Source organism: Accipiter gentilis, chromosome 12 (assembly GCF_929443795.1).
Source record: "Accipiter gentilis chromosome 12, bAccGen1.1, whole genome shotgun sequence".
In the NCBI taxonomy this organism is placed as follows: Eukaryota; Metazoa; Chordata; class Aves; order Accipitriformes; family Accipitridae; genus Astur; species Astur gentilis.
The window spans coordinates 30,336,584-30,408,672 of NC_064891.1; positions in this window are offsets into that span (position 1 = coordinate 30,336,584).

The following is a 72,089-nucleotide window of genomic DNA, read 5'->3' on the forward strand; positions in this document are numbered from 1 at the left end:
TCTGGAGTTTAACACCTCTGGCCTCCCAATACCATCAGACATCTGGCCATAGGATTAGAGAGATTACAGAGCTATGTAAAACTCAGCAGCAACACATATGGATGCAGTAGAACTAGTCTGTTAGCAACAAAGATAAATACAGGCTATCCTCCCCACATGGCCCATGCTGGTAGAAACCCTTCAACAACCCTGTAAGGTGGGTTTAAATGCTTTGGCAGCCAAGAAGGGTCTCTATCAACCTTACCTACTGAGCCCCCAGATGTCATATGCTGCATCCTAAACAAAGCAGTTGGGAAGGAGCTGAGGGGTAAGGGCTAAAGAAGGCTCTTGAGTTGGTTGCAGCTGCAATGAAAGAAATTAATAAGTCAAAATTAATAAGCTCAAATGCCTGTTTTGTTTGCAGCAGATTTGCAGTGGGACTTAACCCAAGAGAGTCCTCGAAATGGCTGCCAGCGTGCCCAGCGTAATTGTGCTGGACTGATTACTGGCTGACAGGTTAGCTAAGCAAGAGTAGTTCTGAGTGGAAGCACAAAAAGAACATGTTACAGAGGTCATAAAAGCACTAAACCTATTATCTCACTATGTAATAAACATCATCCAAAGCAAAGAGATTATAATGCGTAAGAAGAGCAGAAAATCCTGATCTGCCAAGTTATTTTCAGCTAATCTGCATTAATGCGGTAAACCAGCACATTAGCACGTAGGATTAAAGTGGAACCCCAAAGCCAGGCAGTTGGAAATGTTTTGTTTCGAGAGCAAAGATGATTGTGTCCAGCATCAGAAGAGCAAACATAGCACAGCCTACTGAGGTAGCATCCTGCACTCCTAGATCTGAGGCAACAAATCGTCTAAAATAGCTCAGCTACTCTTCTCAGCTGTGTGTTGAGTAAAGCAGGATAAGCACGGAAAATAATTATATGAACCATCTAGACAGAGAGGCTTGCAAATAAACTCCTTTACAGTCCCGACCTCTCTTGTTCACTTCAAAAGCTTTCACACTGTCAGCACGGCTTGCTCGAGGTCCTGCCCCTCACCATGCCTAGCCCTAACACTTCTCTGTTTTGGCAGCCAAAACACAGGGAAAAGACATGGAAGGGACATGGTGAAGCTGGATTAGGAAACGGCACAGTGAGATCCACCCTGGTTTCCATTCCTAACGAATGGGAGTCAGTGCCAGAGCACTGCAAAGTGCCCTTTTCTCAGCTTGCAAGCTATGCACCAAGGTACCAAAGTATAGCAGAAAGCATCCAACGCACCTCCTGCCCCCAACGTCTACCGAATGACACAGCATCTCCAGCAGTAACCTCCAGCAAGGAACGGGCAAATTAACAGCCAAGAATCCCCTGGATTATTGACTGTGGATCCAACTCTTCCTCCTACTAAGTCCCACATGAAATTTAGGCTCTCTAAAGAAAAAACAAGTACTAAAATATTTGTTATGCAAACAAGATTAACAGAGAATATGACAGGTCTGACAAGAATGCTCTGGCTGCGTGAAGCTAGAAAAATTTCCCGAATTCATTTATGGTTTCACCATTCAAGTGTGTTATTTTGATTTCACTCCTATTAGGCATTTAGAAAACTTGACAACATTGGTATCTGTTCATCCATCCTCCTTAAGTATATGAAGAACTGAAGTTACTCCTGCTATAAAGACAGGAAAACAAGCCTATCACAGACAGTTTTGCACTAGACCCTATGGATTGCAGCCCAAGTAGTTTATGAACCAGCTCTGGGCTTTGTAATCATTGTCTGGATGCATCTGTTACCACTTAGAGTTTGTACGCTGGGATTGTATAGATTCCCTTCTGCTCTTTTGGACTCACCTGCTGCTATCTAAGCTTACAATATTTATTTTTTATGCTGCCTCAAGGGGACGTGCATGATGTCAAGAAGTCTGCTCTTTGATGGTTATTCGATAGGCATGCAGGAACTTAGGTCAATAGCCAATATATTATTTCATTCAGCCTGGTATACAAAGGAAATACCATTTGTACTATGCATTATATTAAGCAGATGTTCCTTTTAATTAACTAAGATATACAGCCTGGCCATAGCTCCTGTTCCACATGTGACAATAAATAACTGGTGAAGCTGTAAGTTGGAGTGGAATTCTGATAAAGATGAGGACCACTTCAAAGCTCCTAAATCTCATCCTATATAAAATCTAAAAGGAAAGACGTGCAAAACTGCAACGTAAAGTCCCCTGAGTCTTCACTCCAAAAATCACTTGGTGGAGTTTTCGTTCCAGTAAGCAAATGAAGTGCTGTTCATTGGGCTGGTTTAAGTTTTGGGTTGTTCCTGGGACTCTGTCAGACTTCTTCCTCAAAGGGAGTGCTGAAGCTTTTCAAAACAGCTGGGAGGATTTTATTATCAGAATACCCCTGTGGCAGGAGGACCTGAAACAAATCAGCTCCTTCCTCCTTGCTTGTTTTGAACCCTTTGCACAGGACACAGTCTGGAATAACAAAAACAGATCTCCAGCAGATAGAGACAGAGACTGCAAAGGTTTTCTCTGACGTTAAAAAAAAAAAAAAAGGGGGAAGAAGAAAACAGTAAAAACTCCTACGTGCCTGTGGATGAGCCTCAATGTGGCACAAGGCCCTGGAAAGGTAAATGGTAGATAATGTAGGTATCCACCACGTCCCAGGGAAAATCCCATTCCCCTGCAATTAGATGGGATCTCAGTGCCACACAGAGGTTTTGGCGCTATTTTTCTTGCTCTGTGCTGAAATAAATGTGTTTGTCTACAGAGAGATGCAAGAAACGGGAAAAGGAGGTCTCTGAATGCGGCCTTTGTGACATTCTGCCTAATGATTCACCTGTCTATTAGTTACCTAATTTCACAGTTCATAAACTTCAAAGGTTTCAGTTATGAACGGGTCCAGTGGCCCTGGGATAAGAAAGTACTCGTCTTCCATAAAGAACAAGAAAATAGGTTTATGTGATGCTGCTCTCAGCTGGTTTTAATTCTCAAATGTAGGTATGTGTGAGAAGAGAGAAAACCCATTCAAGAAACCCCATCAGCCCCAACACTCTGGCATCTGAAACGGCAAGATACCTGCCTGCTTGCTAAGAGGCCCAATGTGTCCATTTTCATACACTTTCATAATAAAGTTGTCTTTTCTCACAGATAACAGCCTATAGCTGCAGGCTGAGCACCAGACCCAATGCAGAGCTGGATATTTATGTCACCACTCCCATCACTATGGAAGTTTTTCCATCACCGGAAAATGACTAAGTCTGTCTCCTTGCTCTTTACATATCTAGTTACGGGATTTGAGCTGCACATTTAAAAGCTATGTTGCAAGAGCAATGTAACTGGAAAAATTAAATCCTTACATTATTAGTAGACTGCGATCCCATGTCACAGATGAGGTGCCCATGGCACAAGGCTTTATATAACCAGAGAACATAGAAAAAGTCACAATAGGAACTCACCAAGTTCACTACTATTTCTCAGGAGGATTCCTGCTCTTCTGTAATCAGTAGCTTTATGCAAGCAATGACTTAAACAGGAAAAGTTAAAAGAAATTTTATTCCAGAAATGCTTTTTAAACCCCAGTAACAGTTCACTGTTAATTTCCCTGGGCACATGAACAAAATTACTTTGAAAATGCAAGAATTGGCTGGCAAATGTCAATGGCACGGTAATGGATACATCCTGGAATTTGCCCTATAGGCAGAAATTAATTTGCCGTCACCCCTCAAGCAAAAGCCTGAGTAAGCAGATGGATTAGTAAGGTAAAGGTCAACATCTGTGTTCTGCTTTGGGATCAACGGGAAAAAATGAATGCCCGGATGTCCCCAGACGTGTTAGGTATATTCTTACCTTCAGTCTCATATCAGCTGCCATGACTAGGGCTAGCAAATACCTGCTCTTGGTTTGCATGACCTGCCACCAGCCAAGCTTTAGCTCATGAATAAGGAGCAGTCACTCTGTAAAAGATGAGGAACGGCGGGGAGTGTTAAAACCTGTGGTGGCAAGATGTAGGCCCAACTGGAAAGGAAGAATTTGGAGGCTGAAGGAATCAGTTGTGCTGAGGATTACAAAAAAGAAGCTGTGCAAAAAGAGAGAGGAGAATTACTTGTTGAATTGGTCGGAAGAGCAGAGGCCTAAGGTATTTAAGAAAACCAAGCAGGAACCACAGAGGGCAAGTGAGTTCCTACATAGCTCCATTTCCAGCACTATCTTCCCCGTTGACCAGGAATTCATGCCTGGAGCTCTTATGTATTTGACAGCAGAGCCCCTCCATGACTGGACAATACAAACCAGAAAACAAATCATTACAGCCATAAACTTTTATCCTCAAAAAGTATTTTTCCAACACTTGAAAGAACAAGACTAGGAATAACACCCAGCAACAGAAATATATTTCAAAAAGCTAGCTGGTGCACTGTTGGTGTTTGTTGCTCAGACCTGGGGCCTTCAAAAGTCTACTCTTCAGGAAGAGACTACCTGAGTTTGGGAATATGCCAAAAATCAGAGTCTTCCATGGATGAACTGCATAACACCTGATAAGCAAATGGTGAGCCACAGATCTTCACTCTTTTTGATCCCAATTTTTTTGAGATATTGCAGTGACATTTTGGAGATGTACCACCACCACTTGGAAGGGAGGGAGAAATTATATTTCTTCTTTCTTTCTTTCATAATGAATGATGAATATGCTTTGCTGACTACTGCTCAGGAAAAGAATAATTGCCATTTAGAGTCTTAGTCAAAATGTAGGCTTCAAAACAAGCAGCCTGATTTTTAAAAACAGTCAACCATTTAGTATGACAGACAAGTTCCATTTTTCTAAATTAAGCATGTTAGGTTGGACTCATAAAGCACTATTTTGATTTTTGAGAAACGCTGGAAATCTGATGGAAGCTATATTTCCAGTCCACCAATAGCTGCTGAGTTCTAATCATCTTCGTAGATGGGCTAAGTCATTTAGCACTGCAATGGAAAACAAATCTTTTCAAAGTTGAGCCCTTAAAGGTTAAAGGAGATGCAACATTTCAGTAATGTCACAAGCAATTTCCTGAAAACACATGCAAAAATATCAGAATAGATGCCATTTCTGAGAAGAAAATAAACTATAGGAAAGAATGCAAATTGACAAGTGTCATTATTCTTTCCTTGACCAGTCCTTGGTATCTCTCAGTTGTCCTACTTTTTTTTTTAAAGGATGTTGCCATAGTGATATTACAGAACCTGCAAAACTGTCCCAGCTGTTCATCACTGAAGATTAAAATATATTATGAAATGGGTTTTAATATATTATAAATTATACATACTGTAATACCAAATTCTATTATAAAACAGGATTTAAATAACACATTGTGGAGCTAGAGTAGCTGTCCTGCAGTTCAGGTGGAAGATTGCTTTGTATTATAAAGTCTGATTTTTCAGTCTCACTAATGGCCCTGAGAAGGAATCATCCACTATGAAATTTTATCTACAGGCTTTTATTCATTGCCATGATTCTTCCGAGCAGCTGGGGCTGGATGGACACACGGGGTTAGATTCAGTGCTGCTGCCTGGGCACCCAGTGCCATTCAAGATGTTGTAGCGGAGCCAAGACTTTCATGTGGGGCCAACAGAGGCAACAAAGGAGCTATGGGAGAACTTTGCTTTTCTGGACAGCAGCTGGAGGCCAGGATTGATGCCCCAGGGCATCTCCAATGGCACCAGATGCTTATTTTAGACTGAAATGAGCCAACGAAATGCATTTTACTTTACTCCAGGGAAAGCGAGGTTAGAAAGAAAACAACCAGATTTGTTTTTAAAAAGGGTCCTGCCATAGCATTTCTTTTCCCCATGTTTAGGAGGGCAATGGGGAGTCACACAGGGAAAGAAGCCTGAAATTCCCCCCTGAAGACTTCCTTCCATCCCATATAGTGGCACATTTTGTAACTACAAAGTCAGTTTTACTTTCTGGGCTGGAGAGAGCCTCTTCAGAGCTAAAGCCTGACAAGGAAGATCTCCAATTCCAGGTCCCAGCCACAAATCACCCCATCCTAAAGTACCGGGACACCTTGCTATGCACCAAAACAAGGAAGGAGCCTGCTGTGTCACCTTAGAGATAGCTGGTGTTGCACCCCAGTGCTACAGTCTGCTGTGAGTATTCATTCCTCCAAGACTTTATTCCTACAAGCAATAGGAAGAGCAAAGAGGTATAGTGGCAAAAAAAGCTCCCCAAGTCCCCTAACTAGCAGAGGGCCGCAGTCGCTGGTATAGAGATGCTTGCAACAGCAACAAAGACCTTAGCTTGCACATTGGTGATAAACAGCTCATTCAGCATAATTTGCACACAATTTGCACAACGCCACTGAAGCATATAGGCTGCAAAGCACCTGCTGCTCCCTTACAGACACAGGCTGTGAGCTCTGGGGGAGGAAAATCCTTTTGCCTTTTAGAGGAACATCTAGCTGCTTGCATGGCTGCAGAGCCAACACCTCGGCACTACCACAGAGCAAGTAATCCAACAAATAACAATCATTCGTAACAACAAAGAGTTTCTTTTGTCGAGCACTAACTTTGAAGTGCCTAGCCAATTTAAAACCCACTTTACATTAATATTCTGAGCTTAAAAAAGGCTGCTTGCAAGAATTTGGGTTGTTAAAGTACAAACACTTGCATGATCCCAGGAAATGCAAACAGGGACCCAAGTGTCTTATCAGTTCAGTGCCAGCTCCAAGGTGTTTTCATTAACAGCCAACTCTTCTGGGTGCTCCTCAGCGGCTGGATGACTAGTGGCCAGCCTAACATAACTGTAAGTGCTTCACACTGGAGGATTTATGCCATTCTTCAACATGCCATGTCAAACACAGTTTTCTGACTGCACTTCAGGATTGTGGCTTTGAAGCCAGCAAGCAATAAGCTCAAGAACACTAAATGGACCATGTCTCTTAGCAAGCAAGTCACAATCATTATGACTATTTTTATCTGTCACCCTGAGACATCAGGGACTGTGAGCATCACTAGAGCCAAGTGGTGACTTCTTTTCCCCACAGAAATTCAATATCTTACGTACAGACGGCTCACATGACTCTGGAGTTACACTAGAGCTCTGCATAAATCTCTGTGGCATTTACTGTTTTCCGAGCAGCAGACAAGTTTTTTTCCTGACTTGCTAGTGGAGCAATGCATTTCATTAACCTGGCTTTTATTCATGTCAACTCGAAAGGTCAGAACCAGTAGCCTGAAATAGTTTCCTCATTTTAACAATGAGGTTTTCCTGCTGATGAGCATCAGGCACTGCTGAAACCTAAAAAAAAAAAAAAAAACACAAACCCACAACATTATGCTTATAGGTCCCTTAAGCATGGTAAACTCTCCATCTATCTTGCAGCTGCCAAGCAGGAGAATTTCGCAGAGTCCTCCACTTGCTGCTACAGATACACCACTTTAGAGCTAAGCTTTACCAGCCTTGTCTTTAGTTTTAGTCACACACCTTGTGCAACATGACACACGAGAGCCCTGACATTCTTTGGGATCATCCTAAGTCTCTTCAAGGATACCTATTTGACTTGTGTGATCTGTAGGTTGTTTATGGCCAGATCAGAAACGCATCCTAAATAAACTCTGAGCCTGAGGTTTTTATGCTCTTACACCATCCAAGGGTTCAAAGAGACAACAACTTCCCATTCAGAAGATCACACGCAGAGCTGACAGAGTCAATCAATTTGCTTTGCTCTACCTCATGAGCAAGACTCACGCTTGCTCCTTTAGACTATGTGGCATTGTAGGTCAGCACTTGTTGCCTGAAGAGATGTAAATAAAGATACACACTTTTATAGAAAGCTCTGTCTACTTCTGGATAGACAAAATCCCCAAAGATTTCTCCCTAAACTAGATTACAGTTTAGTCTATTATGGTCTTGTCATTCTTGACCCTCTTTCTGCGCTACCTTCACCAGCATTACTGGGGTCCCTGGTCTGCAGGCAGCATCTGTTCAAAGTAACAAAAATTGCCACTTCTGGTTGATGCCCAATTTCAAAAGCAAATTCCTAATTCATACAGGAATTAGGAATTATAGCATCCTCAAATATGAATGCCAACTCAGAGGGCCCAAACTTAGGGGCACCTATGGTAAGGATCAGGCCTCTCTTTGGTATGCTGAGTCAGGCGTCCAAAAATCATGAGTTAACGTTAAAAACTCAGGCTTGTTTTACCAGCACCATCCAATGCAGGGATAAATCAACCCATAATTTTCCCTGGTTCTCTCCAGTTAAACTAGAAGTCCCATTTACATTGAATCAGAAGTCTTCTGGAGCACGATGAAAAATAAAGAGAAAGATGAATCAGCATTTTTGATCAACAAATTTCTGTGACACAAAAGAAATAAAACACAAACGTGAACAAACACAGGTCAGATAAACCCTCAGTGGGGAGCACTGACTGTCTGGGATGAGCTGCTTGACGTGTTGGCTTATCATCATTTCATACACACTAAATAAACCCACATGAGTCTGCTGATATTTAAATTAAAGTAAGTACCATTTAAATTGCAAACCAACTCTAGTCAAGCATGTACCTTTGAAAAATCTGAGACATTTAGCCAAAAGAGATAAGCAATGAAACCAGCAGTAATTTATGGAGATGGAAGGTTGACACGTCTTCCAAAAGAATGTCTCGATCATGTTTGAACACTTTGAGGCATATGGGAAAGGAGCCATGTATTTTTCAAGGCAAAGAGAGAAAGCAGGGTGGGGGGAAGGATCATCAACATGTGCTGCTTGGCTTTCGGCTGTCATCTCATCTGGCTACACAAAAGGGTGCAGCCTGGGCAGGATACTTGAGCTGTCCCAGGCTGTCACTCAGGGGTGTCATGAGATGGCAGGATGCAGCCTGACCACCTCCAGCACATTCAAGCCTTCAGGTCAGCGACAGTCAGTCACCTCCTTTGCAAGTTGTGTGATTACAGACAAACACCAGAAGAAATGATCCTGCAAAGCTGTGAATTAACCTATGAAGAAGCCTAATAGCTCTTGCAGTTGGCAAGGTACTAGGCTTGCTCTGGGTGATGAAGCGTGTGGCTTTGCATGTATTGCCAGCTGCAGCTTCACCACTTACTGAGGCTGGAGAAAGCACCTGAATAGTCACTGCATGTTCAGAAGTACATCACAGAGCTTGGAGATGAGCATGAGTGATGTCAAATGATGGTGACCAGGTGTGATATGGTCCCACAATACCGATACATGGGGAGAAGAACATGGCTTACACCAAGCTACGACGCTTTGGGCACACACTGCTGCCCACTGCCCCTTACTCTACCAAGCATATTTAACGCAGAAGTGCCTTTTCACATTGCCAGTTGCTTATTTTCAGCATCTTCATTCAGAACTGCAGGCCTTGAGTGCCAAACCCCATTACACAGTGGCTGTCACTGCACAGTGTGAAAAGAAACCTGGTAATGACTGTAAGAAAATTTTACTCTCACCGTAAGGCCATCTCATCTTGCCAAAAAGAGATGAAATGGCAAGCAGGCAAATGACAGTTAGAGGTTTTCTGATTTTCTTTAAAAAGTGAAAATTCCCATTGTATAGTTGGGTTCACCAAGAAGCAGGGGGGGGGGGGGGGGGGGGGCGGGGAGGAACAGATTTCTCGTTTTCCTTAGCCATGTTTCTAGAAATGGTTGAATAATTTTAATCTCTAACTTCTCCAGAGAATCAGCTTCAGGCAGAGAGCAAACACTGAAAATCACAGGACCATGGGAAAGGTCTAAATACCTGCTCTCAGTTTGAAGTCTCCTGCAATGCTGAACACTATTATAAACAACACCCCATAGCATTGCCAAAGTTACTGCAGTGATGTGTACCCTTCCTCATTGAGGTCCGGTACCGTCATGGTTTAAACCCAGCCAGCAACTAGGCACCATGCAGCCGCTTGCTTGCTTGCAACCCGCCCACTGGGATGGGGGAGACAATCAGGAAAAAAAATAAGACTCATGCATTGAGATAAAAACAGTTTAACAGGACAGAAAGGAAGATAATAATAACAATTATAATAATAAAATGACAATAATAATAAAAGAATTGGAATATACAGAACAAATGATGCACAGTGCAGTTGCTCACCACTTGCCAATGGATGCCCAGTTAGTTCCTGAGCAGCGATCCAGCCCCCACCAGGCCCCACTCCCCCCAGTTTATATACTGGGCATGACATCCCATGGTCTGGAATACCCCTTTGGCCAGTTTGGGCCAGCTGCCCTGGCTGTGTCCCCTCCCAACTTCTTGTGCCCCTCCAGCCTTCTTGCTGGCTGGGCATCAGAAGCTGAAAAATCCTTGACTTAGTCTAAACACTACTTGTCAACAACTGAAAACATCAGTGTGTTATCAACATTCTTCTCATACTGAACTCAAAACACAACACTATACCAGCTACTAGAAAGAAAATTAATTCTATCCCAGCCAAAACCAGGACAGGTACTGGGGCAAGCCCTCTGAAGGCTGCATTTCCTTTCCTCCATCTCTTCAGACTCTGCTGGTACCCATCCATGTCCAGAAAACTGGCACTTCTCAACAGCAGCAGAGAAGAATGCAATGCAGATGAGCCCCAAACCCTCCTTGAAAGCCTCTCTGGCTGCTGCAAGGGCAGACAGCTCAGGAATCCTGAGCTTAAAACTGTACAAAACAGCACTTGTGGCTATTTTTGCATGCTTCAGGTCCTGCTTGCCCCTGTGCAAGCAGCAAACAGGTCTCACTTGACTGATCAAACCGCAGCATCTGAACACACTGAACAGCCTCACCCGCAAGAAGTCTGTGTATTTGTTGGAGCAGATGCAGCCGGTGGTGCAGTGACTGGCTTCATCAAGACCCAGAAACAAGAGCTAGCATGAGTGAACACACAGCTTGCTCTTTGCCTTGTTATTTTGCAACCTCTAAACTTCATTACTATGGACATGAGACTGACATCTCTGCAAGACTGAAACATTCCAGGAAATTGTGAGCTGTTGGGAGAATTTTTGTTGACCTTTTTTAAAACAGCTGTTTTAGAAATGACAGATGCTGAAATTATAAAGACATATTGTATTGGGTTTGCGTGGCAAGGTTTTGGTAGCAGGGGGGCTACAGGGGTGGCTTCTGTGAGAAGCTACTAGAAGCTTCCCCTATATCTGATAAAGCCAATGCCAGCTGGTTCCAAGACAGACCCGCCACTGGCCAAGTCCGAGCCCATCAGCAACGGTGATAGCACTTTTCTGATAACATACTTAAGAAGGGGGGGAAAAAACCTGTGCAACAGCATCCAGGAGAGAGGAGTGAGAACATGGAAGAGAAACAACCCTGCAGACACCAAGGTCAGTGAAGAAGGAGGGGGAGGAGGTGCTCCAGGCGCCAGAGCAGAGATTCTCCTGCACCCTGTGGTGAAGACCCTGGTGAGGCAGGCTGTCCCCCTGCAGCCCATGGATGTCCACGGTGGAGCAGATCTCCACCTGCACCCTGGGGAGGACCCCACACTGGAGCAGGCAGATGCCCAAAGGAGGCTGTGGCCCCATGGGAAGCCCGTGCTGGAGCGGGCTCCTGGCAGGACTTGTGGACCCGTGGAGAGAGGAGCCCATGCTGGAGCAGGGGAAGAGTGAGGAGTCCTCCCTGAGCAAGGAGTCCTCCCCTCGAGGAGGAAGGAGCAGCAGAGACAAGGTGTGGTGAACTGACCCCAACCCCCATTCCCCATCCCCCTGTGCCGCTGCAGGGGGAGGTAGAGAAAATCATGAGTGGAGTTGAGCCCAGGAAGGAGGGAGGGGTGGGGGGAAGGTGCTTTAAGATTGAGGTTTTATTTCTCATGATCCTACTCTGATTTGATGATAAGTTAAATTCATTTTCCCCAAGTCGAGTCTGTTTTGCTCATGATGGTAATTGGCGAGTGATCTCTCCCTGCCCTTATCTTGACCCATGAGCCTTTCATTATATTTTCTCTCCCCTGCCCAGCTGAGGAGGGAGAGCCATAGAGTGGCTTTGGTGGGCACCTGGCATCCAGGCAGGGTCAACCTACCACACACATGAACAATCTGTACACGTACATTCGCATTTGAAGAATGTCAACTGAGGATTAACATTTTTAACTCATCATTTTCCTTCTTAAAGAAAAGAGAGTAGCTCCAACTGTCTTTAAATCTAAGGAACATACTAATCTTTCCAGCATACACAATAATATTTGCTAATTACTTACTAATTTTTCACATTCCTATAGAATTCTACTGAAAGCAAAAGTTTTTGTGGGTGAAACATAGCTAGAATATTAAGTGACTTAAGACAGAATATACTAGATGATCAAGAACATTTTCCTAATAGATATTTCCATTCTGAAGAAGGGATTCTGAAATTTTCCATATTATTAGTCTGATTTAATTGGCCTTGGTTGGAAAATAAATGGAGGAAAGAAAACTCCTAGCGACGTCTAAGATACTTGTTCATTTCTCTTGTAATTTAAACGTTCAAAATTGCATTGAAATTACAGAATCCAAAAAATGCCACAGAGCTTTAAAGTCAAATTGTTCATCGCCTACTTCCATCAGATCCTTTCACACTGGAGGCATTTTATTGTGTGAAGAAGAAAAAAACCAACAACCCAAAACAAAACAGAGGAAGAAGTAATCTCATTTAAATTCATATTATTTTTGCTATGGGTGGCTCTGTGGATAGCAGATGGGCATTGCTGCTATCAGTGCAGGGCAAACATTGCAAAGAACAGTCATTGCCACAACATCTTTATATTCAGGACAGCTAATGCATCCAGAATATGACAGGAAAGGCTGTAGATATATGTGCAGAAAAGCCTACAAGATTTTTCTGGCTCTCAGCTCAGCCCACTGGATATGCTCAGATCTCCCCAGGAAGAACACAGAGGAAAGGAGAAGAGCACTTCTACAGAGTTCAGCTGGTATGAAAGAAAAGCAAACTTTCTGAGGTCTGGCACTTCCGTGATGGAAATGAGCAATTTGAGTTTGTCTTGCAACAAGAATTAAAAAAATTTTTTACCCACATGGTAACCAAACAGCAGCTGTACAGTCTTCCCTAATCTCAGACTAGTTTTTGGAGGATACTGTTTATTCTGTGAGGGGAGACTGGAGAGGGAGAGCACATGTGGATTTCCCTCTCTGTTTCTTATTGAAGGACTGAATTGCACTTGCAGTCCTAGTTTATGGTGTGAAAACTGAAACCTCAACCCAGAACCAGGACTCATGCAGCACACTCCAAAGCACTTTGTCAATACCTTACTCCCCACATCAAAACTCTGTCAGGAACAACACTGTGGGAAATGCCTCCTGGGTTTCTAGCAACAAATCAGACAAGAGATAACCTCAAAGTGCTTACATTGCAGCCTATCTTACAACTAGTCCAAAAGGCATACAGGGTAAGTTCCTCTCAACATCATTTTACAACACAAGGGGACACTTTTTAAAAGTTCAATTTATTTATGGAGATCACAGGTAATATAAGTATTCACATATGAGAGGCTGCTTACTCAAGCTTTGTTCAAAAAATAAGTTTTTTGTTCTCTCACATGTATTCAGTGAATGACAGTCGTAGTGGGAGGATGTGGCCTTTGCAATGCCCTACGATGTCGCTGTTGGGATTATTGCAACAGACGTGGAAGAAACATGAACTATTGGCCAAGTAACTCCCAAAAGCAAGGATTAAAGCAGTAGAACAAGTTCTTTTCCTAGACCCTGCTAAGCATGCAAATTCCCAGCGTCCCATTGTTTATAGCGAAGAGCATAACAAGAAGAAAAGTGACACAAACATTAATCTATCCAGGTGACTGTGATTGACAATGAGCTGGTGAAGGACAGCCCTGAAAATGGATCTATGAAGAGACCGCAAAACTAATTCCTTTTGTGATGTAATCCTGACTCTAAGCTGCAGTAGAAATGCTAATACATTAATCTATGTCTCTAATGTCACCATTCTAATTTAATATATTACTAGGGAGATAAATCTCTGAATACATCCCACATAAGTAGCGTGCATTGTTATGATTTTCTTAATAAACTGTGGAAAATTAACATAGGCATTGCAAATGCAAATGCAATTTATTGTTTTGTGGGATGTAATGCTATACACATATACAGACAAGTTATGATATTACACTAATTTTTGCAGACAGCCTTGAGACAGTTGACAAACTAGAAAAGTAATGTGCTGTCTGATCCTGTCCCTTCTCAATGCAGCTCTTCAGCATGAAGTATAGCAGGGCTGACACAGGATCAGCAAAGCACATTTTTAGCTAAAGAAGCAGGGTAGAAGATGGCAATTTGCCTTTGCGTTGATGCAGCTGCAAGGTGGCAAGTTTGGGAGACAGGGAACAAGCGCACAGATGCAAGCTGCTTGCTGCCTTGTGGGGAAGCACTGCTCAGACCCTTACAGCAGGGACAGAGAGCAAGTTGGCAGGACAGATCATGTTTCTGGTTTATGCATTCACACAGCAGCTCTTTTCTCCACTCAATCCACTGGTGTAGTAGGAAACAGCGTCTTGTCCTAATTTTACATGTGAAAAGTAGAGGAATGTTTTTGCCGATTCCAAAACGTGATGCCAAGAAATATTCTGGGCTCCTGGGCACGTCTGCCCCACGGTTGGGCATTCCAAAATGGCTGGACTGTAGCACAAGAAAACATTCCCTGGAGCAGGGGACACTGAAAGTTTCAGCCTGGGGATGGGGCCAACCCATTAACACCCTGCAGCACCATTTTATTTAATCACACAGTCCTCCCAGTTTGACAGTTCCAGAGAATGAAACAGGAAACATCTTGGCATTACCATACAAATCCACAGCACCTTGAAAACTGCAGGCAGAACTCATCTCACATGCCAAAAAATTACAGTAGATCTGGACAAGGTATAAAGAAGGGCAGCAAAAAAAGGTTAAAAGTGAAATGGCTTCTATGTAGAAAGGGACTTAAAAAGAATAGGGCTCCAGCCTGGAACGTACAATATGGTAGAGGTCTATAAAATTGTGCGCAGCATGGAGAAGGGTGTAGGGAATGACTGTTCAGCATTTTCTGATGCAAAAACTTAAGACCATCTAATGAAGTAAAAAACCATGAAGTTCAAGAGCAGACTAAAAGAGGTACTTCTTCACAAGATGTACAGTTGAGCCATACAGCTGAGCCACAGGACACTACAGATGCCAAAATCTTTCTGAGAATTTGAGAAATTAATGGAAGAAAAACCCTTCTTAGATTAGGAAAGACAGAGATGCTACCTGTGGCTCAGAAAATCCCTCAGCTACAGACCAGCAGAAATGGAGGAGCTTCACACGCTGCCCAAGCACCCCGAGGAGCCTGGCTGCACCAGTCAGACCCAGCCAGCCATTGCGATCTGGCAAGGGATGCTTCTCTGCCACCACACTGAGCAATATTTGACCCTCTATACATGCCTGAGCATCAGCTCGCGTGGCAAACAGACAGCTTGCCTATGGAGCTGTAAAAAGTCACCATCCTGCTACCTGTGAGCCATTTGCACGTGGAACAGCAAAGCCCAGCTCAAGGGCAGTGCTGAGATATCAGCACATATTATGCAGTGTAAATCACAGCACTGAGAATGCCCCCATCCCAAAAAAAAAAAGAAATGACAGACCTCCAGCTCAAAGAAAAGACCCAGCCTATTGTTAATAGCACATTTAGGCTCATTTGCCAATAAGGACACAGCAATCCAGCCATGGAAACAGGCAACATACTTTGGGAAGAAGCAGGCTCTGCCCTAAGCAGCAGACAGCTGCACTCATGCTGCCCATCTGCCTTCCTGAAACTCGTTTGAGCCCAAGCTCACATCTCCAGGAAGGGATGGCAGGGCAAGCTATGGCAAGGGCAGACACCCCCAGCCTCTCTTTGCCCTGGTCCCCCCCCATCAGTCCCAAGAACAAAGCATCTCAATGCAGTGCAGCCCCGGACAGGGGGAAAGGTTCAGAGCGGAGCCTGGATTTTTGCAAATCTGACATTTGCCCAGTTGCATACACTGCACCTTTTCTGCCCTTATGTTCCCAAGCTCAGGAACTGCAGCACTGGAGAGATTTGCCATTAAGACAGGTGTGTGGTATAGGGCCAATGTAATGTTTCCTTTCAGGATAGCAGTGCTTTTGACATGTGCCCCCCCCCCCCCCCCCCCCCCATGTAGCTCTTTCAATTGCAAATGTTGTTCATTTTAGGTTGACTCAACCCAGAAAGGAAAGAAAGGCTTTTGTGTAAGTGGGCAGATGAACTTGTTCTCTTTGGAAGATATTAGGCCATCCTGGAGAATACAGATCTGATATGGCACCTGCTGCCTAATGCAGCAATGCACATATTAAGGGAAAAATCCCACAGCCTTCCCAGAAATGCCACTGGCTAGTACCTGGAAATAAGCCGGGGTAGCAACACTTCTCAAAGAGTACATGTAGAGCACCCAAAAGAAACAAGGAGGAGGGCAGAATGAGTGGTACTGATAAACTGCTGCTCTTCTGGGATACCAGAGCATGGTACAACACCTAAGTTAGGAATTCTTTCGAAGTTGAAACACCGTAAGACAAAATGGACTTAAATTTTTGTGTCTACATGTTTGGTCTTCTCTATACCGGTGAACTTAACTTGAAAAAACTCAGAGCAACATATTGCAACCCAGATGCTGGCCTTCAGCTGTCCACAGTGTTCACAATAAGCAGCCCCTTAAAAGTCATGCTGCTAGCTCTGCTCTACTGCAGCCTCACGACTGCTCTTCTCCAGCATGGATGGACTCAAATCCAAAAGGTTCACTGCTGAGCACCACAGAAGCCCTCACAGTATGGGACAGCGGCAGTGCAGCATAAGGTAACATACTGATAGCTCCTTTTCTCACATGTGGTGAGGAAATGCAGAAAGGATCCCTCTACAACAGCAAACCTGCTGCATTTGGGTAGCTCAAGTCTGGCTTTGCAGAGCCAAACTCTAGCACACATCTGGCTGTGAAGCACCACAAGAACTCAGGACTTCCCCCCTTCCCTACACAAAGATGCAGCTGCCAAAGAATTAATCTGCACTTGGTTTTGCCCTCTTTGACCAAATGCTGTGCTGCCATACTGCACAGAATTCAAGTCAGCAGGGCAGGTTTGATCTTTGCCAATACTATGGCAGGTTTGATTTATTCTCAGCTGTAATACACACTCAGACTGTGGCTTCTGGCAGCTTGCTTTATTTCCAGATCAATGAGAAATTATTGTTGTGGAGAAGCAGACTTGGGGAGTAGATCCCATTCACCCTCAGGCACAGAAAGCCCAGACTATTCACATGCAGACAACTCTCTCTGAGTTGTGTTAGGAGTGTAATGGCTGAGCTTCAGGAAAACTTCTAAAATTGATGACAGGCCTGGACCTGAGCCTGTTGCAGGGGGTCACTCAGATGGATCAGACTCTTCATGAGGATGATTCAGATAGCACCGGGCATCTCAAACAGTGCTACGTGTCCATACAGAGGCAACCAGGTTACAGCCAGTTATGCTTTTGAAAAATTTCACTTAAATATTGAAAAACAGCAATTATCTTTCTTTTCTCCTGTGCTTTATCTAGATCCTTTCTGCAGCCATTATATACACCTGTGGCTTAAGAGTCCCTTTCAAGGGCTAACAGGGTGCACAGCTCAGTGAAGTTCATAAGGTTGACTGCAATACAGTTAAGGACTATCCAAAACTGACTCTTGGGGGCTATCTCAGGTGGATGGACTTTAATAATAAGTGCATAATTCAAAGCACCTGGATTTTCTGCCTCCCTATGGGGTCCAAAGTGCAAGAGAGAAAAAGATTTGGCAGCAGACATGTAGAAAAAAAATCTGTATTTCCACTTTGTGGGAGACTCCTATAATTTCAGCATTCCATTTCTATTTAGAAGAAGGTGTTGAAGTTTGGAATTCAGTATGAGCAAAAAGTCTCAAGTGTTTCATTTGGGGCTGAAACTTTTAATCCAACTTCCAAAAGTTTATCTGTGAGCATATAAAAAAAGGCAAAAGGAAATTTCTAAATAGAAAAGGGGCTCCTAAACTAAACAGCACTTTAAAAAGAAATAAATAAATAAATAAATAAATCAAGATTTTACTTGCTAGAAATCTGTTCTGGAGGAAGATTTTTTTTTGGACAGATATGTGAAAAAATAAGCTTCTCAGATTGCTTCTTTGAGAATCAATTTTAGATAAACATTATGAAACCACAAGTAGCATGATAAACATGCATGGCATGTTTCTTCACCCAGCTGCAGCTAGGAAACCAAGCAATAAATACTATTTATTTATTTTAATAGTATGCTTAGTGAAAGTATTACCAATATTTCCTAAGCTTAAAATCATCCATGAATGTATTTTACCGTGAGGCTCAGCATTTTCATAGTAATTTACAACTTTAAAAGGGTAAACTCTATTGCTCTCTGTCAAACCAACAACTGGGTAAGTGCAGAACGTTACCATATGAAGCACGATGAAATTTATTGCTGCAGTCATTAGTACATATTGATTTTGTTTATAACAACCCAAGGGGAATACTAAACCGATTACGCCTGTGCTAGGCTCTCTCGCTTTCTCTTGACAGTTTGCAGACATGGCAATGCCAGCTTGCAAACTGCCACTGCTGCTCGCTTTCCTCTGGAGGACAGGTTTTTGTGAGAGATCAGCATTGCTCCTTTGGTTAGCACATCAGGTTTTGCTCCGTTTTGTGGCTACTCCGTGCATTGCTTCATTTTTAAGAACTTGCAGCTCTCAGACAGCCTAGGCAACACAAATACTGATTTGTTATTAGTCAACACATGCTTAAATCATATCAACTCCTTGTTAAGCATGATTTTCACAATTTAAATCAGCTTTGGGGTCATTTTACAGTGTTAAGACCCACACCTAGCCTTGAATCATATATACTAACAGAAGAAGCGGTTGAGGACTTCTCTTAAAGTTATTTAATTATTTCTGTAAAATACAAGTACAAAGACTTTTGCATAGGAATATCTGAAGAAAATGCGTTTTCTTGGTTTGACTTGTGCGGTAAAGTAGCATTTTAGACAGATGCTGATTTAATTTTTAACTGATCAAAGACATTACATTTCATACTTATATAGGAAAACTAAGTATGAAATTCGATTTAAAGAATCAGAGTTGCATTTCAATATTTAATTGAAAAATATTTAATTATTTTCATTCTGCAATTAGGACAAAAGAGATGCTGAAATAGAGTTTCCCTTATTCACATCATTTTAAACATTGAGGGTAGCTCAGAAATTTCCCCTAATTAACCTGAAAAGACTGATACAGTTATTCTGTTCTGTTCTTTCTACCATTTTTACTTGAAAGTTATTTCTTTAATTGAACAGGAAAGCAATTTCAGTCTTAATCACATGAGTCCAGGGAATAGAGCATTATGAAAAAAAATTGCTGATTTAACATGCAAGAAAAGGGGAAATTGCCAAGCTTGTGACTGCAGGGCCAGCTTAGGATTCACCATCCTCCAGACAAACTCAGAAGTTGGGAGGATACAGATGTGCTTCTCAAGCTTTGGAGTTGAAAAAAAAAACCAGCCAAAAAACCCAAACAAAACAACAAAAAAAAAAAATCACCCCAAAAACCAAACCAACACACTTCAAGGTGTGTGTTTTGCTTTTTCAGCCCCATTATGCCAGAAGAGCAATGTAACAACCCAACCCACAGATGCACCACCCTGCTAATGGGGGTCAAGAATGGGGTAAGCACAGGAAAGCTATTGACTCCGGCTGGCACAGCAAGAGTCATCAGCAATGCCAAACAGCACACCCCAAAGAGCAGAAAGTATCGCCAGAAAGCAGACCTTTGCAGGTAAGGTAGTCCTATCCTCCTGGATAGAACACTTGTTGTGCTTGGTTCCCTCCCTCCATCAGGCCCGTCCTATGCAAGTTTCCCATCACAGACTTGTGTTTCAATACCCTCCCTTCACACGGAGAAAATGCAGCTTATGAAAGTGGCCAACAGTTGCTTGCAATGGATGGCCTATGGTGGATGGCCTGCGTGCAAAAGCACCTCTGCCTCAAACCCCCTCAAGAAACTTCTCTTACACTCCATCAAGGACTCCTTTTATTTCACTTAGTGCAAAGAACATATTAGTGATCATTTGTTCAGACTGTCACATCTCCCTCCACTGCAGATACTTCAAGAGTTCATTAAAGGCCACTAGGATGCCAGACCACAGAAAAAATTAAAAAAAAAGTCACAGCAACTGCACAATCACTTTTTATAGACTGCCTCTTCTTACTGCTCCTGAGCGCACAGCGTTGGTACTCACCACATTACTCTTGCAACAGGCATAAGGAGCCAAGTCACACAAGCAGCCCAGAACACTTCTGGGCAGTTTCCATCTCATGCCCTTAGGTTGGCTTATCTCACTACCAAGAGCTATTTCTTACATATTTCTATGGATGTCACAGAAACCTCAACTTACAAGGCAGAAACTCAGTTTACACAACCTTCGGAAGCTGAAAAAGCTCCCCACTGGCAGCCAATAGCTGCAATTCATGGTCTATTTTGTTCTTTTCTTCAGGACACCACCCCCCCACACACACATTGTGCAGCAGCACAAGTAAGGATCAGATCCAACAACTTGTAACGGGAACTGTGCAACAACCATGATATGATGCCTCTGCAGGGATCTAACTTGGCACCCACGCGTGACTAAATATGTCCGTTTGGATACATCCTCTGGTAAGAATCGGCTAGCACAGTAGTGTACTTCCCCCCCCCCCCCCCCCTTGTTTTTCAATTCCTGTAGTCTCCCAGGGAGCATCCTGCAGCAATGAAACTGGCCACAGCACACAGGGCTACAGGTACAAGGGGGCAGGAAAGTACAACTTGTGGAGCAAGCAATCATTTTAAGCCCTGCTTTTAAAGCCAGGCTAATCTCGGTCCCTTGCTTCACGCATATAACTTCTTTATTAGGGGTGCTCAGGCGAGGTCAGGCCAGGTCATAACTACTGGGATGTTTTAGGTCAGTCTGGAAAGGCATGCTTAGGGCACACACCTTCCCACAGAGCCCGCTTTCCTGGAGATCAACTGGCATTCTCAATGGATTAACAGACATGGGCACCACTGGGAAGTTATTTGACTCAATGCATTTGTGACAGCATGTACATGGCTACATCATGCCTCTCTGCTTGGAAAATAATAACCTAAAATCAGGTTATCCATCACTCAGAAGTTTTTCATTTTCCATCCATCTTCCCAGATATTTCCATTTTTGGGGGGTGTTTTGTTGTTGTTTGTTTTTTTTTTGTTTTGTTTTCCCTCATTTGTTGTCATTCTTCCCTTACATGCAGCAGCCAGCTGCTGGACACTCAAAATCCCTCAAGAAGTCACTAAGTAATGTCACCACTTACTGCTTTCCACCTGCAGTCCCATCATCACTAATTACAGCTTCCATAAATTAGTTCATTGGTGACATCTAAATGAAGCCATTTAGAAATTGCAGCAATGCCGAGCAGCCCAGCTCCCCAATACAGGTGATGACTACATATAAACACTGTCAGACTGCACAGGAGGGATGATGTGCTCAACTCAGCATTATTACTGTCCAGCCATGATGGCACAGATTTAATTTGACCTCACGCATATAGGATTTGCCTGTGTTGCTCAAAGCAGAGAATGGGTGCGTGGATTGCCAGTGCTCCCTACATTCATTACAAACCAAGGGAAAGGGGAGAAAGCATCCTGGAATTGGAGAGCTTCAGTTCCTTGGAGAAAGCATTTAGCCTATCTGTGCATAAGCACAGAAACTGGGGGTTTACCAATCTTGCTTACAGAGAATGCTCTCCTACAACATCGAGATACCTCAAAGGGTAAAAGCACAACTCAGGATAAAAGCTATCAACTTGTGACTAGAAATCAGAGTAGGCAGAGAAAAACCTGTTTTGTGCCCTCCCTGTAAGATTTGACACAGAACTGGATGTCTTTGGAGGCCTCAATCACTGCAGACTTCTCCAAGCAGCCATCAAGATGCAAGAAAAGGTTCATGCTGCCAGTCAAATTGTATCCAGATACATCTCAAAATACTTCCCCCCACGAGCCACTCAGTGAAATCACTGTATTCCCCAATGCTTCCTTACACAGCGTCTGCAAGAGAAGCACCTGCCCTGCACCATTTTGGGGCAAACGTGCTCAGGTCACCCTACCTGCCCTACTGCTCAGCAGCAGCCTGACCTAAGCAGCAACAGCCACTGTCAACTGCACAGCTTGAGAAGCAGCACCACAAAGGCCAGTTGATATTCAGACAACCATTTGGGAAAGCTTTGCCTCACACCACCTCATGTCTGACTAGACTGTGTGGTAGAGATGCAAACTTGCATTACTAGTGGTGGGTCATCCAGGGACTGGCCAGGAAGACCTTGCACCCTGGTTGCAGAAGGCTCCAGCACCATATTCCCAGCCAGCTAACCCATGCTAAATGAAACCATGCCTTACACTGCAGGACTGGCAAGCACAGAACAAAGAACGGCAGGTTTTGGCCCTGAAAGCCAGAGTTAATGTGGTAAGCATTTGCTGCTTTAAACACACTCTCCACAACCCACAGCATCAAAACAGAATAATTGCTGGGTAGTCATTCTGGAAACACTCACACCATAGGCCTTCATGGCATGAAAACATGGTAGAAAGAGCAAGACAAAAAATAAATGTAAAAAAACCAAACACTAGTTTTGCCATGGATGCTGTTCTAAGAGCTTGAAGTAAGGTGCTTTTTGAAAACAACCCTTCCAAGTGCATTGATTGTTTCTTGCTTGCAGAAAATCCCAAGTTAGGGCTCCCATTGATTTATGTCACATTTAAAAGCCTAGTTCTCTTGAGTTATTCCACTACATTTCAAGCCAAGCAATTAATTCTTGTTTCTTAAAAACTATCTAGTGCATAGAAAGTTTCTGGAGTGACACACGGCACTATAGAAATGAGTCTCTTAGAAAGATGCTAAGCATTCCTATACCAACATGTTTCACAGATTGAACTGTTCTGATATTAGCAGCCTTTGTAGCACATGTACACGTACGTATGACATGTCTGGAACATTTTGTCACTTTGGTGGAGTTCGGATGTCGAGCGCAAGAAACTTGTTGGCAGTCAGTCTGAAAGCACATCCTATTCACCTGTCACATGAGTGCTTTACGTGCAGAGCTAACCCAGCTAAGAAGGGGTTAATTGTTTGTCCACATAGGTACAGGAACACTATTCTTTCCCTTTCAGTTAGAACTTCATAGGAAAAAAGAATTAAAGGCAATATATTCTAGCAGCTGAAATACTTGCTTGCATGTGCTGTTAACCTAAGGGGAATGCTCTCTGCAGTGATTTGGCTGCAATTCTCACCATGTGCAAGAATTCCCTGTTAAACATCCCAGTCCATATATTTATTTAAATGCTGAGAGGAGCTTTTCCCACCACTTCATATCTGCGCTTAAGCACGTACAGGAGCACAAAGTACAAGTACCTCACCTCGTTCAGAAGCGCTCCCTTAGCTTTTTTGCCAGGCACATTCTTCACGAGCGGTCAGGTATGAAGAGCTGGCCGTAAGCTGCATGCAACGTGGGGACAGCACCATCCTTCGCCCCAAGGTTCAAGCTATGGTAGTGAGAGCTCAGAGAGCAGCCACAAGAAAAGTTGCATTGACTGTCATCTTTTACCAATGCTTACCACAAGATGTGAAGTGCAAAGATTCATTTTCAGCATTAATTGGCTCCCTGAGCCAAGCACAAGAGCTGCTTGGGTAAGTGCCTATGGGACATCCAAAAGGAAATCCACAACCACTCAGGAAATGCCATGTCAGCCACCCAAAGACTTCCTGCAGCAGTCAGTCTTTTCCCAAGGATGTTTACCATCCTCCACATGCCTAATTAACAACAGCACATAAAGAAACTTATTCTCCCTCCACTCAGCCTGGTTTCACAAATACAAACATCTCACTGCTGCGGGACGGTCACGTGTGTAACGGCTTCATGTCAGGCTAACTATAAATGCATTCATTAGCATTTGCACAGGACTCACTCTGCAATCAAAGTTATTGGAGCATCGTTATGTGATCATTATGCAAAGAAATCCACCAAAAACACCCCACCAAAAAACCAAAAGCTCGTGAAAACACAAAGGCGACTGAGGTCAGGGGATGGCTCAGGTCAGCCTGGCATGAAGAAAACAACATTTTTCTGATGAGGTTTCAGCCCAGCCATGCCATGCCACACCACGTGCCACAGGTTTGCTGCGGATGCTGAAGCTTTTGTGCATGTGTGTGTGCACGTGCGCACTTTGGAATAAAGCCTAAAGCTACAGTGGCACACGCATGTTGCCAGAGAAGAGGAGGGGTATACCCACCTAGCCCTCCTGGATAAAGGTGCCACTCAGGACACAGGGAGGGGAACAGCTCCACATCCCTGCTGCACTGTGACTGTAGGTACAGGAAAAAAAACAACTCCGCTCGGCAGCCTCCTCACCCTCATCCCAGCTAAGCATTTCCCTATACCCCACACACCACGGGCAGCTCTCATGGCCCTGAGATCCAGCTCCAGACTTCTTTGTGGGGCCACCCTCAAATGCCCCACTGTGAGGCAAAGCAAAGACAAGACAAGCTGCTGTGGCAGTTGCTGCTGCCCCATTTCATATCAAACACAGCAAAACAGTCTTTCCAGCTAATATACAGTAATAAAAAAAGGTCTAATTCCTTTCTAACACAGCCAGCAAGTGGTATACACCCCCAAGAAGCACATACCTGCTTCACTTCAAAAAGCACCAGGAACATCCATCATCCCCGTACAACCAAAGCACCCATCCAATATCCTTTCCTTCCAACTCCTCCCAGCTGCTATCCCAGCCCCACAGCTCCCATCTTCCCCAGGTGCAAACAAGCTCTGCAGTGCACAGCTGGAGCCCACTGAAGCTGACTGCTCCAGCACCTCTCACACCTGCAGCTGTGATTTTATAGCCCCTACTGACATCACCGCACCTGGAAACCCACAGCAAACCCAGGTTGAAAACTTCTAAACCGGTGCCCAAGATAAAAAACACACAGCTTATTTTTTTGACTGTGACTACATGGCAATGATATGATTTGAGACAAATGTTAAAAATCTCAGGCTGGGCAATGCTTCTTCAGACCATTATTTTTATGTTTCCCTGCTAAATAGCTAAAAAACCTCTAGCGTTTTCCCAGTAGGGAGGCTTGTTTTTTTAAAAAACTACCCTGGCTGAATGTCATGTTTATTTAAGAGTTCATCAAGGATTCTCTTAAATTTGCCTTTTAGGTTCATATTTTTCAAGCTTTCCTTTCCAGCTACAGTATCTAGAAACATGTATTTTATTAATTTGCTTATCTTGAGTGCTGGATTCCCCTGCAATTACAGGGAAACCTGCAGTTGCAGGACTCCAGCAGGTTTTCAGAAAAGCAGGAAATACCATGAGAGTGCGAGAGCTAGCAAGACCACAGATCTGTCACAGCAATAACAGGTTTTTCCTCTGTGATTGTAAAAAAATTCATGGAGTTACATGAAGGATGAATTTTACTTATTGTCTTTTAATGCGTTCATTAGAAATAAGCCTGGAAAATCAGCTGTAGGCAGATATAGGGGCTGCACAACCGAGGAGGCCTATTGAGTTCAGCACAACTCTTTCCACTAGAGAGCAATTCACGGGACCATGCTACTTAATCTGCCCTGTTTTCATTTATTACCTTAAGCATTTCTGAGGGTCCTGATGGATACCTGTGGCGAATTTTGATGTTGCAGTTTAAAATACTTTCACCCATGGATGCCTGTGCTGGAGGCAACCCCATGTATCTCCAGGAGCAGAATGAAACCGGCTCCCAGACCTCAGTCCTTGAGTATAAACCCACTGTCTTCAGGGCTGTGACCTGGGGCACCTAGGACACAGGTACACGTCCCCTTTGGCAACTGCATGCAAGTAGAAAAAGGCACGACAACTAACGCAGCCTTCCTCTCAATCACACAAAATACACAGATATTTGCTTTCCCCTTTGGATTCAGATTTTCATCCTGAGAAGGGTGATGAAAGTACAGGTTTCAAGAGGATGACCTCCTGTCTGCACGCAGAGGGAAAGCCTTCTGCAAAGAAAAGCAAAGTCAGGCAGCAAAGCTTCCCTTTGAATTATGCTGACATACTTCTCCTTGCCTTTTTTTTCCCGAGCCCTTCTGCCAAGGTGATGGCGCCTTTGGGAAAACATGGAAATTTCATTTTTCCCAAGTCAAGATTGTTTTGCCAGTGAGAGTAACTGGTAAGTGATCGCCCTGTCTTTATCACAACCCATGAGCTTTTTTTCTCCTCATTTCCACCCCCATCCTGTTGGGGAGGGGAGGGAGCGAGTGGCCAGGGGGCTGCCTGGCAGCTGGCCACCACCAGCTCCCCACACCGCCATCACAATTGCAACACCGCAGAGAGGATTCAGAAGGAGCTCCCGCATGTGGAGAAAAAAACTAGTCTAAGAACAAGTCAGTGACAAAATCTGGAGGTTTACCAGTTGCAAGCCTTTTCCAGGGACATTCACATTTGTGGCCCCACTGGCAGAGAGCTAACTGCAGACTTGCTGGTTCTTATTTGTAAGGAGGCCAGCGTCGCTTTTCTTTTGCATCTGTTTGTTGGGGGACTGGCATGCAGCCTGACTTACTGCCTTACTCTAAATTCCAGGACTGTGGAATAAAAATCATTTGCTGTTAGTCAACCAAAGCTGTCTTTTCTCTCTCTCTATTGATTACTCCTGAATAATCAATTGACATTTGGCACAGTCTTATTTATAATAATTCACGTCAGCAGCAACATAATTTAGAAACTGGCTAGTAGGCATGTGTTGGTAATGAATCGAATCCATGGATAATTCAAATTCATAGACTAAAAAATTACATTTAAATAATGTTAAGGTTGTGACAACCTGACAAAAGACTGCAAATTCAATGTGAAAACTTTTCCTCCCTCCATGGCTGAGGGGAAAGCCTGGAGAACACATGAGAAGGGACCAGCATTTGCTGCCTCCCCCATGATCGTACAACACCTTTGGGTTCATACCTAGGTGACATCACGTTCGTGTTGAGCTGAACTGCATTCCTCCTCCTTGTTCACTCATTTCCAGTGGTGTCATTTTATCCCATAGCAGGGAATGGATGTATATTTTTACACAACAGATTGCTTGGCCTGGTACGAAGCCAACAGCGTGTGGTGTGTAAATCTCCCCTAGTTTTGTGCGTTATGGAGCTGTGGTGTGCTTATCCAGCTGTTGTGTGGAAGCAGGAGAGACCAAAGCCCCCAGCCATTCCCTGCTGGGCATAAAGCTCCCGCCAACACCCAGGTCCTGTCACAACCCCAGAAACGGCCTTTTCCTCCTTGTTGCCCCCTGTGCCAAATTTGACTATGAATAGAGCCTGAATCTAGCACAGAAGGTTACCCTTAAACGTGCAACAGGAGACACCCAGAAATTGTAGGTAGCTTCATGCTGAGCAAACTAACGGCTCTTTAAACCTCTCCTTAAACAGCTGGTTAACCTGCTCATTTTCCTCACCGCTCACCGCTCCTGCTCTGAAGAGATGCCTGAGACCACGTTATTGGCACCCGAGCTCAGAAGTACACAATCCACAAACATATCTTCTGTGAAAGAACTGGGTTTCTCCAACAAAAGTCCTCCCTGTAGCCTTCAAGAGGCTCTTCCCCCTTGGAGGGACAGAGCCAGAGACTTCGGTCTAGATGCAAATCCTCTCCCCTTCCCGCACAAATGGGACTGACACTTGAGTTTCAAACCAATAGCACCATCATCTCCCTACCTGCCCTATTAAGACTGAACTACACAGATAAACACATTAAATGAATTATTAGACATCTTAGGTATTCAGTAGTAGGTTGATAAAGGGCAGCCCTTCATGGTAACCTACCTTATATATATATTGTCACCAAAAAAAACAGAGAAATCTTATGGCTGTGTGCTGGATTGCAAACGCTATGGGGTTTGCAGTGGAATTTCAATTATGGGAAAATGCACTGTCAAGCCCTCATTCAAACCCTTAATTACCAGCGCTTAACCACCACATACTATTGAAGGAAACTATAATTCACTTTGAAAAAGACCTGGTTTATACCTATAATTAAATTAATCATAATTAATTCCAACAGCTACTGCTATAACTATCAAAGGAGAGAAATATTAAAGAAATGCATTGTCGGGGATTGCTTACAGCACTGCTATGCTATGGTGGAAAAATAGGTGCACTGCTCCAGGTTTCCCATCGGTTCTGCATCCAGGTATTTAGCAAAGGACACTAAACTCTTTATCTTCATTTCACTCTTGTTTTTTAATGTGGCCTTCTCCCCAGCCTAAGCCACATCCAGATTTTGGACATTTACTGGGTAACATTTCTAAGATCTGGCCTCTCCTGTCTGCCTGGAGCTGTTCTGTATCCCTTCTGCCAACTCCAAATGCTGCCAAGAGATCATCTTTCCAGCCTGCTGTTTGAAGTAACATTGCTTCCCCTCGGCACCCTTCAGCTGGACCCCTAATCCCACGCAGAAGAAAGAGCCTTTCCCCCTGACTATAAGGCCCTCCACTCTCTGCTGCGGCACAGCCTTTTTCCCTGACTGGAAAATAGTAACTTTCCCTCCACCTACTGCTGCCTTACTGCCTCTGCTGCAATTTTCTGTGTATTCTTGCCATCCCCTCTGCAGTCTCTGAGCAGCACCGCGAAAGGCTAACTGCGAGGAAAACCCAGGCAGGAGGAAAGCTCTCAGGGAGCAGCAATCAGGGCTGGGGGCATGTAATCAGGGAAAAGAGGGTGGAGAGAAGTCGCAGTTTCTTCTCTTTCTTTAAGCAAAATGACAGACAGACTGAAGGGAAGGGAAATATTCCCCAACAAATTCTGGGTTATAGTGGCAGTGTGGTGCACTAACAGATTATAGCATTTTATTGCAGAGTACTGTTAAACAGCAGGAGGCTTTTCAAGCATCAGTGTCAAATATTGTGTAATCTGCTAAGTAATAAACTATTAAAAGAATACAGGGCACTTCATATTTCTTGACTTGCACAGTTTGCTCATTGGCTTTTATACATGTCTGCTTTCTAATTTCACCGTCAGAATATATCAAGCTGCTTTTATTTCTTCCTTTCACAGGGCTGGCTTGTTTTTTGTTTTGTGCTTGAAACACAGCTCCTTTTAAGTGTATGGGTTCATATCCCTTAGCAGCCTTCAAACAAATGCAAGTCTTTGGGGCTTTCAGTACATCATCAGCCGGCAGAGCTGCCTGCTTTGTTTCTTCATCCTTGTAGCTCTGCACATTGCTCCTCTGGCTTCATCTGCAGTGAAACCAAAATCTTATTTGTTCTCTCATGATTTCTGGGTGCCTCCTCTGCACCATGAATGGGCTCCTTCTGAAAACATATATGTCTGAATTTTTTAGCAAGGTCAAGAAAGGACATTTGGTGCTTTAAGACCATCTTGTAGGGCAGACTTAAGCAAACTGCTCTTGTTTGAAGATGTGATTATTCATTAATGTAAAATTAAAGATGGGCTGAGATCCTTCAATTGATCAAGGCCTCAGTTGCCTGTACTGGGCTCTCCTGAGAAACAGCTACCACCTGAAGTCCCTGCCAGACCTCTTTCATATTTCACTAGTGGAAGGATTACTACAGTTGACAGAGAAAACTGGAAGTAAAAATCCTCTGGTAATTTAAAGGAGAACTTGTCTCAAATGTCCCGTTTGTCCCAATGTCACCATTTTGTTTCCATAACCTTCTGCCTCTTCAACTACTTACTTTGCCTATGTCTAAACCCATAAATTTCAACAGTCTTTGTTGAAAAGATGGGGGGGAGGGGGTGCCATTGTTTTTTCCCCCAAGCTGGGACTTTTTTATTCCTTCTGCTGAGACAATCCTGAATCAAAAACTTGAACACCCTAGCTGCAGAATCAGATGGTTTTAATCATTTTTATAACTCGGCAATACATTGCTAAAAATGAATGTCCCCTACAAAACTGTTACCCTCCAGAAAGGCTTGCTATCCACACATACTGTGCTAATCCTACTCAGAAATCTGGAGAAGCAGGCAAAACAAGTCTTTCTTTTTGAAAATGATTCTTCTAGAATGCTCTCCTGAATGTTTTATGTTGTAGCTTCTTTTTCTATTGCAGTTATTACTACGACATCTTGCACAGACCCTGCGAGAGAAGCCTCTAAGTTGATTATGAAAAAAATCTTTTAGGAAACATGTTCGGTCATTTCTACTGGTCCCTCCAAGACTCTTTTCTGGGTGAACAGAGTCTAACCTGACTCAGGATACCCCGCAGGTATTTGTACAAACCAATGAGTGAACTGCGTGGGTAAAGAAAACAAATCTTTCACCATTTATCTACACTTTTTCCCAAAGGCTTTGAAAGAGAGATAGATTCAGTAGGAGGTAATATATCAAGATGAACAGCATCAGTTAGCTAGATGTGAGGTCTGTGACTTCCCAGGGAGCTGCACACATGCAGGTGGGAGATTTCAGCCTATCTGATATGGCCACTGCTGGCAGAAATAAAAAATTTCATTATAATCCTTCCCAACAGCTCAGCAAGCCCGCGTTGATCTTTCTTACACTGCCGCTTTTAAAGACAACCCTTTGAAAGAAAACAATGCAGACACATGGGCTTGGGCTAGCAAACTAGTAGAGTGACAATCACGTCTCCTAAAGTGAACATTTATCATCACTGTCGAACAGGTCCACTCTCATCCACTGCTAGGAGGGGTGAAGGGGAGGCATAGAACGATCACTTGTACTGTTGACTGCCAAGGTCCAGCAGCAGTTCGCCCGTGGGATCCCATGTGTGTTTGACACATTTTGTGATCTGCTTTTAGCCTTGGATTATGCTCTGCATTGACAAAGAAGGGCACTTTCTCAGCTGGCAGTACCCACAGAGTTTTGCATCTCCAGCGGGGATAGTTGCCCAGATTTCAGCACAACTGCTCCGCTTCCCACTGGGTGTGACTTTGGCCCGTCATTGCCAGGCAAGGGGCCTCACAGGAGATCTTGTGGTGCAAGTACCAAACCTAAAAGGCAGTGGCTGACCTAGTCTGCAACGTCACTTTGATTTTAGAAGTATTATTAACCTTCCACCTGGAGTTTTTGTTCTGTTAACTTAGAGAATATTCACACGTACCCTTAAGAGCTGTAATGAGCTGATGGCAATGATTAATTATCTACAGCATTTCTGTAATAGATGAATGCGTATGATATCTCATTTATCAGGGAAATAACCACTCCTTTAAAGTCCATGATCAATCAAGTGAAAAGACACAGGATTTGTTGACAATGCCAGATGCACTTAAGATGAGAAGGTCTTTAGCTGGTAAGAAGACTGCTGTTTTAAAAAATGATTTACTGTAAACATGATGTTTCTAACTCCATTCTGCCCCCCTTCTTGCTCTGAGCGCATTCAGTAAGCAGCCTGATTATAATCAACACATCAAACACTGAATGTGAAGGGTAGGATTTTTGCCACAAATGGAAAAATCATTTGCTTATTTGCCATTTATATTCCTCCCATTTATACGAAGACTCCAGTGGCCAGTCAAAGCTGCAGGTTGTTTTGATGGTTTCTCTAATTTAGCTATTTATACGAGGTATCACACTAGAGCTCCAAGGGGACCAAGGCTCTGATTATGTGGTAGAGCAGCCTGGAGCCTACAAAGTACCTCTGAGTTCACACTTGCTAAGACATCTGCCAGCCAAAGTCACAAAAAAATGTGATTTAAAATTTTTTACCCTAAAACTGGACTTGCCTCCCAAGATCTGAGTCTCTCATCACATTCCTTCCTTGATCACTTGGTGAATAGGATATTTTTTATTTTGTTCTATTTTTTATTTAGAAGATGTTTTTTTCAGTGGTACGTTTCAAAGGTAAAAATAGCTTTGAAGCACCTCTTCTGAGATATGCCATTTATTTTGCTTTCCTAGGTGTGAAATAAGACTGGACCTGAGTTGATGGAGAGCAAAGGGCTTGTCTTTTGCCAGCTGAGCGAGCTCTGGGATCAAGGTTTCATCTGAGTTGCTCTTAAACTTTACATTTTATTTTGCCTTATACCTGTCCATGTAGGATGAAACACCCTGTTCTCAACAGTCTATTCCTCTTCTCCCTTCTTTGTCCACCGACTTATACACAAATTATTTTTAAAAAGCAAAGCCCACAGGAAAAAGAGGAAACGGGGAGCCTGCAGGTCCGGAGAGGGCTGATGTGTGGGAGCTACTATTTGCAAACAGTTTAACTGCTGGCTAATCCAGTGCGCAAGGTGAAAACACCTAATGAAGGAAAAGGACTGCTCAGTGATTCTCTGTAGGAAACATTATGCTCCGGGTGCTGACAATCCTTACAGCCAGAGTCTGTAAAGCAGGACCCTGTGTGTAACCTCGGTGTTACCTCCCTTCATCCATGCCAGAGTGGTGGGATGCCTTGCTCAGAGTGGCACTGGGGAAAGTTTAGCTCCTGCCTTGCTCTGTGACCTTGAAAAGGTTATCTGCACCCTCAGCCAACACAGCCCTAAAGTGGGGATTTTTAATTATACTCAGGGGCACTTAATTTTCGTGTGAATTGAGAGGGATTTGGATACCAAACTGCCTTAGTGTGTACAGAAAACCAACTCTGAGATATATATGTAGCCCTGTTAAACAGATTCCCCTCAGATTTAAAATCAGGTATAGGCCCAAGAAGCTATTTTTTCTGAGCTCATTATTTTGTCTGAGAGTTCATTGTTATAGGGAGCTCTGCTACAGGCTATCAGAAGTTACCGCAGTGCTTCACCACCACCAGGTCCCCCTTCACCTCCCTTTGTCCTTCCCATGCCATGTGCCCACCCTTATTTGCTCCATCCTCTCCACCAAGGCTGGGTGTTTGCTAGACCCTCCTCAAGTCAGTGCTGCTTAGTAAAACCAACAGTGGAAAATACAGCTATTTTTGTGGTGCGTCATTCAGGTGAACTAGATCAGTGCCATATGCGATGGATGCCAAGACAAGTAGAGAAATTCATGGATAAGAGCTGGGGTAGGGAAATCTCCCTGTTGGGCAAATGGTCAAGAGACCAACTCAGTCACTTCACAGAAGGTTGCCCCTGGACTGTAAATGCCTTTGAAGGGTTTTTTTCTTGTACCTGTTCATGCTGGGCATTACCCAAAGGCACGCTTGATATTTAAGTCACTCTTGACTGGGATCTCCACCTGCACAGGGATACAAATAGGACTCATTGGCAGAGAGGAGGAACAGCTCACGGCAGAACCAAGAAAGGGCCCGAAACGGGTGTATGTGTTTTGAAACCTCATTAATCCAGAGCATTTTATAACAGTGTAATTAGCACTAGAGGCTGAGAGGAGTGGCAAAATACATTTATCTCAACAAAGGTGGATAAAACCTGTAATTCGCACCTGAATTATGGTTTTCAAAACCCGCTCTAAGGAGACAGATGTTATGCCAGACCTCACTATTGCAGATTGCATTTTTCTTGAAAATAACAAATAGCTAATTAGTTATGGGTACCTTTTGAAAAACAGACAATTTTATTGCAGGGAGAAGTTTTGATCATAAACAATTTCTTTGCTCTGAGGTTAGCCCTTTGTCCCTCTGAGTGCACTTCCCAATGCATGGTGATCACAAATCACACCTACGGCAGGGATAAAGTCAGTGCAAAGCTGCCATTCATTGAGAATATAGCAGTATATAAGAACTAGGGAGCACCTGCGGAAACTGGTACAGAATCTGATTGAAACAGAAAACAAAGCAGGTCCCAAATGGGATTAGATAAATTCATGGACAACATATGAATCGTGAAGTCTGTGAGAACCATGTAAGAATGGGGTCTTACCAATATGCAGGGATACCACCTTAAATATGCCATACCTAATGAAGCATCCCTATCCTCTTCCCCCCAAAACACACACATGCAGAAATTCATGGCTACCAGCAGTTAATGACAGATTTGTTAATTAACAGCATGAGGCAAAGCCAAGGTTGATGTTCTAATAAACAGGTCATTAACTTTGGTAATGACCAATTTGGGAAGATGATTGCTCTTACAAACTGTATTCCACGGCTTATAAAAAGCAGCAGTGCAGCTCTGAAATACATCTGGCAGCAAAGACGTTAGCAGAGCAGTTGGTCTGAAACACTGGCCGTTCCCTGGGAAGTTATCATCCCCATTTTTCACCAGACACACTGCGTAACTGGGAATCAGAATAGATGTATTTCAAGCTATGGTGATTAAAATCCATACAGATGTAAAAATGAAATAAAAATTAAACAGCTTCGAGACAACTGACCGTCTTTGCAAGGTCGTTCAGAAAAGGTACTTGGTCTTTGTGACTGGCCTTCCCTGACACTGTTCTACCACCATTTAAATGAGACTTTTCACTGTATTTCTCTATGAGGCCAAAGGACACACCTCTTGAGAGACTGGGCTACTCCAAGGAGAGAAGTCTTTATCAGCAGCATGTCACTGGCAGGGATTTGGTCCCTCCCTGCAGAGGGAGACAGGGTGGCAATGTGTGTAAGGACCAGGATAAATAGTCAAACTACCTAAAAGAGCCACAGGGGGAATGGCTTTGAAACAATAACCCAACTTCCCATGACACAAAAGGATGGAAGGCACCCACAGTTTTCATCGCACTGCAAAGCAAGCCCCAAAAGAGACCTATTTAGAATGACTTCAGATCAGTGAACTACAAATATCTTCAGGATTGGGGACAGAAGCGGGCTGAGATCATGTTGCAAAAAATTCCTGTTTGCAAGACCTGTGCCATTTTCTGGTGTTACTGGAATAAGGACTAGAAGCAAAGGGGGCTAACAGTAATGTGAGTCATGAGCCAGAGGATCCATTAGTAGCACTTTGGGGCCTTTCGGGGGATAATTAAACATCCTAAAGAACAGTCACTTAATATCACAGCACTTAGTAGTTACTAGAGAGTTAGTAACCAGATACCAGAGGGAAGAAATTACTCTTTCTATGGTTTACTATGAAATGATTAGAAAAAAATAACTCTGAAGTTTTCTATGTTAGAAAGGTAGGTGAATGGAAATGGTAGCCTGGATTGGACCCTCACAAACAGGAGTTGCATGGAAATGAATGGTGTTAGGGGACCAGAGTTCATGGAGGATACTCACCCACAGTAAAACCAAAGCACTTGAAAATGTTTTGGGGAATTAGTCCTGACAGTGGCTGAAATTAGCCTGTGGATTTAGGGTCTGGACTTGTTGCACAAAGGTAAGAGGTATATACACACTCTAAAGTTCTGCAACTAGTAGCTCTGTCTACAGTAATACTGTTAAAACATGACATTTAAAAGGCTAGAGGAAAGCAAACTGTTCCAAAAATGATAAAACTGAGCAAAAGGGAAATCTGCCTGTGACACACAGAAATGGCATTTGCTTGTGGCATGTGCTTTAGACTAAAAGTGAAACTACGGTGCTTTACCAGGGGAAATATAGATTATGTACTCTTCTTTTGTCATATTTCCCTCTTGCATTTCAGCCTGGCTATGCAGTGCCTTTAAGGTGAAAGCTATTTTGGAAGAGGTTACATGGGCAAAATTTAGCAGGACTGGAACAACCCCACCATCAGGCAGGGATCACTCAAGTCTCCACGACGTACAGCTATGTAATCATGTGCAACCCTGGGAGCTGTGCCAGAACTACTGCGGCACTTGCATCCTTGCACAGTAATTTGAGTGCACAAGGGCCATTCCCTGCTAAATACTCCTATGGGCTCTTCCTTCCTGAAAAGGAATGAAAAGATATGGGTAACCACCGATTCGGTCACCTCACAGTGAGCTCATTATCATGAAAAGCTGTATTCTACTGTAGGTAGCTATATGGATTTGGACTGAAGGACCAATAGTATCCAAGAAGCTTATCAGGATTGCTGTTATACCTGAAGAATCAGACCCAATGATGCTAAATCATTTTAATTAAAAAACTTTAAAATATTGACTTCTGGGTTTCAGGGAAATCCAACTGATTTTGCATCAAAACGTTCTTACTAATATTTTCTTTCTTAAAGTACTTCAAATGGGCTGAATAAACTAACACGATCAATTTGGTCCCACAACTCTAGAAATCCAGAGATTACTTATGAACACCTTCCTTATTCTGATGAAAATGCTTTCTCTTTCTTCAAGTGTTACATCACTCTAGAAACAAAAAATATTGATAAATCGACATGCATAAAAATGATGACAGAGGCATATTTGTAAACAGACCCCTTCTTTAATTTGTGACACGCAAAACCATGGGAGCTGACACGGATGAAGACTAAATGGACAGAGACTGACTATATCCATCCATCGATACAGCACTGAAAACTCATTTTGGGTGCAGATGGGAATTTACTAACAGAAGACAAACGATCCCATAAGGCAGAAGAGAATGTTACTGAAAATAAAAGTTAGAGATGACAAAGCACCTGCTATCGCCTGATGTAGCAATCAGAGCCGACACATTCCAATTGTCCATCCTAAAAAATGGGCTTTATCACCAAAGAAGGTCTCAATTCATTATTTCTTCATTGATGCTATGTCAAATATGCAGGTCACATCATCAGACTGCTCTCTAAGAGTGAGATAAAGCTAGAGAACATGGTTAAGGACACAGAATGAATAAAATCTACAGGGGTGATGGAATTATTTTTAAAAGTCACAGCCAAGTAGAAATAAAATTTGGCAAGAAGAGAAACAAAGTGAGCAAACACTCCTTCGTTTTACTGTTAAGTTCCTGACTATATAAATTGGCCTAATATTTCAAAGTGAGTGGCATGTTTCGGTCTTTTCATCTTCATGGGCTGAACTTGAGGGACTTATAAATAGGCCAAGCCTTTGTAAAGTGCTCCAAATTGAGGCTGAGATAGCTGAAGATGGACATATTCAGGATAAAACAAGAGATGTAGTCTTTAACAGAGAGGTGGGTCTCCCTTGGAGCACACCTGTGGACGGAGATAGTAGCTTCAAACTTTTTTGAGTGGATGATGGGAGTTTTTGATGTATAGACCTTTCCGTTCTTATGGCCTTTGATTTTGCTCCACGGGAATCCTTTCTTGTCATTGAATGAGGGAAAGACTAACTGTAGAAATTTAGTACCAGACCAGGACCAGAATTTACTTAGCCCATAAATGACAATGCTGGATGAAACAAGATGCATAATCCAGTATCTTGTACACCCCACAAAGCTCTTAGCAGTGGCTTATCTCTGTTCATATGGAAATTTATATCGATTTCACTGGGAAGAGATTTAAGACAACACCATGTCCCAGCTCTCATGACTTACACAGTACTTGCCGTCTTTCTTAAAACACCAACTCCTGGACTCACGTGATCACAGAAGAATCTCAAATGCAATCAGCCCTCTGGGCTATCCAGAAAAGCACACTCAAGGGAACAAAAGTCAGCAGAAAAAGAAACCCACCTGATTTAGGGGGTTTGTGCTTTTTAACCTTCAGATATACTCTCTGCTTGCAATCACCATTCATCCAAGTTATGCAAAACAGTGCGGGGCAGTTTGCCTAGCCAGGGAAGGGAGACAGGTGAATGGAGGGCAGTTTGCATTGCTACCTGGCACCTAGGGACAGTTGCTTTTCTTTATACAGAAACCTACTCCTTCTGCAATACAAAGAAAACTACAGCCAAATGAACCACTTAATAAAGGTGCAGGGGGAAGAGGGGTAGGATTTACACCAGTTTCTTTGGAGGGGGAACAAAATGTATTCTCTAGTTTCCACCCTGACTTGAAAGATACATTTGGCTCAGAAATTGAGTTGGGGCTCACCACCAGTAACTGTGCTGTTCACGCAAAGCCATTCTTAGCAAAGATAACAGGGAAGGAGCCAACACCATTAAACACAAGCAGTGAGTGCAGAGAACAAGCCGCAAGGATGCATCCATGCTTCAGAAACGCGCTTTGGAAACACGGTGCTAGGCCAGTGATTTGCAGCTCTGACAGATGCACAATACAACATTTGGCTCTGAGATTGTATCTGTGGTCATTGGAAGAAACAATCTGATGGCATCTGGGAGAATTGGGATTTTTAAAAAGGGAATTAATCTTCAAAGGATTCAATGACCTCTGCTAACTTCCAAAAAAGAAAAGAACTGATATGGATTTTTATATTCAATGTGCATTAGTTGCTCATTCTCTCTGAGGTGATTTGCCTCTTTTTTTTTGTTTTATTTGCATAAAGCACAGTCTGCATGAAAAGACAAGCCAGCAGGCTTTGTATGTGCTTATACAGGATTTTGCTGTAATATTTCTGGTAGGTTTAATGTTTTTTCCAATATTTGCAATCTCCCATCATTTCCGTTCCAGAGAAACAATTTATTTCCAAACATAGCTGTACACAGCCCTCTTAGACCTGACCTGTTCCCCAGCTTTCCACTGCTGTTAAAGCCAAATCACATTTATATTTAACAGCTTAATTTTCCAAATTGGTTTTATCAGTGACCCTGTTGCCCTGTGAAGACAGCACGGGAGGGGAGATGAGACCTTAACCGTGTGCCTGGCTGCATTGCTGACCTGCTGGCTGACACAACAGTGCATCCCTGTGCCTCGTCCTCCTTTAAGCTTTTGCCGATTTAAGACGGTAAATCCCTCAGAGCAGGAACTGCCTTTTGCTGAAGGGCACACAACGGAACCGCTTTGTGTCCAACAGTGTGACAAGATGGCCACCAGTGGAGGAAGCTCAAGGTAGAGGTGAGCCAACAAGCCCAGGGGAGAAAGGCACAAACCACCTGCAAAGTATGGGCGACAATAAGCGTCTCGTCTCTTACATGGCATGCGTGACTCCCTCAGTGTGACAACACTTTTCATACGAGGAGCCCTAGTTCATTTTCTACTCCTTGACTGTGTGTAAGTTATCCAGCTTATTTTTCCTTATTACTCTGAGAAGTGTCACTGACTGCTGTCTCTTTCCAGTCCTGCAGCTTGCCAAAATCCCCTCTCCCAGCCTAGGTCCAGATATTTTAAGGATATCTCAAGCCTGTGAATTGTTTGGGGGTTTTTATTTAAGCCAGAGAAGAAGAAAGAATTGTCAAAAAAAAATAAACAAATCCAAATTGTGAAAGGGGACATTTTAAAAAAATTATCCCATCACAAACAGGCTGGAGTCTTTTGCTCTCATTATAGTACAGAAATCTCATTTGTTTCTTGAAGAGGTTCCGGGCCAAAATACAAATTAATTTTAAGATGGAATTCAAGCAGTAAAGTGTAAAGCAGTAGGGAAAATGCTTCTTGGTGAAGCAGTAATGACAGTACAACAGTACCTGGGGTCCTGTGTATAGGAACAGAGGGATGCACCCATAGATGAACCAGTCAGTGGCACACAGAAACTACCTACAGCCACATCGATAAACACGTGCCTACCCTTGAAAGAGATATACCCCAACACACCTATTCAGAGAAGTGCTAATGAGGTCTCAATTTCCAGGTTGTGCTTGGATGTCAGTCTTGCATTGACAAGAGCAACACCATGAAAGGGAAATATTTTAATTTCATGTGTGCCAGGATCCTGTCAGTTTTCAGACATCTCTATTTCTCCTCTCACAAACCTTCTTAAAATTTGTCCCCTGGGAATATTGCTCAACTGCAAAGTGCCAACCAGGAACCAGAAAGAAAAAACTGACTGAAAAACATGTAGATCTTCAAAGGCAGTGGAGAATTATACTGCTGGAAAGGAGATTGCGCCACTGAGAGAAAAAAAGAAAACCGTGGCTTATTTGCACAAAAGTCAAGGGTTTCATTCTGCCAATCTTTTCTCACCCTGATCAGTGCCTAATTGCAGAAGCGCTGACGATCTCAGTGGCACTATGCGGTGAGCACTCGAAGATCGATAGCCAGCCTCAGTCTTTCAAGCCAGCTGTGCCATTGCATGCTATGGAATTACCGCTGCCCCTATTCTTCTTTGCAGCTGTAGTTTTGGTGCTGCTAGGACCCCTTTGGGGTGGAGACAAGAGCGAAGGCTTCTGACTACAGGATGAGAAGAAAATGGGGGTAAGAGCAAAGGCCAGAGGCAAATTATAGGGATCTTGCCTGTATTCAAGGAGGCAGGCAACATGACCCTACAATATGATGTGCTGGACAAGACAGCTGTAAGCCCCAAACATCTGGGAAATACAGGGCATAGGGAAGGACAGATAGGGGAAGCAGGAAGAGAGAGAGGCATTTGGGGACGCTGGAGTGTTTGACAGAAGCCAGGATGGACAGAAACAGCAGATAAGCCAGTGGGATGGCCGCAATAGGACAGGCTGCAGTAGTTGAATATGCCATATGACATATCACAGGGCTGTCTGAAGGAGAGATCTGTGAGCTGGGACTGTTTTACAATTTTCACATTGGAGGGGATTGGGCAAAACCAGCAGGGTTCACTTTGCTTTGAACAAAATTAGCTGCCCAATATACTACATTAAAAGAGTGTTAAAGTTGCAACTGCATCAGAAATTTTCAGCCTAAGGAAGTGTAACAAACAGCGATTCCTTTTGCTGACTTTTTCTGAGGGGAGGGTCACCTGCCTCCTCTAGACATAGAAATAAAAAGCAAAAGGAATTAAACCAGAAAACATCTGTTTTGTTTAAAAGGAAAATGGACATTTTGACACAATCTCTTTTCTCAAAGGCATTCAGAAGTTTTTTCTTCATCCCAGAGATGTTCCAAAGCTGAACTGTTTGTCCTTCAGACTGCCCCATCTGCAGCTTTACTAACGTTTTCAATGTATGCTCTACATAATATTTACATTTCAGTAGCAACTAGCAGCTTCACAGACACCAAAGGCCCTGTAGTGTTAGAGTGAAAGGGAGCTGTTCCTCTCTGGTCAGACAAGAAAGACAAAGGCTGAGGAGAGGGAAATACAAACAGGTTATAGAAATTATTTACACAAGGTGATTCATCAGCTCAGAGGAAAACCTGGGAATAAAGCTGAGGTCCCCAGCTCTGATGGGGAGCTTGCAGGACTCCAAATCCAGCTGCCCAAGATCAAAGCTTTCTCCAAGATCAAAGCTTTCTACAAGTCCACTGAGTCCTCAGCCTTTTCCAAGCCCAGTCTTAAATTATTTATTCAGAATGGGAAGGTGGGTACAGCTCAGGTTTCAGCCACTATGCAGTTTTAGGCAGGTCACTAAACTTACCCTTGTCCTTGCCCTCATGGGGGGGAATTACAAAATAGATGATTAGGGGAATCTTGGGAGCCCAAACTCCACTCTTGACGGTCACGTGTGGAAACACGTGAGACATATGGACAGACAGACAGAATTGCAACTGACTTCACACATCCACAGCGCCAACAGCCACAGATGGGCTAAGGTAAGCTCCTTTCATAGACAAGGAAGCAAAACCAGCTGCTTTTAGGATGCAATTCCTCTGAACTATTAAGGCGCCTGGCGATAAACAGCAGGAGAGGTTAGAAAAGTATTTTCTAGACTGATGTGTGAATACAGACATGGATATGTGACTTCACCCCAATAACATTTTTTATGATGGATTTCTTTATGTGGATAACACATGGCTGTCCACAGGGTATCCTTACACCTCTGGCAGTCTCTGCCCTTGATGAGGTCTTATAAAAAGGTGCTGTGCTTTCCACCTCTGTCCATGTTGACTGCTACTGTGATAAAGCCACCAAAGCCCTGTATGGCAGAGGGACAGACGTGGGAAGGCCGAAGGATGGCACTTGTGCACTTTTTGTCAGGCGGGATATGGTTGGGGACCAAGCCCAGGTGATGCATAGATTGAGGAGAGGCTGTATGCTTAATGGAAACATTGAACCAAACATTACTTCTGTCAAGATAAGTTATTGGTTGGTTCAATGGCAACAACAGTTTTTAAGACATCATGAATCCATACTTTACTAACTATTAAATTAGTAACTGTCTGTCATCATCTTCCAAAGTACTTTCTGGAGTTGATGTGTTATGAAAGTTATCTAGCTGCCTTGCTAGAAGCCTGTAGGCAATTTTCTCCATTTTTAATTTCACAAATGAGGAAGCAACCCTCCCTTTGAATAAATGTACTCTCATAGTTTCCAAGAGAAGTTTGTTTTCCGCCGGGTTTTTTTTAAGTTTCACAACAGGATGACCTAAAAGAAGGGGTGGGAAATAAACTAACAGGGCTTGATCCCTGTAGGTGAAGAAGAAAGAATCACCATGCCTTTGTGAATAACGCAGAGGGCAAACACTCCCAGGGAATATAGGTTACAGGCAGGGTCAAAGGGAAGGTTAGACTGGACCAGAGGACTTTCTTCACTGCAGCGTCCCACCATAGCGTTGAAAGGGAATTGCAGACCAGCGTTCAACATCGTTTTGTCCTAGTCAAGGTCAGATTACTATGAGGGTTTTGATTAATGCATAAAACGCAATCAAATTAGCTGAGTCGGCACCCAGCTCTGATGTTTGTTAAAGAAGCTGCCATGCTCATTAGATGGAAGCAAGCCACCTAAAAGGTCAAAGCTAACTTTGAAAGCCACGCTAAGACTCAGGGTGGCAAAGCAGGGTGAACCTGGCACGGCAAAGAGAGAAAGAGAGAGATGCCTTGGCACTCGAGCACTTCTATTGGACTCTGTCATCATGGTTTTCAGTGTGCTGCACTCAGTTGCATTTATCCCACTGCAGCCTTTAAAAAAGGGTTGTGTCCTCACCAGGTGGAGACCTCAGCAATTTGCTCAAGGATGATCAGGCTACGACTAAGCCCAGAGTTAGTCCCAGCTAACAAAATATAATCTGAGAAAATATAATTTGAAATGCTTGCGAAAGTAAGAGAGGCTTATACTCCTGTTGTCCTTACCTTCAAAAGGAAGCAGGGTATCAGCAGGGCTCCTTTGGCTTTAGCTTGACTACACACTACATTTAGGTACAGCTGTAATTATGGATGGGGCAGGCAAAGAAATTACTCAAAACTGCTATAAGTACTAAACTCACACAGACAGGTGGGAAACCATTTTTTCTCAGGATTTCCATTAAGCTTTGAATAGCAGACACTACACTAGGAATAATAAACTGCGGGGAACAAACGGATATGCTAAGGTTTTTACTGGAATAAAGGCAAGAAAATTGCTGAATTAATGCTGACCTTTGTAAAATAATAAAGCCACAAAACCAGAGAACAAAGATCATAGCAGTAACATTTAACTACCACTGAGAGCACTTCTCCCTGTTGTATTTCATGAGGAAGATATACTAAGATAATATGGATCAAGAGATTTGCCAACCAGGCTCTCCACATGGAGCTGTGTTACCTGTGTCTGAAAGTGCTGGAGAACGTTAGTATTTTAGCAAGCATCTGCCATATTCTGAACCAGATGTATCCATATTTGAATATTTTGGTCAAAAGGTGTCAGGCACTCCAACCTTTATTTATATGTCTCCTGGAGTCTAGGCGTCAGGCGAGAAAAGAAATTGGATGTGTATCCTAGGAGGAAAGGGAGTAAACCAGGCACTGGAGAAAAACATGTGCAGGGATTCTTTACTTTAACCATATTTATCTGGTCTATCTGGTGGCAATTTATTCTGTGAAAATGAAGTTATGTCAGTTCTGACTTTATACAGTCAAATGATACTGTTTGAGAGATACAGATTGCAAAAAAAGTCATTCTGAAATGGTACATTGAAACACTCCAGCCTAAAAAACTAGAGCCAGTATATTCTGAAGTAACCTGTATTTCAAAATGAAATTTTGAAATGCCACTGAAATGCTTCCCTTCTCCTTTCAGCTTACTGTCAGTGCCTAGTGGAAAACAATATGCAGTTGCAAAAACTTCTCAGCAGCTCCATTTATGAGTTTAGTCTGAGGAGCATTTCCCCAGCCCTGACATGAAGCTGGAGTGAAACATTTCCCCAAGCTCACTGCAGAGGCAGGAATGTGCTGCAGTCCACAGGCTTAAGCCCTAAAAGAAAGTTGGCTATGGCAAAGTTAACACAAGGCTGAAACCTGCTCTGTCCTTACTAAAATCTCCTGCAGTGAGATCATACTGTTCTCACTGCATCTGTTTTAACAGTAAGCAAAAAAATGTAGGTTATTAAATAGAAAAGCCATCCATGTTCATTTTTATGTTTGCAGTGGCTGAAGATGCTGTGTTTAATATAATAGCTTCCAGTTCTTCATACACATTTCTGCTGCACCTCCACATGAACCTTGCTGGGGGAGGGGGACTATTGCCCTCATTTTGCTATTAAAATGCTAACAATCTGGAAGTCTTTTTCTGATTCATCCAGTCCTCCCAAGATTGCTTTGCTTAAATTGGAAACATAGCCAAGTAATGCCACCAGCTGAGCCATTCACAAAAAACTAGCTCTGTGGCTTTAGAAAACAGTTGCTTTATATAGTGACGAGTCACATATCCCTGTTTCCAAAGTAGCTTTCTGTGTGTGCATGTGAGTGACTGCACACATATATATTTTTCATATAAATATATATACATGTGTATATATATCTCAGCAAATAGGCAGTATCAGGAGGAATAAGATGACAGTTTTGTGGGAAAAAATCAGAGTTCTTCCTACCCTTTGTTCACCATAGCAACTCTCTCTCACACATGTGCACATACAGAGGCAGAAAAAGAGGAAAAAGAAAAGCTGTTGGCCTTCTCCAACAACAAGAGCAAAGCTTTTATCTTCTAGATAGGGATAAAATACTATTTTAGCAGTTCATTGCATAGGCATGCATGGACTTTTCAGGCAAGTACACATTTTCATTCCCCTGCCTGGGAATTTAGCACAGCCTGTTAGGAAATGCCTGGGTACTTCCCAACACAAACATTTCTGTGTCTTGGAATGGCTGTCCTGCTAACAGCTTCCTACTTCCTAGCTTCCTAGGAAGCTAACAGCTTCCTACTTACTCACCATGATGCTAAGTGTGCATGCAGACATATGCAGAGACATGCTGCTAACCAATTCATACTTTAGTTTTCCAGCAAAAATAAAACTGAGGTAGAGGGTAACAGGACAGGTGATAGCATCGTATTTTGCTGACCATGATGTGTGTTTTGGCAGCACTTAAAGAGCCCACGTGGTAGCATCAGGATTGCGCTGTGCACGGTGCTGTACAAACACATATAGGATATACATAAGTCAAGTATACATATCTAATCCTTCCTGAAGACCCCATAGCCTGAAGATATGAGCAATGCCTGCTGAGGTCACATCAAAGAAATCCACTGGCATCAGCAAGCCCAAATTAAGCAAAAAATATCTGCGGTTTACAAACAGGTCACTGCAACACAGGAAGGTTAAAGAACCCGTTCACGGACACACAAAAAGTTGTTTGCAGAAAGGCTTGAACATAAATCTCCCAAGTCCCCCTTGACGTCTTAAATGTGACCTATTTGCCCTCAGTCAGGAATCTACATTGCTCTGTCTGCTACTTTGCTTTGTGTCTATTTTTCCTTTTTTCTAGAGAGAGCAGCTCCACTCTCTGAAATCTGCTACTGGTATTATGGAAGAAAATAATGTATTGTTCACCCTCAATTGAGGCGTGATGTCAGAGGTGTTCTTTTACAACTGCTACACGTATAATATTTTCAGTACCTGAAGAAAAGCTGTAGCTAGGCTACGACTGAGCTTATAATGTAACTTCTTCTGTAGAAGGGATCTGATTTGCCAGAGTTTTCCCCCAGCTTTAAGGTGAGACTCCACTGACTTTTGGGATAACAGCAAAGTGAGTGTGCCAGTCATCAAGAAAATCATTAAGAAAAGGCACATCTTAATGGCCTTCTTGGCGAAAAAAAGACGAGTGCAATTTCTTTCCCCTGTGCATCACCTCCTCCCAGTCTATTGTCACTGTGAGTGCCCAGTGGCCCAAGGAGACTCCAATGGTGGCGATGCAGAGGAGGCAAGGTGACATTGAGCAGATCTCATCAGTTAAAAAACCCACCTTTTGTTACAACCAGTGAGGCTGAGGCTGGGGGAGAGACGTAGCTCCCTACTTAATGAGCCCTACGTCCCCACAAGAACAGCACTGGCAGCTCACTGCTGTGCGCTCTGTTACAAGGGGACTTTGTAGCTCCATCCTTACCACAGCCAACACTACCAAACTACTTCCCTATTTTATATCGCTTACTGTAGGCATCATTCCGCTGCTGATCTACCTTTTATTTCTCCCTCATGCATTGAACATGCCAGCTTGCCAAGTGAGGCAAGCTACCCTTATAGCCTGGAGAATATTGCCTGTCCCGCTGCTGTCCTAGCACTCAGGAGGACCTGTTTATTTGCAGGAGAATGGTTGATAATAAAAATGTATTTTCTTTGGGTTTCAAGGTCCGGAGACAAGTCTAGCTGGCATGCAAATAGCCGAAGCCAAAGGAGAACCATTTCTGTTTTAATGCACATGCTAAGTATTACAAATAAATCAAAAGTTCAGGTCTTATTCTTTCAAATTGCAACATTTGCAGCAAGGCTAAGAAATCCCATGGCCTTAAATAATATTATTTAATAGGTTACTTAGCACTGCCCTCTGCAGCTGCAGCTCTGTGACCATGAGTTCCTGAACTGTGCGTGCAAGTGGGATGTCAGGCACATCCACTCAAATCCCATTCCCACATTGGGGGGCAGATATGCCTTCAGAGAATCAGCTGATGTTCCTCTCCACTTGCTGGATGCTGAAGTTTTAGTTTCCTCTCCCAGAAGAATGCTTAGGGGTTTTTCTGCCTCCATTCCCCCATCTTTGTTTCAACACCAAATTAGATTCCCCTGGATTTTACCTCTTGTACTTTTTGAAAATGCATCTCTGCTAAGCAGAAGACTGAAAGGGATTGGTAAATAATAGCACATTGCTGCCACGCCAGGAACGGTGCCGCTATATTCAATATGCTCACACACCACACTTGTTTGTACGTTGTCATTCATGCTCTTGCTTGTATAACCTATGATTGAGCATTTCCTCCGAGTAAATGTGTGTATATCTTCTTTACTAAGGCATACATGGATGCACAAGGTCTCCTTGAGAATGTAAATTCATTTTCCTGTCTTTTTAGCGGAGTGGCTGATTTCGGTGTCATTAGCTGATCTGCACTGGAACTTCCTTGAGCCATTCATTGAGGTAAATGTCTAGGCAGGTGAAACTAATGTTTCTCTTTCTAGACTAGGATGAACCAGTTCATTTACTCAAGTCGGACATATTAAGAGCAGTAGTCTACTTACTTCATAGCCAAGAATTTTAAAAAGAGGTGGCCAAGGGGCAATCAGCAAAATCAGCATTGATTTTTCAACACTGCCTGGAACATAGCCAGGTCTCATGGGGCCAGAATAAAATAAATACAGGACCCAAGCCGTAAAATGGTTAAAGGGAATAGCACATACAGGCCTGTCAGCCAAAATCAGTTTGGGCAGGTGAGAGGAAATGGGTTAGTAAAGAATGAAAGGATGGGATAATTAACCTCACTTAACATGGGTTTATGAGGGCAAAAGACCCTGTCAAGTTAACATAATACTAATTTTGGAAAAGTCCTGGGGTCGCTGCCACAAAGATTGCATCCTACTTAGACTTTTGTGCTTGGGACCACAAGGCACTTTAATCACTAAATTTTGGAAACAGCAGAACAGATTGAATGGATTTAAAAGGAATTAATTGTCAAGCCTTGATTTTGGGGGGAAATCTTGCAGATGGGGGCTGCTGCTAGTGGGGTCCTAATGCATACTCACTTGCAATTCTTAGATACCCTGAAGACAGGAGCAAAGTTTCTACGACAAACTTCCTCCTGCTTTTGTCTTCAGCCAGGATGGAGCGTCATATTATGCAACTAAACCTGTCAGCGTGAAATGTCCAGCTTGTTTTCTCTGCCAAAGAGGTTATGGTAAACTTGAAAACAACTGGAATGTCTCCAGACTGCTGCTGTCCCAGCAGACCTCCCTCTGCTATTCAATCCTGACTATTCTTAATAACTTATCTCTACATCTTGGGTTTGATTAATACTAATTGACTGTCAAAAATGCAGCCGAGTGCCCAGTGCTCTCTCTGCTGTCCCTAATGGGAACGTGCTGTATGAAAAAGTGTTCGTTTCAATGAGCTCAAGCCTTGTCTCCACCTAAAGCATCAATCCCTCACAGAAGTCTCAGGTCCATGGGCTGGGCAGCAGGGCTGCAGCCAGGAACACCAGACCAGAGCACAGCAGCTATTGCTGTCCTTCATGCACACCTGCGAACTGAAGTCACAGTGAGATGCAACTTTTGTGTGCCATATTCCCAAGCCCCACATTGCTCAAGACCCTCCTTGCCAGTGACCCAGCTTTTGCTGCTGTCTAGATATTTTTGGCCAGCCACCATCAATAAACGGTGATGTGGGGTCCTTAAAATGCCCTGAAGGTTCCGCTTTTGGACAAATTCAACTGGGCTCATTTGCAGTTGTCGCATCTATGAAAAATGCTACTTTTTTTTTTGCTGCAAACAGCTGGAACAAGTTCAATTGAATTTAAATAAAGACTGGGTTTGTTTCTGAGCTGGTGACTCATGTTCTTGTCTATTTCTGATTAAATATTATCCCTGTAAATGGCATACACATTTTTTCCTATTTAATTGTCATGGCTGAGGGGATTTAATCTATGCACCAATTCAATAAAATGTTATCATCAGCCGGCCACGCGAAATGCAATCAGAGTGCCATTGCACGCATGGCTACGAGACATAAACATGCACTCCTGACTTCAGGGGAAGGCATTCAAGATGGGCTTTGTTTCACTCAAAGAGAAAGAAGCAACTAAAAAAATCAAACTGATGCTGCATTCACAGAGCCAGATGTCTTATACACAAACAAAAGTCACGAGCAGCGAAAGAGCAATCCCAGTACACTGTGATATTTAATTGATGCAAGTTTGATGTTCAAAAAATCAGCGGGCAATTCCCACGTATACACGTTCACCAACAGGAGTAAGAGCAGCTGGGGTGCTAATGGCATTATCCCAAGCCTTCTGAAGGCAATGAAAGTTATTTTCAGGTGCATCTCTGGGATTTGCCTCATGTCAAAAACCAAAGGTTTTGAGGTGCTGAGGGCTGGATTTTTTGGCTGTTTAATTCTCACCAGTGAGGCCAGGTTTCCGAAAGAGCTCAGCTCTACCTAATGCAATTCTGACAGATTTTTTTCAAGTGCCTTTTTATTGGTACGCAACACACTAAGAGCCACTGAATATTTGGCAATTGTGTTTGCTGTTGAAGCCTGTTAGGTTTAGAAGTGCCACCGCTACTGCCTCCTTGCAGGGGGGTGCATTTTCTTCAGCTATGACACCCACTCATGCCTCTGAGGGGCTTTTGAGCTGACCAGGCTCCTCCTGCTGAGGAATCCTGCTGCCCTGGTGACTGGCCTGGGGGCATATCAGCATATCTGCAACATGGATTGTGTATGGATTGCCCACAGCCCATAGAAAAACCTTCCACCACTCATTTCTAGTGTTTGTGGGAATCTTTGCAACCTGCTGGAAGGCAGGCCATTGCCTCTGCATGAAAACAAGTGAGAGTGTATTCCTCCCCAAGCCGTCTAGTGTCCAAACGAGATCAGATTGTTCAGACACTCGTATAGCAGGGCCTGGGTTTTGCAACTGCAATGCATCAGGAGATAATCGTGAGTTAATATAGAGCAATGGTAATGAACAATAAAGAATGCTTTATATAGTTTTATAATCATCATACGGCACCATTATTCCCAAATGCACCCATAAATCTGCCAAAGGAGGCAGCTCTACAGCAGAGACACTTTTATATGTATTTAAAAAACAGGATAAAAGTCATAACAATCCCTGGCAGACCTAATTTAGTATCACACAACATTTATCATAATACCAGTAGCATTAAACTAAATGCCCACTGCACTGCGAGCTCGCGGCAGTTTATCGCAGACCAAAGAGAACTGGCATGCTGTCCAGATGGGGGCTTCACCAGCAAGAAGAAAGCACTTGGGAAGAGAAATAGGGAACCCAAAATTTCCCTCTGTGCCATGGATCCAACTAAAGAGAGGTAATGGAGGTCCAGACACTACAGAGATTTCCAGTGCGGTCTGCACAAAGCCCTCATAAATCCAGATGACTTTTAAGAAATACAGTGTAAGCTGGGATGTGGCCCCCTGTGGCAAAAGGAGACGGTACTGCAAAGGGTCTAGTTCGCACCTAGGAAAGTGCTTGTGGTACAATCCAGTACACACAGCAGGACTGTTGATCACACATGCTTGGAGTAAGTCGGATCTGGAATGTTTTTCCCAGACCAGGCTTTCATAAATGAATAACACCAGTGCTCACTATCAGAAAAATTTTAGAGCCGAGAGTTGAGTTTCCCAAATTAAGCTGCACAGAAGTGGTTGAAAATTTCCTTACAAGCTATTACTTGAGAAAAATTGGACTTTCAGCTAATCACAGGCTCATGCACAAGGCAGTGCAAAACTCTGATTTCTCATCTTAAAAACTCAGCAAATGGAGAAGCTCATAATGCTTCATGGAAAACACATTCCCCACAGGAAACCAGAAAAGTAGAGCCCTCGAATACCACTTCCACTACACCCTGAGGTGGTGCTTCGAGACTGAGGTATTTAGGCTTTTGCCCACCTTAGGATTTTACATTTCTATGTTTCACATAGGCCACATCATCATCATCTACACGGAAAGTGTCGAATCATTTTTCCCCCATGCATGTTTGCAAGTGAAGGTGTGCACAGCATAAATGGTGTGTACTGACACAGAGCGCTGCATCACACTTCACTTGCAAATATCATTGTAGATTTTACCCTTCCGACTTACACCCTTTCTGGCTGTCAGTGCAATCACAACCATTAATCGACTTCTGCAGGCTCCCAGTTGGTGCAGAAACCTGCATTTCTGACTTTCCGGAGAGGTCCCTGTTTATTTTTTATGATTATTTGCAAACACTGGTGTCTGCTGCTTAAACACCCAAGGTACTTCTGACTAAATATTTTCACTCCCCAGTTTGTGACCTAAACCAGAAATCTGCAGTTATTTTAAGCATTTCTCTGATAGCTGTATGTATTCAGCGAGCTGAGCAATCTTCAGAAGAGCGACAGAAATGGAGAACTGGAAGGAACCAAGCCCAGCTTTAAAAATGGAAACCAAAAAACAAAGTCCCTGCTAGTATTGCTGCAGGCAATCCAAAAGGCATGTCTGAGCTGCTTCTAATCATATCAGCCCTGCTCCCCAGCAGGAGGTGAGGGAGGAAGCGTGACACAAAACTGACAAACATACCTTTTATTTCACATCAGCCAGACTACCATGCTGGGAGACGTGATTCAGGCTTTTCTTAGGAAAACTCACTCTGGCCTATTGGGAGCATCATTTTAGCAACCGATCAGTGTGATCCCAATTAGAGAGAGCGGTTGAAGCCGGCGACAAGCCTCTCAGTGAGGGTTGGATCCTGCACCACAGCCTGCAAACACATTTTCTTGTACCATTACTGTCCCTCCTGGAAATGCACCCCCACAAACCTGCTGGCCCATGTGTGCCACTTTGCCAGTGATGTGTCCCACTTTGCCAGTGATGTGTCCCACGTCACAGCAGCGGGTGGGAAGGACGTGCCCTCCGTCTCACATGGAGCAAAGGGAGACTACGGAGAAGGGTCACAGACCTATGCGCTCCAGAGTCTGCTTACAGTAAGCGGTTATATGCAACTGTGGATACATCACAAATAATTTTAATTTAAATCAGACAAATTTGCAGCAGCTCAGCAAGTGAGAGTGTACACGAGCCAAATGGCCCAAATCCAGATTAAGCAAGACCACATGTTGCACAGAGATGTCTGCAGCTACCACACCACCCCGCAGCTGGAAAGGACACTTTCCAGTAAGAGCCACCTTGCTGTGACTTTTAATCACTGCGTGCATTAACAACCTCACCTTTACAAGACGAAAGGGCTTTTTGTCAAGACAGACTAAGTTGGCTGCTTGATCATTTAATTGCTTGTTTAATTATTACGGTTTGGATCACAGAGGTATTGATTTTTCAGAAAGACTCTCCAGACCTTTCACTGGGCTCTACCTCAAAGGGAACTAACAAGTGTTGGAGAATTAAGTCTGCAATATAAATAATTTAAAGCAATGTATCATCTATGGACTACATTAAAGAAGAGTGTGGGTAAAATAGGAATATAAACCATAGCAACATCAGTGGAGAGGACAAACCGTCAATCTCTGATTTTCCTACAAGTAAATGTTAGGGGTTTCGTCAATGGCCCAGCTCCAAACATCAGAATCTCAGATTTTGTTTAAAAAAAAAGAAAGAAAATTATTTGGATTCTGGGGAAAAAAAGATAAAAAGGTATCACCAAAATTCAAACAGAAATACAAAAAAAAAAGAAGAAAAAGTAAAATAAAATAAAAGAAGGTCCAAAGACAGAGAACAATTATTCTGAAAAACAAACCAAGATTGCTATGCCAAAGCTATGATTTTTCAGTCTGTTTCTGAGCACTTGAGATCTGCAGGGTGAGAACACCATTACAAAGGAAACCCAGTGCCTTCCAAGTACATCACTTGCTCAAGAAGCCAAAGTCCAAACAAATTTAGCAGAATGGATGAGAAGGGGCAAGATTTTGAGAACACAGCAATGTAACGGTAATAAATCCCTTTATTGTGTTATTTTGCAAAGATTCTTACTACTTTTAAAAATAACTTTATTTCCCCAAAGGATTCGGCAACGGAATTATTGTATGCCAACCTAAATTACAGCCTGTCAACAGAAGCAAAAGCCCTAAGACAGGAAAAGACGTTGCAACTTACAGCAGTGAGATGTAGCCAAGATGGTTTAATACAGGAATGTAGGTGGTGCGCTGCACCCTTCCAGCTGAAATCAATGGGCCTGACGTTTAGTGATCTGCCCAGAAAACAGCATAAATGGTACCGCGTATCAGCAGTGTGGTTTCTAATGAATGCTGCTAACACCATGGCAGGTCTTTGGCACACTTAGTCCAGCAGAGCTTTACAGCCCTTGAAGGGGATACAAGAGGAAAAGGATTCTGCAAGGCCATGAGACAAGCCCTAAACTCTTTCCTCACACAGTTGTGCAATTATGTAAAGTACTAACTCTCAGCAGAGAGCCAGTTTGCTTTTAAATTGCCAGTTCTCATTCTGGCAAAGTAATATTTGAAAATGTTAAATGAATGACACCTGAGAGTTTAGAAATGGGGAGAAATGTTTTTAAAACCCAAAAGATTTGGGTTTGATGGTTGTTGGGGTTTTTCTGTGCTTTCTCATCTCCACATTTTCAGGGAAAAACCTCAGGATTTTTCTGCTCAATGTGAAACCAGCATAAATTGGAGACTATTTCCTTCAGCAGAACTCATTCTCTGCAAAACTGTGTAACATCCCAGCTCTTTAGATCTGCAGACCCACAACTGAGGAGCAAGCGGCGATATTCATGCAAGGTCATAGCCCCATTTAATGGAACTAAGGGAATTTATGGTTCCCTGGTTTGCCACACATTTGGGGGGAAAATCGCTGTCACCTTGATCTGAACTAACTCCCAAGTGACTTCAAGCAGGAACTAAGAGACTGCTAAACGTTTTGTGGATTAGTGGTTTTCCACCTCTGTAAAACAGGTTGCCATCCATTTGGCAGGGTGAGACGCCCAAATACAAGTGGAGCAGGGAAGCGTATCGGTAACTTAGAGCAGATCAGTCCCTCCTGCATCTGTTGCCACACAGCTCTGGTAGCCCAGGCCAGCCCAAAAGTTTAACTCACATCACAGGAAAAAGCAGGCACCTCGAATTCGGTGTTGCCTTCTCCATCTGCCCAAGCTGCGTAAGGGAAAACCTCAGTGCTGAGACGTTGTAATAGGCCCAGCAATTAATCCTTATTTTTTCAGCTCTGTGCTAGGCATGCAAGGCAAGCAGGCGGCAGGGGAAGAGAAGACATATTGTCCCTGATGGGACAGGATAGGACCTGTTCTCTAAAGAAGATCATAAGAGCAAGTAGAATGTTGGAGAGCTAACATCGTACAGACTCTAAAATTTCAATATATTTTTCTCTTATTTTAATCCCTGTTGAAAATGATGCGTTCAGAGCATTTGGAATAATTGTATCAACATATGCAGTTCTGATAAGTAGTAACTGCTGTTGCAAAGGTTAAAAAATCAGGAGGGTGGGTTATTACTGAAATCCATCTTCTGAAAAAACTATCAACACTGCTTTGGGGGAATTAAAAATACCTACAAAGCTGTTTGAATTGCAGACTCTTTTTCTTAAAAAGAATTGTAAAGGTCTCTATGCTTTTATATTTGCTGCAGCATGTTCAGTGGGAATTACTAGGAATTAAAATAATGGTTTGATCACAGTAAGGTGTTCAAAATGGTATCAGAGAGCTGTAAATAATGCTAAGACATATGGAAAAAATGTAGTAGCTTTCTTTCCCTATTATGGAAACTATTCAAATAAAAAAACAGCAAAATGTTATTAATTTTTCTTTCTAAGGGAGCTATGAATTTCAAACACTGTGTATTTTAAAGGGATATATTTTTCCATAGACATTTGAGTAAAGAGTGAGCACAAAATACTCCTAACATACCTGGCCACTAGCTGGCACCTTCCAGCTCTCCTTGCTTCAGGCAGCAAGACATGAACAACCAAATCAAACAGCTCTTCCACTTGGCTTCTAGTATTTTTTTCCAAGTATCTAAGCATCTTCTGTCATTACAGGTGGGATATGATTGCATCCATGATAATTAGAATCAATTTATTATTATTATCAATTGCTATAATCAACACAAATTGGAAGCTTTCCTTCCTGCCACTCAGCCACAGCTTTGCTAAGGAAACATGCAACACACAGCACCTCATGCAGTAACACAACAACAAATGCAATCTGTTGTCACCTCTGACAGAATGTCTTAATGCTGACCTGCTCACGGACATCTAACAGGTACTCTGTGCTAAAGCCAAGAATGCTTAAAACATTGTTATTTCAGGTCTCTCCACATGTAACAAATTGAAGTGATCTATACATAATTAATATAAAAGTCTTAGAGATACATAAAGAGCTATGCATTTGATTTCATCTTGGTGATATGAAAAGGAAGCTCATGACTTGTAGGAAATGACCACGTAAATTACATCCAGGAAGAATAAAAGTTGTTTGACTCAGAGACTTAGCTGTATTTGGAGTACGAAGGATGAACTGAAAAAGGTACATTAGGAGAACCATGACAGATGCATGTGTGTACACAGATGAGAGGGGCTGAATATGCTCATGTTTGTATTTATTTGCAATAGTTGCCTTTAATGGAAATAAAAGAACACAGTCCAGCCCATGAAACTGGAACTGATTTTGCAGGAATTAGATGAAAAACTACCAATCCAGGGACTAAAAAACATAAATAAGTATCCATTTAAGACTGCAAAACATCCAACAGATAAAGAAGATTTGGTATAATACTCAAAAGACTGCAAATGATTAACAGAAGGGTGAAATAATATATATAAAAAATCTATATTCTAATAAATAATATTATATTCTATATTTTATATCTGTATACTTATACGAACAATGTAGAAAATTCACGGTAAGTTGTTTGCCTAATGCAGCCGGTGGAGTTGCATGGAGCAGAAATGAGAGCCAAACTCCATTCAGGGTATTTTATGCAGTGAATCCCATAAAGCTGGATTCTAAAAGATTCCTAACTGCTCTGTTTTTAGAAGAAGACAAATTAAACAGCAGAGGTAACAAAAATAATTGAGGCATGCAAAATTCTTCTTGTGACCCTCCCCTTCAGCTCCTGAAAATGAAAATTTCATTTTATGGGACTTCAGCTGCAATAGTCTTGAAATAACTGAGAATCTTCCCAAATAAGGTCTCCCAACTGAAAGCTATCTACATTGAAAGTAAAGACTCCCAGACAGAGACATAAGGAAAGCCATTTAGATTTTTAAAAATTGTTCTTTTGGCACCTCACTGTCCCTACTCAAATTTCATTCATCCTTCATTTTAGGACTTGGCCAGATAACGTGTCTCGCATTTGGACCTTGGCAGACGGAAGGACATGCCTGAAAGCAAAGCATCAGTGGTGCAGGTGGCCTTTGTAGGTAGAGACGGCTGTGTCGTGACTGCTAATTTCAATTTTACAGCCTGCAACCAAATGCCAGAACAGACCTGTTTTCTTTTCTCTTTAATGAGAGGGAAAACCACACATGCTATTGTTAGAAGCAGGCCAGGCAGTGCAGAGTGTGCAGCGGGTACCTGGCAGCAAGGAGACTGGAGCTATCACACGGGAGACAACTTTTATGCTCGTTCGGAGTGAGTGAGGATTATGCCAAGCCCTAATGTTCCATACAAAGGAAATGAAATCGCTCAACATATTTTACAGCTCAGGGAAAAATGTTGCTTCATTTTTCCTCAAATGAGGTATTTAGCTCTGTTAGCAGGACATTATTAGATTTATTACCATGTCAAGTCCAAAAGAGCTACCAGTTTAATTCTTAATATAGTCAAAGCGCTATTTGGAGGGAGGGGGACAAGTGCACACATTTGAAGCGGGCAGGAATTTTTTTTAAGTGCGTTAACAACTCCGACTGAGTTGAGCCAGTAAGGCATATTAGGAGAATGCAATCATCTTGATAGTTTGGAGGGAGATACAAGATTAGAAAATATCATTCCAGTTTAGAACCCTGCATATAGTTAGGCATACGAAGGCCAATATACAGAGAAGAGAATAATGCTACAGCTCCCGATTCTTACCTAAAAGCAAGCAAAACTGTTTGGGGCCCTATGCAATTTGGTGTTGCACATAGTGTTTTCAAAGGTTGCTTGGGCTCTGAATTTAATAGGATTTAAGTCCCCAAGTGCACTGTGTTTCCTTAGCTGTGCTAGGATCAGTTACGTTTTAAATGCTTCAAGTTCAGAGTCCAATACCCATAACTCTTGGTGAGCAGCACCTTACTCCACCATTTCTATAAATTTCACTGTAATCTTTTGTGGAGTAATATCTAATACCCAAAAGCATACTCAGCTCACCACATCTTGCCTCCTCATCCATCTGAACAGCAAGAGCAGAAGAAAAAAAGTTTCCTATAATACCTCGCTGCCTTGCACGTTCTTAAGTATGCTGTCCTGCAACACAGTTTTAGTATCCCTCATAGCATCAGTGAGTACTGTGGCAAGTGCTTGCTTCGCCATAGTAACACGGGGATACTGTAAGGAACAAGGCTGGTTAAAAAAAGAATTAAACAACAGGCTGTAGGTGAAGATCAGGAGGTGGAGGCACTGATTTAATGCTCAAGGGAGCAAAAAGGAGGAAAACACAACACCAGCAGGCCCAAGTTTCCCTGGCTCCCACCAGCCACCTGCTAGTCACCAAAATATTAACGAGAAGAGTTGTGTTTGATGGCGTGGCTTGTACAAGGCAGTGACCACAGACTCTGCTCTCTGTTACCAAGAGGAGCTGCTGTACTGCTGGGCAAGCAGGAGCAAAGGAAACCAAGAGCACCCAGCACTGGTTAGGCAGCGTGAAGGATGGTATCTATTCCCAGTGGCTCTGCAAGCCAATTTCTGCCTTAAGGACCAAAAATCAGCACCAAAAGTCTCCAGGCCTTTACAGCCCAGTGGTACAAAACCCACAGCACCTCTGGTGCTAATGCAGAGCGTCAATGCGCTTTGCACTGACTTGGCTAACATTTATTTGTGCGTACACAGATGCCAGGTCTGAAATGCTCATGGTGCGGCATTTAATTCAAGAAGAAAAGGGAATGACCCTGCTTTTACGAATGACTGTAAAATCATGCTGTTGTGGGACTCAGGTGCTTCGCATCCTCCGAAGTGTTATCCAAAATGCTCAGAGAGCAGATGCTAGGCTGCTAATCGATCCAAAAAGCAAACAACACCAAGCATGGGGAGGAGGGGAAAGCAGGGCTAATGAAACCCTGCGAATGTGCTTGATGGTTTCCACAGCCAGGGCATCTTTCTGAGTGACAGATAATTCATCTTTTACTAGCTCCCATTGCCTAGAGATCAGTCTCTTGGTTGTTTTCAGCTAAACCTACATAAACCAAAGTATTTTCAAACAGGAAACCAGATGTGACGGGGCCTGCCCCAGTCTGTGACAGGGACATGTGGGTTAATTATGATTGATGCTGTATCACTCTTCATAAAGCACCCACTTGCCACATCAGGTGTTTTTACTGTCATTTATGGAGTGATGCTGGAGATGGCAGCAACCGAGATCTGGGGTCAAGGAGAAAGGGACAGCAGTATGAAATAGCCAATTAAGCTTCCCCCGCTTGCCAGGAGGAGGAAATAGAAATGCACATTAAGCAAAAGCCACGTAGTGATTTTTTTCTTCTGTTTTCATGCTGTCTGTGGTCCCACGGTGCCAGTGCTCCTCATATTGAGGAAGACCCAGATGAGGAGGTGGCTGCCAGGGCTAAGCTGTGGCTCAATGTGGGCAAAGCTGGGAGAGGGACGCAGAGCCACAGTGCCTGCTGGGGGCTGCCGAGGGGCAGGGAGCTGGCTACAACCACACCAACTGTAAAACCAGCAGCATTTCACACACAACTTTGCCCCACAACTAACATTGCTCCTCTAGGGGCTACACGCTATTGAAACACCTCTGCTTTCTAACGTGTCTTTGACTTTATAAGAGGAAAATTCTAAGAAATTCATATATATGTGGGAATTAGCGTGCAAGCACAACATGCTTGACCCCTTGGCATTTTTCTCGCTTCTATCCAGTAATGGATATATGTGGTGTGCGTGCACACACACACACACACGTGGAGAAAGACAGATCTCCTGTGCTCAAGTGTTGGCTGCTTTAAGATGGAAGAAAGACCTGAACCTGGTATTTCACCAAAAAAAGAAGCAAGCAAGCCTCTCATGCTTAAGATGTGTTCACTGCACACGGTGTGCTTTATGTGTCTTCTTTTGCATGCTAATCCCCTCTACAGCAGCTTTCACACCCTTTTTTCACCCTTTTCTCTTAAACCAGGAGACCAAGTTCAGTAACTGCTCCTGTCTGTGGTCTCAGGCAAGTTAACATTTCTCTGCCTCCCACTTGACGAAGGGTTGGATACATCTAATACGCTGACAAGAACTAGTGCTGCTGTGCTGGAAACTGGTAAAAACAAGAGCAAGAAGTGCGCTGGTGAGCCAGGGAGGAAAGATGAGGCGCTGTTCTCTGCTTTAACTATGCATAGTTGTGTAGTGCTTCTGAATTGGGTACGACTTCACGTATGACAGCTGTAGCTGTTGTCTTCTGTGAGTTACAATATGGATCAATGGTAAATGAACTATTGTGCTTCACTTTATCTATTTTATGAGTTAGACCAACTTATTGTATTTTAATGAAAAATCAAGATAATAAAGCTCATAAATTAATAAAGGCAATGGGATCTGCAGAGCCTGGTATTGAACGAGCTGGGTAATTTCATGTGTGAGGTTATTTATCCTCCAGTTCCAGAGCCACCTTTTTTTCTCTCTCTCTTTTTTTTCTTTCTCCTATTTAAACTAATCAGAGCCATTTCAGGGAAGGAACAAGGTAAAAAGGAGGAGTCCTAAAACTGGTTTGCTCTGGCATCTTTGCTGCTTGGGGCTCTCAGCTCAGTGCCAGGACAGAAGGAGCTATCAGACAGTCCAGAAAGATTTTGCACACTATTTTGAAGTGGTTTGCATGCCATTAAGGATAAACAGAGCACAGCTGGAGAACACCTTTCACTACCTCCTACGTGTCCTCAACTTGAATTATCCAGCTCACCTTAGCAAATTCTATGTCCAGCAGTACCTGTTCGCAGAGCTGCTAAGGATGCCTTTTCTCATGAAAAACAGCATGCTTCTGATTTAGAGGTGTCAGATTTGAATGGTGTGTGCATCTGTACACTCAGAGGCTCCTCAGAGGGGGAAGCTCCTCAGGGTGTTCCCCCAGGTGAGAGCAGAGCTCTGGGGTGAGCTTGATGCCTCTGCTCCAGGGAGACAGGGTGGTGCTGGACGAGTCGGGGGAGAGCAGAGGGAGCAGGGGGGGATTGCAAAGGGTACCATCATGTCTTCCCAGCTAGCCCCATGCACCCCAGCACCCAAAGAAGCATGTATGTGGGTGCTACCATGTGGCATCTCTTCACCTATGCTGGGAATGCATGAGCATCTTAATTTGGATATTTATTCAGAAGTTCAGATGTTGGCTTGGACTATTGAAACTCAATGAACAAAGAATAAAGCTCATGTCTCAAAGTGTGGCTTGTCCACATGTTTTTCCAAATAACTTTTCAAGGCTTTTTATCCTAAACTTGCAGCCTTGATGTTCCTCTGCAGTGCAATGAACAGCACTGAAACAAGGGATCATTTTTAGCAGATCATCTGGGTGTGTGTGCGGGGAAAAATAAACAACTTTCACATTAGTTGCAGAGAAGTGCACAAATGAATTACCCGCTGTTTTCAGCCAGTCATGAATAATTCAAATTCCCCTGTGTCAGTGGATCTAATTAGTAATCATCCAAACTATTCTTAAATTATCTAGTTTTGAGTTACTTGCATAGCAACGACATTCATTTCCGATAGGATTATTAATCCATTTGCCAGTGTGAGATTGCCAGGGCAGAGGCAGTGGGAAGCCGTACCATCAGTTAATGTTATTAATGTTTCTTTAACAATTAACCTATCTGGTGTTCAGGGACAAACAGCATATGTCACGTAGAGAGATATTTTTAAAGCTCTGTGGATACATGCCATACATCCTGCTGATTCGGCCACCTTGAAACGCAAGGAGCTGTCATTAGCAAAGGCTTGACCCTGAACGTGCAAATTGCATAGGAACCAAGAGAAAATAGGCAATAATAGAGTTACCAAGATATCATAGCAATAGCTGAGATGTGAATCCACTCCGAAAAGTGAGTTTGCAAATGCAAGGCTCGCCAGAGTGTTTTTCACTGACTCCCATTCAAGTAAAAGAGATCTGTAATTTGTTTTCCCTGTTGCTAATTTGAAGGCTCCCAAAAGCAGCCCATGTCTGAAGCTCACTCGAGAGGTCCTTTCCCACTTTGTCTATCCTGTCACTCTGTGGTCAGTTCTTTTGAAAAGGAAAATGCCAGCTTAGTGTACCTCAAAATATGGCACAGCTGAGATTGGTCGGGAAGCTGTATACTTTTATTTAGTATAATTCAGTAAATAATGAGTGTATCATGAGCTTTCCCTGTCCATCAGCTATTCATAGTAAAACACCTGCTCCAGGATTGATCTTTAACTATGCAAGGTCAGGGTGAGACCTTTGTTTAGGGCAAATCATCCTACATCTATTGCTGTGGGAGTTTCATATCTTATTTAGAAACATCTGGCACTGATGCCTGTCACAGATGGGATACTGGGTTAGAGGAAGCTTAGATCACATGCAAACATGTTCCCAAACTTGATTATTTTTAAAGGGGCTTTTAAAGTTACTGATCCAACATTCCCTTCAAATACATCCTTCCAGAGAGTCAGTGCCAGCTTGCAAAAAGGTAACAGTTTGATGTCCCATAGAGAAGCCCTTCCTCTCAGCCAAGCAGCATTTGGGTCCCTGGGTAGCTCATTGCCGCAGCCCAGTTCCCTGCGTAAACCAAAATTGTCACTAAACCAATTAAATAGCAGGAGGGATGTGCTCAGGGCAGCTACCAGCCCTAACTCCGTCACGGGATGGAGCATGGCCGCCTAAGAAAGCCACTCCTGTGCACTGGCTACCATGGCTGTAAATACCAGCAACTCACTCCTACACCTTTTAATACATTCTACATAATTTTAAAAGGGGTTAACTAATTTTGAAGCGAATCTTGCTTTCTCGGTCACTTTGGGAGCTTCACTGGAAACCGATATTTGCAAGCACACTGCAGAAAATACTTTTAAAGTCAGTAAAACCTAATATTCAAAAGTCAAAGGAGAATTGAACTTTTACCAGCCCAAGAAAATCAAGAGACCTGTCATTATTTAGAATTGCGAATGCTTTCTCATTAGCACAATATGTTGTGCTGGAGCTGGCCATGTGGAAAAGTTCTGCATGATAAAATAGCATGGGAGAGAGCACAGCACAATTTTTATTAAATAAAAAAAAAAATACATTGATGCCACCAAAGGAAAGGAATAAAGTTGTAAACATATTTCCCAGACATCAGCTAACAGCAGGAGTTTACAGTTTTTCTGCAGTGGCCAAGTATAATAAAATTGATCTGTTGACTATACAGATCCATAAAATAGTTTACACAGAGTTAGAGTTATTGCCAGTTGGATCAGAAACAAAATTCTTCTGAAAGAAAGTGGCCTTATAAGCATCCTTTTTCCATTACACATCATGGCAACTGCAGGGTAAATGAGGGCCAGGTTTCCTCGGAGTTTGGCACTTTGGGATATTCTGCATTTAAACATCACTCAAGGACCAAGTATAGGAAGATGGTGAGCTGGAAAGGACTGGAAAACCCTTGGACATTCTCCTCCTCACAGTAAATGCAGGTTGTAGCCCTCCCAGGCATTGCACTTGCCCTGGCAGAGGAAACTGGTTTGCAGGACGCTTTGAACACAAGTCTAATTTTTTTTTGGCAGGAGATGCTCTCTCCTAACACGCCCAGCAAGGTGACAGGGCAGAGAACTGCAGACAGCTTAAACCACCATTAGCACCGATGCCCATCAGCTAGTAGTGGCATTTATTCTCCGGGTCTCCTTGTCCTCAGTCTGAACCAGATGTCCTCCTCAGAACTGTGGAGGAACTCAGACAGGCCCCACCAGACCAGGCTTTCAACATTGTTACTCTGAGTAATCAATTCTGGTCTATTATTAGAGACAAATTAATTAAATCCTAAAAAGAAATCTTTAAAAAAAATCTCACTTAAGGACTCGTTATCACAGTTCATAATCTTGATCCAGGAATCAGATCACTGCAATGGATACCCAAGTGAGATGGGAATCAAGGAGTTTTTCTTACAAAAGCCGGGGAAAAGGGATGTTTGGGCATAGAAAAGGAGGGCTACCTTCTCTCAGGACTACAGATCCATCCCTGTGAGGGTGGAAGCACTCCTATCTCCATTGCACATACAAGGTTAAAAGACTTGCAGGAAGCCAATGCAGAGCAAGAAATGGAACCTGAGGCTCCAAAATGCCTGACTAATGCCCTAACTATTGGAGCAGCCAATACACTACTGTAGGCCTCCCCAACATTAGTCTCACCCTTAATAAAGAAAATCAGTATATAAAATATGCAAAAACATAATTCATTATTTCACAACACAACGTACACAAAATCCTCCCCAACATGCCGGCATTTAGTTTGAAATATGCCAAGGTTAATAGCTATAATGTAAAATCGTTATCTGCAGCGGAGTATTAATTAGGGCCCTCATGCACAATGCATTAACAATTTGCATGCAAAGAGGGCTGCAGTGGTTCTCTACAGGAGGCTGGGAGCACGTTATAGCTGATGGAGAGCTGGAAGACTTCGGGAAAAGCTTTGCACTGAGCTGTCTCACAGCCCAAAGCAGGGCTTTGGGCCAGCGCCAGGTGCTTCGCTCCTGCCCTGTGCATCAAGCAAAAAGCAGTTTTTCTGGACCTCTCTGCATTGCTGGGCAGACAAGATTCAGTCTTTTGCACTCCTCTTGGTGTACAGGAGCCCTGCAGGCCCGGGGGATGTACCTCAGCATCGGCTGCCATAGGCAGCTTTCTTCCAAATTGTGCGGGGCACCTTTCAAAGCCTCCCGACACTAAGCTTTTTTGGCTTGCATGTGTTGTATATTTTTGGAAGAATGCTGTTTTGATACAGAGAAGGTCTGATATGTTTAATGTTACTATTAGCAGAGCTAGACAGCCCCCAAGCCCCTCAGATCAGTAATTCAGCAGAAGCCACCTCCACAAGTCTCAGAGAAGGACAGAACCCAAAATTTCTGTCATTTTGGCAAATTTTATAACTTTGGAGGGCCTCTCCATCTCCCATGCACAACACTTGAACCGTCAGCCTTGCAGGGTAGCTCTAGGACAAAGCTTCAAAACTCTCACAGGGAATATGAAACGTGTTCAGCTGCAGATCAGGAGCACAGCTCCTGCTTGCAAATATTCACAGAGAGTGCATGTGTCCCTCCATCCTTCTTTTTCCTATGTTGGTTAACCATAGTATCAGATCTTTTTTTCCCATCTGTATCTTTTCCATTCTTTTTCTGAGGGGGTTACTGGTTTGTTTTTTTGCAGTTGTTTTCCTTGAAAAAAAATCAACATTTTCTAAACAAAAGCAAAGTTAAAAAAAAAAAAAAAATATCTTTTTCTAAACAGCTGTTTTCCACATCCAAAATAGGAGCTATGGTTTTAAGCAACCACAACGCACAATTAGATGTCTCAAGCAGCATGCCTAAATTTTTATAAAGTCTCACTGAGATCACAAATCCACAAGAAAAGGGACTAGATGGGACTTTGCAAGCCCATCATGCACACCCTTTCTGTGCAAGGCACGCTGATCTTGACTCCAACGGCTGATGTAGACCATCATGTAGAAGGAGACACATCTACAGGAGACCATTGACTTCATGGACTTTCCATTAGACTGGCAAAGAAACCTGGGAAAGGTGCTTCTTCAGAAGAAAAAAGCCTTCATTATTTTTAATCCTGGAGGAGAAATCAAGATTCCTCATCTCAGCTGGCTTTTATCTGAAGTGAAGAAGGTGCTGTCCTAGCAACTTGCACATATCCTTTGCCATCTTCCAGCTAAAACACAACAGCTGGGACAGACTCATGATTTGGCTGTGGTGAATCTGAGGCTGTTATTAATGTGATCACGAAGCCAATGGTTAACATATCAGTCTTTTTACAGGGACTGTTATCTTGCCGCTGAACTCCAGATATAAATGATGACTGTGTGACTTGCAAATTGCTGGGTACAGTCTGTGAGGCAAAAATCAATAGTCCCTCTAGAAAACTCCTGCTCTAATCAGGCCTGGATTTGGTACAATGAGGACAAAAACATTTTCTTCTGGCTTTTTTAAGCTAACTTGTGAGAGGGCTCACTCATGCTACAGCACGTGCCAGGATGTTTGCAAATGGTGCTGGCAAAGTTGAGAGGCTCTAAGGTTTGCACAAGGCCAGGAGTGAGCTGCCCGTGAGTTTTAAGATGGAGCTTGATAGCCAGATAAACAGGATTGCACAACAGGGCTGTATGCAACCACGGGAGACAAATGGTGCCCACTCCCCAGCCTTATTCTCCAAATGGATTAAATTTTTATCAGAGCACCGGGAAGAAAACATCAATGTCAGGTGTATTCTACTCCTAGCAGGTGCTAGAAGATATTTATTGAAATGCCTTTTTCCCCCTTTTAATCATCACTAAAGCTCCCTCATGGGCTCCTTTTGGAGCTCCTTTTCCTCCCCAGCTATGACCTGCTAGAGAGCAAGTATTAGTAAGTTTTCAGCGAGGGCTCAGACGGCTGTGGGCTGAGACTCCAGCCTGGGAGGACTGATGAGGAAGCAGGAAAAATAAATCTCTGCACGTAGATGCCTGCCTAGCTCATCACCTGCTGAGCGATGCATCTCCAGGGATCACTTTGACTTTTTAAGGATTTGTTTTATTTTTCTTTTAATAACGAACGTGCAGATGTTCCGTGTTTCAAATTACTCCCATTCACTTTTCTTTGTTTTTTTCTCTTGTTTCCAGCTTGTTTAGGGCAGGGCAAGCACTTAGCATGCAGCAAAGCTGTCAGTCAACAGCCTCACATCCTTGAACCCCAGGAAAAGGAAAATATATCCCTCCAAGACTGTTCCCCCACTCAATGACAAAACCCTGCCCCTTTCCCCCTTTGGGCTGTGACCCCCTACTGTACACTCTTTCACCCCTTTGGCCTCTTGCCTTAGTCAGCATTCCCAGGCTTCAGAGTCCCCAGAGTGTCTTTGATCCTCTCAGCCTCTTCCTGCCACATACTTCCCTCACCATCCAAAATGAGGTACAAGATGAAAGGTGTGGAGATGAAAGAGCAGAAGAGAGAGCTCGATCCCCAAGCAAAGGTAAGACACAGCAAAAAAAGCCAGATTGCAGCCATCGGTGCAGGTATGAACAGGAAACACAACTTCTTCCCAGTAAGAAGCCACTTTTCTGCAAACAGTTTTTAAAAATGCAGGGTGGGGATGCAACAGAGCTCTGCTGGCTAATGCTGTTCTGCTCCAACCCACGGCTGCACACAGCAGCATCACGTCAGAGGAATGGCAAGGGGCAAATCTGCAGGAGGAACAAAGCACCACAGCACCCTCGCAGCCACAAAGCCAGATCCTAAAAACTGCAAATTGCCAGAGCCTGCTGAAGTCCATGAGCATCACACAGTTGCCACGAGCTAAAGGCTTTTTGCAAACACTCACACCATCTCTAGTGCCTCTGAAACAAAGTTCCTTCCAAAATTCCCAAAACAGCAATGGAAAAGTCAAAAAATGCAAGGGTCCCCAAAGCATATAATACTTAGCACTTTTTAAGACAAAAGCTGTCAGTAATAGGAGCCTCAAATGAAGTTTCACATCTAAATAACAGCACTAGTTGCTGCTGGGAGCTCTGCATATTTTTGTAAAATCAGGCACCATGATGAATTGCCTGAATATACTTATTTTTATACTAAGCATCTATTCACTCTGCCAAATTCTGCTCTCACTTCTACCAGGGGTTACTTGAAAAACGGAGTCACCTCTTTTATTTGGGTAAGTTTAGGGTTGTCTGGCTGATCTTTTTGAATGACAGCTATTCAAGTATTTTTTCAGCATCTTTTTTCTCTGAAACAGGATTTTTCTTTAACAATTAAATATCCAAAATACAGACCTTTTTTTTCTTTTTTTTTCTTTAATGGCCTGGTTTTCTTGCAAACCATATTTGTAATGTCTTGGGCTTTTGGCTGCTCAAAACTATTTTGATAATTCCTTTTGGTGACAAAAGTATTTTGATAATCATTTGAATGATGCTATCAGCAAAAAAAGCTTATTCAAAATCTTACAATTTCCTGACAAATTTGGATAACACCTGGGAAACAACCTACTTAACTATTTGAAACGCTACACCCTGCTTTAAAATACTTCCCCTCTCCAGTCTGTGCTTAGATGTCTTATTACACCCCTGACCTATGATCACAGCAAAGGTGAAACTTTCCATTTTTCTCGCTTCACAAGAAAAAAAGAAATGAGAGGACAGCAACCCCAGTAAGTCCTGAAGGACAGAACATTTGGATTTAATAGTGTGACCCCAATGGCTATTTGATTGTGCAAATATCTGTGGCATTTACTGCCCCCAAAATCCACTGCAAATGCATTCCAGATTTACATACTTATTTTCCAGGGTATTTTTGAGTGTATTACCTTGGTTCTGTTTTCTTTTTGTGTGTGGATTCCTACATTAAACATATGAAAAATACTCCAGCACACCCAGAGAGCACCTGTGAAGCTACAGAGCTGCAGAAGAGCCTTCCTGGAAGTAGCTGATCCATCAGAGCGACTCTCTACACTCTGTCCAAGCTTTGCAAAACTACCTGGGTCAGTGATAATCATCATCAAGGTAAATTATATTCTCTGTCATGTCATATCACAATTAACCAAGCAGCCATAATCATCTTCTATCTTGCTAAGTCCCTGAGTAGGCAGTTTGCTATCTGCTGTTGGGAGATAAGATAGATACCCACGTAGCTATGAGAAATGTCCTATTTTCTAGATACACGCAAACCATTTCAAAGGCAATAAATGCCCAACAGCGTGTTATTCTGCTCTTTCCCATAACCTCTCTCTCTCTCTCCAACCTGATTATGACAGGGACTCTGCCTTCTTCCCAGAAGCAGCCCCGTTTTTACACTTGCCGATCATTTCTCCAAGTGTGGGCATGCAGTAGGAGATACAGAAGTGCCTGTCAGCACTTGGAGAAATCATGCACCAACATATGAATATATCCCTCTCAGGGATGCCCATCATGATTAATCAGCAGAGGCAAGAGAGACCAAAGCAGGAGAGTCTCTGGTGCATAAAAAGCAACCTTCGCCCAAGAGCTCACCTCCCTGCCTACACTTACACCATGAGGCGAAAGTCTCTAAACATACGAGAATCCCTTCAGTGCAGTCTTGTGCCTCTCTCTACCTTAGCTGTCATCTGGTATTTGGAGATCAGAGCTGCTGAAATAAAAATGTTTATAACCAACCTATAGCACAACTCCCACCAACAGCCAATCAGCCCAGTGTCATCCTTCCACTGCTCATAAACAGCCTCAATGAGAGAAAAAAATAAAAGCTAACAAATGGTAAAGTTTTATAAATACTTTTGATCATTACTCACTGGCCTCATAAATCTCTCACATATTAGACAGTCAGACTAACAGGACACAGAAATTTTGCTCTTAGTGCCATAAATCTTTCTCATGTTCTTTCTATGGTTATAATAATAGAAATTTATTGTTGCCTTCGTTTCCTCCCATATTCTGTGTAATTAATCTCGATGTGTTGCCGTGTACATTTAGAGACAGTACATTTTGTGCCTGCCCATTTGTATTTTTTTCAACAGCAAGTCCCATCTGAGTTAATATATTGTGTTATATTATATATAACCACTGACCATAACTCAGATAGAACACAACACATTTTAATTTTGTTGCCCCATTATTTTTGCAGTAAGTCGATACGATATGAGGTGAAGCGTGCCTTGCTCAGCACTTATTGATCTGTCTGTTTGCTCATTGCTTACATCAAAACACCACTTGTCAGCTCGGGCTCTGTTATGATTATCTTATCATGCAGGAAGCGACAGCCTCAAAGACTAAACGCTAGTCGACATCCAAGGTCAGGTGATACTGAGAACCAGCCCAAAGGTTTTCAGCAAGGCAGAGATGAGTAACTAACACTTCAGGACCAAGTCTCCTTTTTATTAAGGGCACCTCTACATTGCAATCAGGAAAAGCAGCTATGGCAGATGGAGGAATGCTTCAATCAGCTCTTGCAGCAATGAGGCACAACGTAGGGATGGTGGTAGAGTTACAGTACTCCAAAATGAGAGGAACCCTATGGACCACGAATAACCGACAAGGTGTCTAAATTTTTTGATAGAAAAAGGAGTTTAGAGTATACCAAAAGCTTGTCCATCTTGCTATAAAGAACGCTGACCTCACAGGAGATTCCAGTGGAGCAGAGATGTTGTGCATTGGTTTAGACTTTTTACCTCCTGTCGTGGTTTAACCCCAGCCAGCAACCACACAGCCACTCACTCACTTCCCTCCCACCAAGTGGGATGGGGGAGAGAATTGGGAAAAGAAGTAAAACTCATGGGCTGAGATAAGAATGGTTTAATAGAACAGAAAGGAAGAAAATAATAATGATAACAATAATAAAATAAGAATAATAATCAAAAAAGGATTGGAATATACAAGTGATGCACAATACAATTGCTCACCACTCGCTGACTGATGCCCAGTTAGTCCCCAAGCAGCGATCCCCCCACTCCCACTCCCTCCAGTTTATATACTAGATGGGACGTCCCATGGTGTGGAATACCCCTTTGGCCAGTTTGGGTCAGCTGCCCTGGCTGTGTCCCCTCCCAACTTCTTGTGCTCCTCCAGCCTTCTTGCTGGCTGGGCATCAAAAGCTGAAAAATCCTTGACTTTAGACTAAACATTACTTAGCAACAACTGAAAACATCAGTGTGTTATCCACATTCTTCTCATACCAAACTCAAAAACATAGCACTGTACCAGCTACTAGGAAGACAATTAACTCTATCCCAGCTGAAACCAGGACACCTCCTCAACAAGTGCCTTGCACACTGCAAAATCATAACCCCTCTTGTTGTTGAGGACATTTAGCCAGTTGTGTGTCCATGCGGCATATCAATATCACTTTGGACCAAGACCAAATGTCCAACATGTCACCTCTCTGCATATTCAATGCACCAAGATAGCGTACGGTGTTCATCCATCTTGCCCTGACCTCATATGATGCCACTTGAGCAACAGAAATCACTGCACCCTCTTTCCTCCATGTTTCTAAATGACAGATTCGCCCTCCATCCCCTGCAGTCCACTGCTCTTTAGTTGTTAAAGAGCTTTGAGAAATGCATTTGGAAAGGCAGCTCTGCTTTTTCAGAGCAGGCAGCAGGACAGTGCCTGAATAAATGAATATGATTAGTGAACCCCTACTTAAAGCATCAGTCACTTTGCCTTTGTAAAGAAGAGCTGTGGAAAGACAGATGCCAACGGCCAATGTGCTGATGCATTTTGGAGTTTGTTGGCGTGGGGGAAGGTAAAGCTGTGAGTGACAGCAGAGCCTCTTTGGGGTTTGGGTCATGCTGTCTTAAAAATCCAGACAGGAAAGATCAAGATTTATGGCTGGATTACTGATTAACTGAAATAATCTACCCACCTACCCAGAAAATGGCAAAGGCCCACTAGCAACCTCCAGTGTACAGTTGTCCTACTGCATGGGGGTCACAATTTTAAGTGAGCAAGTTTCCACTGCTTGGGCACGTACATAGGGGTGAGTCTTCGGTGCTCTGGAGGAACCTTGTCTCTCAAGGCTTTACAGCCTCTGCAGAGAGAGGGACTTATCTACAAGGTGGTTCAGAGCAAGAAAGAAATGCAGGTATCCCCTGACATGGAGGCACTCTAGGGTGCTGCGTAATGGCAGTGTGCACAAAAGGTGAAAAACCCTCCACAGTAAGTGGGCATTACCCATTACCAAATAATTATTTGTCTTGATGCCATGCTTTGGAGGCACTAGGTGAGATCAAGTGATGATGCCAAGCACCATAAGCACTGAAGGAGGCCCCCAAGCAGCACAAGATAGGGGTTGCAAACCCTTGCACACTCTACCAAGAAACTTCTTTTTTTTTTTGCCATCCCTTCTCTGTGGAAAAAGAGCTAGAGGGTTTTCTGAAATAACAGCAAGGGTTGGCACTGGACTTACGTGATGGCTTAGGGGACACAAGGAGAGCTCAGTCACCATTTGAGCCTCCATGCACCAGGTCTGGGAGCTATGCGGAGCACATAATTTCTTCTGCTTCTTTCAGCATAAGGCTGCAAAACAGGTTTAGACTAACTCATTTACAGCTGTACAATGCCAGCACCCAGGAATTCAACAGTTCACATAAATACAGACCCAAATTATTTCTTGTAACACACTTATAAAGAGGAACTGAAGAGCATTTCCATGCTCTGCATGGTTTGCATTACCGGTGATTTTTTTTTTTTTAATGTAATCTAATACATTATAGCTAAATCTGATGAGGAAACAGCTCTCTAGAGTCCCCAAAGGATTGTTTTCATGTATTCCCTGATTTATGACTGTTTGATTTCACTTTCATGTGCTGGATTTCTAATTGCAATATACCCATATCCAAGTTTCAGCCCATATGCCACGCATTGCTAGTTACAGACCAAGGGGGACTCATATCCCTTCCCTCACCTGCTCTGTGGCCTGATCCTGCCCTTATAGCAAAGCCTACTTGTGGTCTATAGAACCCTATGCTTTATGCTTTGATGCACACAGTTTTCCTGCCATGTCTCTCCCTTAAACTTCCTAGCTTCAGCTTTAGAGTTTCTCATTTTCCAGAGTCCCCTTTCTCTATCAGATGGTCTCTGACTTCCAAGCTCACGAGAGCCACCTTACAGGTACCAGCAGCATTTCCCTACTGCAGTTAGAAGAAAGCATGGGCAGCATCCTTCAAACCCACCTCTCTTTTGTTATCCAGTAAGAGTCTCTTCACCAAAACCATGAGGGGTTGCTGGCAGTAAGCTGCTCCCATTGCTTGGTGTTTCCATCCCCTGGGATGATGGAAGGGAAAGGTGCTAATGATATGATACCCATTTTGCAGCTTCAATATGCTTCTAGAGGAAGATAATCTAATTGGTACCTTATTACTGGAGCACTTCAACAGCAAAACCAGTGACAGGAATGTGTGTGCTGAAGCACTCAGTCATCTGGGGAGAGTTGATAGAAGCTGTGGTGGCTGGGCTCATTGCCGTGAACTCTGAGAAAATTAGATAGAGGTGGGCTAAGAAAGAGAAATTCCTGAACTAAGATGAACTCTGTTTGGATCCCAGAAAAGCCCAATTAAGTTCCTCTCTTATGCTTCAATTTTTGGGTTGATTTGGTTCTAAAACCTGCATCTCAAGACCTCTGATCCCAACGCTTAACTTCTCAAAATCCTGGGGAGCTGGCATGGTTTGGGGAGCCTCCATTAAAATGGCACTCGCGTGTAAATCAGTGCCAGGCACTGCCAGGGTGCACCAGCCACTGAGGGTCTGCTGACATCCTT